The 72089-nt window shown below is 38.3% G+C and overlaps 1 protein-coding gene across 1 annotated transcript; it reads left to right on the top strand.

The window, feature by feature from the left end:
- The first annotated feature begins 43923 nt into the window (after nt 1-43923).
- Nucleotides 43924-45511, top strand: LOC120748843 (UPF0500 protein C1orf216 homolog). The gene is made up of 2 exons (XM_040055751.2): nt 43924-44017; nt 44603-45511. Exon 2 carries the CDS (start codon nt 44628-44630, stop codon nt 45399-45401), a length of 774 nt encoding a protein of 257 aa, XP_039911685.1. The 5' UTR covers nt 43924-44017; nt 44603-44627; the 3' UTR covers nt 45402-45511.
- Nucleotides 45512-72089: the final 26578 nt, after the last annotated feature.

Genomic DNA, 72089 nt, shown 5'->3' with positions numbered 1-72089 from the left:
TTATCAGCAGCATCATCCATAATGCTCACTTATAGTTGGAAAGTAATTGCCTGCCTATGCAGCGTTCCTTTGCAACAATTTTCTCCTGTGTAGCTATATATATGTAGTCATTACTGAAAAGTGTAAATAAAGAATCCTTTTAGTGGTGTAGTTTCCCTGGGTACCTACTGTGCTCTTATTATCTAAAACATACTCCCCATCTGTAGTTCTGTTCTATTAAAGGATAAAGACATAACTATGAATTAAAAATTAAAATGCTTGTTGTAGATTGGAGAGCAGGGTCTATTAGAATATATCTGGATCTAGGCTACCAGTACAGTAGATAGATTACACTGAGCACCATTTAAGCAAAGGGATGAAAAATGAGTGATTTTCATCATTCAGTTAAATATAGTGCTAAGTGGTATGTGCTAGCATTAAAAGCAAATTACTTAGCACTTCACCAATCACAGCATGAGAGCATTCCATTGGAAGCAGTATTTTCAGTGATGCTCAGTCCTGAGTTTTATTAAATAAATCCGCTGGTAGTGCTTAAGGAAGCAGTAGAAGACGTATTGCTATGATAATAAAAAGATTGTAAAAATAAAGAGAAGTACCTCATTTTAATAAATGTGCTAAGAAATCCTCCCTCTCTCTTAACAACAAAACTCCAAAGTGCTGGTAGATCTATAATTTCCTGTACTTTCTTTAGGTCTTCCTTCCTTCCTAATTAATTTGACCTTTCCTTTTTTTTTTTTTTTTTTTTTTTCCCTTCTTTATAATGACATCTTTTTTTCTCATAAATCTGCTGCCATGTCACTGAACATTTTGATGAGCTTTTCTGATTCCCTCTTATATCTCCTTGATAGGATATTATTATCCAGTAATCTAAAGATGGGGAGCCTGATCCTCAGCCAAAGTACTTTTTGGCTGCTCAGTTAAAGACAACGGAGATGTGAGAATTTACAATGCAAGAGGTTTTGACATTGAGGGCTGCTTTTATATCATGTAGCAACATTATTTCCTCCATAGCAATGGGCATTGGAAGACACTCAAATCTGTTGTTCTGAACGCATGGAAGATGTGAATAGTCATAAACCTTTCTGAGCCTCACATCATTCCTAAGCCACTTCCACGTCCCAAACAAGAGTGAGGAGCTACACAAGAAAATTCTTGGGAATGGCGGATGCAGGAGATGATTTAAAGTCTGATTCATCTTCATCATCCAGATCAAAAGTTAGAAAGAGATAAAATTGCAGTTCAGATGTATAAATTACAAGACAAATGAGCCTATGCATGAAGTTATTTTGAGTCCTTCATTTTCCCTGTAGTGTCATTCTTTGGGGAATACTGTTTTGAGTTTTCTCTTATGAGTAGGTTTGAAGGCTGCTTTCTTTGTAAAGTGTATTTTGTTTGGCTGACATGGAGTCCCTTTTCCCACGGCAGTCCGCATGGTGCTGTTCTTTGTGCTGGCAGCTGGAGAGGTGTTGCTGCCATGCTGGTGTTATGGCCATTGCTGGCGCACGCTCACACCCTTTCTCCAACATTCTCCTCCTCACCAGCAGGCTGTGAATGGGTAACGAGCTGGGCGGGGACGCAGCCAGGAGGGCTGACTCAAACAGACCACAAGGAAGTTCCATACCATATGGCACCTTCTCAGCCTTAACAGCTAAGAGAAAGGAGGACAAAAGAGCGGCATTCCTTATTTATGACATTTGTGTTATGGAGCAACCGCTGCAGGTACTGAAGCTCTGCTTCCTGAGAAGTGGCAAGACGTTGCCTGCTGATGGGAAGTAGGGAATAAAATCTCTTGTTTTCCTTTGCTTCCAATTTATCAAGCTGCCTTTATCTTGACCCATGAGGGGTTTTTTCCATCTAATCTTCTCTCCCCTACCCTGCTCTGAAGAACGATAGAGCCGCTTGGTGGGCAACTGATGTCCAATCAAGGTCAACTTGTAATAGACTATGAACACGAAGAAAAGTTCCAATAGGAATTTATTACATTACAGCAGGCAAAGCAAAGGCAAATACAGCGCTGGACGGCAGGGGAGTCTCGCTCCACCAACTGCCGTGAATTGGCAGATTTTTCAGTCTTGCTTTTATCTTGCTTCTTTCCTTCGATGATGTATGTGTGACGTGTTGCTGGGAGGGTCTCTTTCTGTCCCTCGGTGGTCGCAGAGATGAAGGCTGTAGTTGTAAGCTGGAATTCCTGAAACTTAAAGCTGATTAAGCAAGTAGAGAAGGAATGAGCAAGGGTCTGTTTGCCTATCAGCTTAGATAGTGACATAGTAACTTCTTGTTATCTTGAGTTATTTGATCTTCAGTGAACAAAAAATAGTTAATGTTTATCACAAACTCACCAATAAAGAGAAACACGTAGGGAGTGATGAAGTTCATCTGTTTTTAGTACAAATGTTGACTGGAGATGTTTTGAGTTTTCTTGTGGCCCTAAATTTCTGGGGTTCTGTGGAAATTATGTGATCTTCCCTTATTTTTGCTTAATGTGTGCTTAACAGTTTAGTGAAAGCAGTGTAGTCTTATACAGCATAAGCATTTCCATTAATAGTGTAGGATAATGATATTAGATCTGAAAGAAATGTGTTGCAAAATCTCGACCTATTTCAAAAAGTTTCCTTGTGAAAAATAAATTTTTTTTTTTAAAAAAAAAATATACTGAAAAACAAGGCATTTAAGCAATGCTTTCTTCTCTTCAGGCAGTAGTCTTTTCATTCTCATTTCCCTGTCTTTTTCTACTTAAATATACACCTCAAAATTGGCCATTTTCCCCTTGTTTTACTGGTGCTTTATTCAAAATACTTCCTTAAACCTTAACAGTTTGTTGTTGTTGTTGGGGGTTTTTTTTATTTTTTTTTTCTTTTTTTTTTTTTTTGTTTTTTTTTCACCAATAGAACCTTTCCTTCTCAAAATATTTGAGGACATGATATATAACATATTTTTCAAAACATAGAATTCCTTTTTTTCATTTTCCTGGTTGGCTCATAATGGTTCTAATGCATCTTTCCTGGGTATGCCAATCCTGTCATATACGCTAATATGAAATAATGACACAAGGTTGACTTAACTAGACATAATAGGGCATATTTCTAAAACATTCTGTATGGGAGGTACATGCACAGATCTTGCTACTTGATAATGAAATTGGAAAACTTCTTCATCTGCACTATGACATGTATTTATAATAGCCTCCTACTCCAAAGTCATGGAGTCCTTATACAATAAAATAATAAAAATGAAAAAAAAATTCTCTTCATGTTTCTGATGAATTTTAGAACTTCACTATTCACAGTAAGTTTGGAGCAGCAACAGCTATGATTGTGTCTAAAATCAGTGCAAGAATATGCATGTATATGTGTGCTTGTGTACAGAATGAGAGCAGGACAGATTTCAGTGGCAAGGCTCTGTATTTTAAACCTTTCCAATGTTTTATTCTGTTGTTGATGCTGTTTAAATCTTTATTTTTTATTTTGGCATAAAAAAATCAATGTTTGAAGGCTTTTGTATTTTTTCCACAGATGTTGTCTGTGAATATATTAGAGAGGCTCTGAATATCAGAGAACGCTTTAGAATATATTAGAGAGGCTCTGAATATCAGAGAACATGCTTTACTTTTTTCATAACATTTTTCAAATTAGAGATGAAAAAGCCTAAATTTTTTAATGGTCTCATCACATGATTTTTTTTTTCCATTAACAAGTAGTGGACAGGAATAAGTTGCAGCCCCCAACTCCTGTCTGCTCCCCTTCCTCCCCCCTGCTCGTTTTTAAGCACTGAAAAACTTACCATGTTACATTGACCTACCAACAACTCTTAAATTCTGATTTTCCTTATGAACCAATGGCCTCATGCACATTTATTTACCTTATCAGGGACACAACATTTTGCCTGAGTCTGAGGCTGAGTGTATAAGCTAAGGGCTTCTCTCTGCCCCTCTGACAGCCTGAGGGGTTTTAGAAGGACTGTCAAAAGAGCCAATACAGGCATGGCTTTGTCCAAAAAAAAAAATAGTGAGCACAGACTAAAATGTTGCATTCAGGTTTTTAATTTCTAGCTTTCCTCTTCTACCTTTGCTGTTATTGTGGACACAAGCTCTCCTTTGAGCACAGCTGTGCCACCTGAAGAGATCATCTACAGCTGCTTTTTCATGCAGGAGACGCTCCCATGGGATCTTTCTCTCACCCATTTCAGACTGAGCAGCAAATACCTTCTGCTCCAGCTGTTCAAGCCTCACAGGACCATGTTTAGCCAAAACAGGTGAGAAATCATTCACATGAGCAACTCTGATAGCTGTTCTGACTGCACTCACCTCTGAGAGAAAGGTGGTGAGGACAGGTGGGAGTGATGCTGTCATTCCCTCATCAAACACAACTGCGACTGAGGTGGATTTCTGCCCTGTGTGTGTCCGTGTCAGGTTTAAAGTTTTGTTTGGAAGTCCTGTGTTTCTTATTTGATTATGAATGTTGTGAGTGATAAGATGGACCTTGAGGTAAGAGTCCTTACAGACAGCTCACTGGCTGGGGATGAAACACGGACTTTAACACTCATTTTAGGCAGAGATGATAAAGCAAGCAGGACGTGTGTGCATACTGCATTACATAAAATGTAATTTATTATTTTTTTTTATTCTTATAATTGTCCTTTCAATTATATACTCTGCTGCTGAGAAACTCAGACTGTGCCTGATTTACCACTCATGTACCTTGGGGTAAGAGTAGCGCTAAAATGGGTGTTGCCAACCAACTTCAGACTGAACAACACTGAAGAAGGAATGGGAGCCTTTGTATGTTCCCTGAACGCAGTGGACATCAGTGTTAAGATGCAAATAGGATAATGGTTTCCTCTAGTACATGTGCCAGCTGCTCTGTGAAGCTGTGAAAAATTTCCCTGTGCTGGATAAGGAGTTGCTTTCACTCTGCAGGCTGCAGACTTCCACTCCACTGGGCGGTACACAGTCCCAGATTTTATACTCCTGGGTATGATGAAATAAAAAGACGCTGAGGTAGATACTGCTTTGAGTGAGGGACCCAGTCAGAGGATTCTCTAGGCTTCTGATCATATGGGACATGAAGAGAAGAGAAAAGGGGCTTCCTGCAAGGTCAGAGCTTTGTCAGCAATGCTACAATGTTTCTACTGGCTCTGCAAGGTTCCAGAAAGGGAAGTGATTTGTCTGGGTAATTAGGTCAGGATTGTAGTAGTTTGGCTTCCTTTTATCCTTGTTATGTGGATAACTCGGGTTTATTTCTTCTTCTCCATGGACTCAGCAGTACAATTTCAAAATTGACATGGTGCTTATCAGAAGTTAGTAATTGGATACTGCAACCCATTTGTTTGATAAAGCTGAACTGTTCATTTTTGGCTTCTAAAAGCTAATAGGCATTGTTCCTTCTTTGACATTTGATTTTAATGGCTGTAATGTTGCTCCTGTCTCAACAGCTATATGTCTGGGTGTTTTCCTTGACTCCATGCTTCCTCTGCAGGCTTCAGGAGACTGTTTTTAACACTTCAGCTTCCAGAGTAGTTTCCTCACTCCTCTGTATGCTGCTGTATCCCGTTGAGCTGGCAGACGCAAAGTGCCAGGATTCAGGGGTGGATTAAAGCTGAAGGCAGAGGTACAGATTTTCCCAGACCTGCACTGCTCTAGTTTATTTAGAAATAGCATAATCATAAAATGTCCCCAAACTCCAAATCCTCTTCATTATAGTTTTGCACCAGCATGATCCTAGGAAAGATGGTTAGGTGAGGCAAAAAAGGGACGTGTAAAACTCCTCTGACTCATTTCGCACTGAATGGACTTTTCTGAGGTATCACTTTTGTAACTATAGGACTGGGTTATTGCAGCTCCTTTTTCTTCAGCCTTCGAGCAAAATCAATTCACGAACTATGCAATACTGCTTCAAGGCTCTTTTTATGAGACTAGCCTAATCTACATATGGCATTGTCCCTACTTTACAGTCTTTTAATTGGCTACAAGCAGCTTACCATATTGATTGAAAATTTCTTCTTGTTACATTTAGAGCTATGGGTAATTATGATCTTTCTCCTCTCCTTGTCTTCTTGATTTGTAGTTCACATCTTCTCAGGAGCTCTTTCAGCCTGGAGTCTCCTCTACTGGGTCTCATTTCCTCCCTGGTTCCATAAAACCTCATGGCTAAGCTGCTGGTGTGAAAGGTAGTGAATAAGGTGAACCTGGGGCTCAATGGAAAATTCTGCTTTCCAAATAAATACTGGAAAGCTCTTGGTAGTATCATTATGTTATCTAAGATTGGTTGTCCAGAGAATATTTCAGTAGCAAAATAGAAAATATGAATTTTAGAAAAAGTAAACCCTAAATATTTTGTGTATGTTTTATGGGGGCTAAAGAGAGGTTACAGAGAAAAGGTCAGTCAGTAAATAAAATGCATATTTCCTTACAATGAAATACAGTAGAATCCTTACTCATAAGGTTGTTGAAAACAATTGTCACTCTTGATAACTGTCAGTGTGTAGCAGAGTTAATCAGTTCACTTATTGTTATGGAAGGAATACCAAAATAAAATGCTATGATGAAATATTATTTTCCAGAAATCTGACTGTAGAAATTTCCCCTAGATGATGATCCAATGATCCATGAACTTATAACTCCTGCAAAAAATAAAAAGTGTTAAATATTGCAGAATATCCATCTTATATTTGAGACTGTTGTATCAAATTTCTCTATGATCCTCACTGCTGATATAATCAATGGGAAATCCATCTAAGTAAGAAAAATGTGAAATGGCATGGCACACTGTCTGACTGAAGCTGACTGAAAAAATTCCACTTGACACCCTGTGTCACAAAATATGGGCAGAAATTTTAGCAAAATTCAGGAACTCGAAAGAACGTCATTCCAGGATCTGGAAAATGTCATCATTCTCTTTGGAGTAAAATGTGTGAATTATTTTTATTGTTGCATTTGTTAGTATCCATATTTCCTCCTTATTTTATATGTTTAATTTAAATGAGAGCAAATGTGTTCTGGCTGAATGTCATATACATGTTGTATATAACAGAACTATGATTAACTGTATGAATAGTTACCAGTTACAACTAAACAATTCAGATGGATAGTTTCATTAAGAAAACAACATGGGGTCATTATAAGGTTCTGGTCGCTGCCCCCAGTCTTAGAAAAAAATATAGTTCCCTGAACCACCAAACTGAACTGGTGATAAAATATCCCAAGTAGGCTCACATTAAGCTGGATAATATGCAGGCTGCTTGATTTGTATTGAATATGTGTCTGGTGGCTGGAACCCACTGTAATGAACTAGCCCACAAATCACAGCTTAATGGGAATCTACTTATACATATTGCTTAATTAAAAGTTGTGAGCTTATTAACATGTGTCTTTGGCACTGAGCTTTGGGGATGTAATCTCTGTGCAAATAAGACTAGGCTGTAAAAGTTTTATAGATTGACAATGATATTAAATTCCATACCTTAATAACCCATCATTTTCTCGAAGTGTAGTTCCTATTCTGTATTTATTCAAAGCTGTGGCAAATTGTTTGTAATCCTTTATTGTGCAGGGCTTTGTGTGCTTGTTTCATCTCAAAAATTGTACTGCTGATGTCTCATCTCTTCTGTCAATTTTTTTTTTTTTTTTTTTTTTTTTTTTTTTTTTTTTTTTTTTTTTTTTTTTTTTTGGTGTTGCTAGCTTTTCTGGCTGGCATACAAGCTCAGAGACTTTTTTTATTATAGAGGCACCCCATGGCACAACACTTTAGTTAGAATTGTGCCAGTGTTTCCATTATAAACCTCTGTTTTCAAGGGTTTATAACTTTACTGTAAAAATTTGCTCGAGGCTCAAACTTGGACTAGAATTTCCAAGAGTAGGAGGGAACATTTTTTAACAATTAGAACAAATATCTTCAGTGTGTTGCTTTTGGTTACATGACTTTCTTAATCTTTGTATGGCTAGTTTCAGAAACCCTTCTGTCCAACTTTTTGTTCAATTTTTTTTTTTTTTTTTTTTTTGTCTGTATCACATTTATCTCAGCTAATTCCACCTCTTGTTCATTACTGAATTGATATTCCTTAAGGAAAAAAAAAAAAAAAAATAAACCAATCTCTTGTAATGCTTTAAAAAACATGAGTTTGTTCTCTATGGAAATATTTATTTCAACCTACTTGGCACCTTCCCTTAGACACTTGGCAATCTGATGATGCTATATGGGGGAGAAGAAGGGAGAAAATTGGTAAATAGAGATAGATGAGCTTTCAGAGGCTGTTGCAAGATTCTAGTGGTTTTCATGAATATCACATATGCCATAGCTGTCCTTTCAGAAGAGAATCACACATTTTTCATGTTACACCCTCTGAATCACAGATCTGTTAAAGAGCAAACAAAATAAAGCTCTATTATCTTTAATTTCGGTGTCTTTCTCTTCAGGAACTCAGCTCGGGAAAAGCTAACTGTGGATATACGTCTTCCCCTTAATTAATGCCTTGTTCCCTGTCCTCTCGCCTCAATGTCCCACCAGAGAGCAGACAAGGTTTTCCCCAGCTGACCTCTTTGCTGAAAAAGGGTTAGGAACCATTCCAAACAGATGTGCTTCTTCATGCGAGAAAGTCGATTTTCTTGCCAGAATCAAATCACTCTAAGTGTAAATGGAACTTTCTCTCCTTAAAGGAAAGTGAAAGGTGAGAACTTGAGTCTCCATGGAGGACTTGAACATGGGAGGTGAGATCAGTCTGAGGGGAATTGCTCCAAGCCTCATGAAGTTTACCAGAGGTCTACACTGTTGTTCTACCCTTGAGGAGATAGGAAGATGTGTGGTATACCTTTGTCTCTGTGCTTTACAGAATCACAGATTCAGAGAATCATTAGGTTGGAAGAGACCTTCAAGATCATCAAGTCCAACCCAACCCTAACCTCAACTAAACCATGGCACCAAGTGCCACATCTAGTCTTTTTTTAAACACATCCAGAGATGGTGAATCCACCACCTCCCCAGGCAGAAAATTCCAGTACTTTTTTACCCTTTCTGTAAAATACTTTTTCCTACTATTTGGCCTGTATTTCCCTTGGTGCAGCTTAAGACTATGTCCTCTCATTCTGTCAGTTGCTGCTCAAAGAAAGAGACCAATCCCCAGCTGACGACGACCTCCCTTCAGGGAGTTGTAGAGAGTGATAAGGTCACCTCTGAGTCTCCTTTTCTCCAGGCTAAACAACCCCAGCTCCCTCAGTCGTTCTTCATATGGCTTGTGCTCCAAGCCCCTCACCAGCCCCGTTGCCCTCCTCTGGAAGCACTCAAGCATCTCAACGTCCTTCCCAAACTGAGGGGCCCGGAACTGGACACAGCACTCAAGATGTGGCCTCAGCAGTGCCAAGTACAGGGGGAGAATGACCTCCCTGCTCCTGCTGGCCACACCATTCCTGATCCAGGCCAGGATGCCATTGGCCCTCTTGGCCACCTGGGCACACTGCTGGCTCATGTTCAGCTGCTGTCACCAGTGCCCCCAGGTCCCTTTCCTCCTGGGCACTGTCCAGCCACACCGTCCCCAGCCTATAGCACTTCAGGGGGTTATTGTGGTCAAAGTGCAGGACTTGGCACCTGGACTTATTAAACTTCATCTTGCTAGACTCTCTTTGTTCCAGATATCTCTGCAGAGCCCTCCTACTTCCCAACAGATTAACACACACTCCCAGCTTAGTGTCGTCTGCAAATTTACTGATGAAAGACCCAATTCCCTCATCTATGTCATCAGTAAAAAATATTGAACAGAACTGGCTGCAGCACAGACCCCTGAGGGACACCACTGGTGACTGGCCGCCAGCTGGATGCAGCACTATTCACCACCACTCTCTGGGCTATCCTGCTATCCCTAAAAACATACCTTGTTGAAAAAGATGGATGGTTGTTCAAACAAGCGAGTGAATGGGCAGGATTCTGGTATGGCAGACCTGTCATATCTGACAGAGAGAGCCTGAGACATGTTCACCTGTGTCTAGCCTGAAGTTTTTCCTCAACAACATTAAAACTGAGCAGTACTGCCATATCTCTTGACAGTGTTAGATGTTAAGCATCTGGTTAACCATCTGGTTAACCATCTGGTTAACATCTAACCTTTTGTATGTTAACCATCCAAACCAGGATGGTTACCAATCCTCGGAGATTGACGCAGAGAATCTCACATTTGAGATGCCCTACAAGAAGGCATCTCCTGCACCCTGGAACTCAGCTTGTGTTCAGTTACTGTCTGCCCTGAGGCCCAAACGCTGTTGTGCCTTCTTAAGGTGTGAGCAGAAAGCTTTGGGGCAGAACATTACCAGGAACCTACTACTAAGAGAGGTGAGGAAAAGGAGGGAAAGAAGGGTCTGTCTCTGGAGAAGGTTTCTGAATGGCCTGGATCTAGTTTCTACTCCAGTCTTTCGTAACATGCTGGAAAATGCAGTGGGATCCCATCACAACAAACTGAGACCCAGCAGATCTGGACCAGGCTGTGGTATCTCACAAACTCGATTTGTACAGAGCCTGGCCCAACAGGCATTCCCTGTGGGAGATTTTACAGTGATCATTCCGCAATAACGAGGGATTAATCACAAGTGACTAACAACTAGATAGTTCTTTCTAGAACAGGATGCAGATGAAAATGTCCTAGTTGAAATATTGTTTTCAATATACATGATGAAATAAACTGTATAGTTAATCTGCATTCACAGCAGTTAACACAACTGCATATGACAACTGAATAAGCAAAATTATAATAGACTACCCATGAATAGATTTCCTATTTGTAGCTCACCAATTTTGAGTTCTGTACACAAACTTCTTTCATTTCAGTTCCTTCTTTTTTTTTTTTTTTTTCCTTCATCAGCAGTTCTGATAGCTCAAAAAATAATTATTTCAGTTTGGCACAAAACTCAGTTATTTTGAACAATTGATTAGAAAAGAATCAAGTCAGTGGTTTTGATTTCACACTTCACAACTGTATAGCAAAAAGGAATTCTCAAACAAATGATTGTTTCAGCCTGAATTGTCAAAACATTTCATTACAAAATGAATGTACTGACAGCACAGAATTTCTTGGAGGAAATTATTTTGACAAGAAGTCCAGCAACACATCCATATTTTCATAAATCCATTTGATGGCACCTTTTTGTCTAATAAAAATTTTCCCTGCTTTAATCTGAAAGCCAAATTATTAGGACCTGACCCAAGAAGACAATTAAATACCACTGAAGCCTGGAACTTGAGAAAGCATTTGAAGTGTTGAACATGCTAAGTTTCTGGCCTGCTTCCTTCTGAAACTCATTCTTTAGAAATCTACTCCTTCTTAATTAATTTGATTAAGTAGCATTTTATCAGAGATACCCTCCATTGTGAAGAAAAGGAAAGTAAGAAGAGCTAGCTGGCAGTTAAACTAATGAGAAAATGATAATTTCTCTAATACCCTGCCAGAGTCTAGTAAAATACTACTCGCATTAAAATAAAAGTTATATTTCCCTAATCTTTTAGAGATGTGTGATTCTTTCAAAATTATATTAAAATCAAAGATTTATTACTGTCCCAAGCCTCAGCCCATTTGTTCTAAGAGGTATGTTTGAATTCCAGGGAGGAAAAAGGAGAATTAATTGCAAATCTGTCTTACACACTTTCGTATGGTGTCCTTTTCACAATTTTATTTTATTTTTATAATAAAATTGAACCTATGTGTGTCTTTTGAATACCCTGATTCATTAGGCAGCCAAGGGTTGCTTTGGAAGGAATGCTTGTGTTATTTTACCTGGGTAAGAGACTCAGAGACAATAACCCTGTGAGCATCCTCATTACATTTCCCTTCTCATCCACATGTTGGTTGTGAGAAAGCCTCACAAATGCCACCCAGAGACACAGTCAAGTGGATGGATGCTGGGGTGCCAGGAGAGTAAGGGACAGCCAGTGAGGGTGATGCCATATGGGACGTGTCCAGGGATTCTGATGGTGCAGCACAGACTGCCAGGCTGCTGTAACGGGGGTGATGGCAGTGGTTGGGTATTCAGGGCAGTGGTGGAGGCTCCAGCCGCAACAACGCTGCGCAGAATAACAGGATCTCTGACATGCAGCTGGCCCTGCGCCTTCCTGCTTTTGGAGCCAGCCCATCCTCGTCCTCCCATATTGCCATGCTCACTGACTCCCTGAGGCTTGGGAGGAACGTGTGCTGGCCACACAGAGGGAGTGTACTAATTCTGCAGCAACTGACCACAAAATGGGCAAGATCTGAGAAAAATCAAGCTATCGGTGCAGCTGCTTTTGGCAGGAGATTTTCAGCCACCACTCCTTCTGTGCTCCAGCAGTCAAGCACAAAGTGACCTGACAAAACCAGGGCAAAGTCCAGAGCTAACTGAGGATTACAGACACTCCAGAGCCTTTACCTAGGTCCCACCTAAACAAAGACAACCTGAAGCCATTAACTCTACTCTTTTTGGATCCTCTGTATACGTGACTCAGACTGTCTCTAACACAGCACACGACTATACTTTCTCAAAGCTCTAATTGATATTCAGACATAACTTTCTTCATATTAATGGAATTCACAGTTAATCTTCAGGGAAAAAAATCAGCATTTTTATGTGAAATTAGGTGTATATTGCTTAATCAAGGCTTTTCTGAATTAATTCACTAACAATAAGTATTCATGCTGGTTCTCTTTCAAAAGTCTTTGTTTCAATACAGCTAATAATTTTTAAACAGTTACAGCTAATTATCAAAGAAAAACTAATGAGGCTGTTCACGACCTAGTACAAGAATAATTTCTGTTAAAATATTATATTTTTTTTAATCATTGAACTGCTCACTTTTTTTTTTAGATTCTTCCATACTGTAGATATCCCAGGAACAAATTATGTTTTATCTGCTACCCCGAAATACCATTGAACAGAATTTCATTTTCCTCCAAAAAAAGCCTCAGAATACCTCAGTGCTTTACAGAAAGAGGAGTCAAATCCTTCCTTTACCAGTACTAGATCAGCTTTCTGCCCAGACACCGGACCTGGCAGAAAAGATGCAATGCAATCCAGAGTACAAAACCAAGAACATAAATAAAAGAGGAGCAAGACCAAGAGAAGTGAGATCTAGAGAGACATGAACAAGTGGGTACAGGGCCTTAAAACCAAAGTTGCCTTTGACCAGGATGAAATTTACAGAGTGCAAAGCATAGAAAGAGTTATTTCAAACTGCAGAGAAATGAATGCCCACAGTGCCTGACATCTGGATGTGCATTTGACTGTATACCCTCGGATGAAACCCTGATCCCTCCCAAATCAGCTGGAACTTTGCCCACCTACACCAGGGAGCTGGCATGAATGCTACGCAGCAACCAAAGGAAAGGGGTATGACAACATTGTAGGATGTGATCCCCTTCATCCAGGAAAATAGTGATTACTCAAGCAACTGAGGCAGAGATAAACTTCTTAGGTGATTAAGATAAACAGGATAGGGCTGTTGGGCTGCTGGTGTCATATTCTGAGAAAAACCATTTGTTATACAATCCCTTGAGAATGAAAAAAAAAAAAAAAAAAAAAAAAAAAAAAAAAAAAAAAAAAAAAAAAAGACAGAGGCTAACCATTCTCTGGACGTGTGAGTTCCTAGATGAAAAATGGAATCCTGCTTGTGTTGTCTAAACTTCTTGAGCTTACTGAGCAGGAACTGAAGGAATAAGAGATAATTCTTTTCATTTATTCAGTTGTGGTCTGAAAGGAAGTCAGTGCAGAGAAAACATAAATGAAAATGTTCTTCAGTTGTATAAATAAATAAACAAATAAATAAATAAATGAATAAATTTATTCTGACCTTAAATAGAATCATTAAAAGATCACTATCTAGTTTTAAAATAAATTCACATACCCATCTGAGCATATGTAGAACACTTGCTGAAGGTTTTAAATTATAATGCCAAAGATTTCATTGTTTTTTTCTGCCCTCTCATGAACATATTGAAAAATAAAAGGACTCTCTTCATCCACCATGCAAGTACAGCTGAAATATTGCCAATGCAGGCTTTTCTGTCTTGTCCTACTAATCTATGCATCCCTAAAGGTAGGATGATCATTCATTCTTTTTTTCTGGACCACTCTGGACCATAACACTAAATGGGAGGAAGACTGTGTGTCCTAATTTTGAGGAATGAGACTAAAATACCAGTATTTTTGACCAGTACCATTGACCACTAGGTAATCATCAAACAGTAAAAGCACACAGAGCTAACAAAGTGACCAGAGAAGACAGAAGGAATATTTCTATTAGCGTCAGCTGGGTCCTTTTTTTGCTCTTGGGCTAGATGTTATCAACAAAACCAACAAAAGATATATCTGTGCTGCAATAGATGTATTGTATAGTTGCTTCTGAATCAACTACCTAAAACTGTTCCACAGACATTTGAATGGCAAAACTGTAACTAAGGCCCTGTGTTACAGGGATTTATTATGCTCAAAAACCTATCTAAAATGTACAATATACGGTTAGTTAGTCCATTTTTGTAAATACGGCTAGTGACTTCTGAGGCTCAGAGTCTAGGCAGAATAGTGAAAAACTTCTTGCCAACTTGTTAGGTAGGGATTGCAAGCAAAACATTAAAAACACCTACAATTAAATCCACAGAATTAACCTTTCTAAAAACTAATATAAAATCTTGGGTAATTACTTCTTCCTAACCTGGATGTGCCAAGTGATAGGGGAAGAGTTGCTTATTTTTGGTGTAGATTTTTTGTTGGGGATGCCTTTTTTTTCCCCATTTGTTTGTGGGTTGGTTTTTTTTGTTTGTTTGTTTTTTTTGTTTGTTTTTTTTTTTGTTTGGTTTGTTTTGTTTTGTTTTGTTTTGAGTTTTTGTTTTGAGTTTTTGTTCATTTTTGTTTTTTAATTTGAGCTCAGTTGAGAAACACAAATCTTGGCATTGTCACACAATATTCACTGTATTTCCTATGTAACAATGTAGTATCAGAAAGCTCAAATAAGCATCCTAACACCTGAGATTTTCTAATTGCTGGCTATAATGAGCACCTCATGCTCTATATGATTTCTTTTCACCTTTCCCTTGTGAGGATATATTGTGCTGTGTTTCTCCGTGCTAAACAGAAGAGTGACTACTGGTGCCAGATGAAATAAAATCAAGATATCTCCCAATAATTTGAGAGCCAATATATGTCACTGCTCTAGCTCCCTCTGCTCTTGACATCATTTAAGGATTTCTGTGTGAACCCACCTGGGAATGACAGAGACAGACAACAATCAAGGCAGTCCTTCTTGAAGAAACAACTGTAAATCTGACAGAGAATGAGTTTATTTACTCCTTTGCTTCTTTAGACCTTCACAAAGCCATTTGGGAATTACACTGGGATGGACATGTGAACATGGCCACTGTGAACTCAGCTTACTGAGAGAAATCTCCTACATTTGTTATTGCAGGCAATCGATACGTGAAAATTCCTTGGCAACATACACACACAATATCAGGAATTTTACTTCTAGATGTCTCAAAATGTAATGAAACCAATGCTTTTGGATAAGGAGGAACTTACAAGTAGGCAATGTGTTCTCTTGGTGTTGCTGGCTCTGCATTTCTAATTTGTGGGATCTGAAAGCAGCTGCTTTATGAGGAAGCAAAGCCTGGACTGGATAAAAATTGCATGGTCTTCCCCAGGCTGCTCCCTACCCCTTCTTAACTTGTGAGATCAGCTGTGCTTCAGAGAGAGAATCTCTTCTGCCTTCCCTTAGTCTGCACTCATATCTGCTATCAGAGGTCTTAATTTAAGAATTACCAGGACTGAAAAGGATCTCATTGCTGTTCATGAATGCTGGTAAGATTAAGTATATGACTTTCACTTGTTAATGTTTTCACGTGTGATTGCATACAGCAGTGCTGAACATCCTTGGATGTAACCCATTGAGGAAATAACTTGTATTTGGCAATGACCAGCTGCCATTCTGAGGCTTCAAGAAACAGATTTAGATTTATACAGGGGGTTGGAGGTAGGGCAATAGCTCTGCCTCCACTCTGACCTGCAGGAGCAATCCAGCTCCAGCCTGACAACACATATATAAATGGCATATATAAATATATTGTGGAATTGACTCCACCATCCTTTTCTTGTTTAGTGCAATATTGGAATGTAGACTGAGTAAGCCACTGCTCAGTCTGAGAATGGGTGGGTTCATACACTTGCATGTGTTTAACTCCTGGGGAATGGCTTATTTATGCTTTTGCCTGCAGATATTTTGTTAACTTTTTTTTTTTTTGTGCTTATGAGTGTGAATTTATTCTAGCATTTAGACCTTGTGTGGTTTAGCACACTGCTATTTACTGCCTCTTATTGAATGATGGTCGGAGAACACTTTTTCTGTTTTTAACCATTTTTTAATGATACTTTGACTTACTTTTTAGTTTACAACACTGGGATCAAAAGCAGTTACAACTGTGGCAACGAGTATCACTCTGTGGCTTTGGGTTCTACACAGTTAAGCCTTAGTTAAGACTGTACATAGAAATGCTGGGACAATTTCCAATTACTCCTTGGGGTTTGACCATTTACTTCTGTGTGTCAAGGTTTCAACTCATGTAAAAAGTAAAATTCATTATAAATTTATCTATGTTGTCACAATTTTAAAATTTAATTGGAATTGCTTTTAGCAAAAATGTGTCTTCAAGCAGCAGCAATGTTAGATTTCTGGCAGAGAAGAAAGGATAAACTCCTCTTTCAGTGCAATAGCTGCTATATATCTTAAAAACTTGGTACTGGTAAAAATCAAAATGCTTTCTAAAAAATAAAAATATCTGTTTTCTTCTGTTTCTAAAAAAGCACACAAATCCCATGTTAAATATTTTTTCTCTCAGGTCAGTGCTGCTTCCTTTCTCTGGTTCTTCTCTTAACTTTCTTTTTACTCAATGAAGCCTCTGGTTCTTCATTCTCTCTCTGTTTCTGAATGTTGTCATAATGAACATAAACTCATCTTTTGCTCTGCTACTGACTCCCATTGCTACCTCGCCTCTTTTGACCTGTTTCCTTCTACCCAAAAATACCAGATTCTCTCCATCTCTTTTGTCTCTGAAGTGTCTCAGGTCTACCCTGAAGTTCACAAGGCTCTCATTCTTTTATTTTCCATGTGCAGTGTTATTCCTGTGCTTCTCACCACTGCTGCTCACCCTCCAGGGCATTATGTCACTCCCTCCTGAGCCTTGCAGATACACAACTCTGCAGCTTGGAGAAGGTGCTGCTTTCTCAGAGCCTGTCCAAAGCAACCCAACCACCTTGGTGAACAGCTGGAAGGCCACCCCAAGGAGAAGCCTGTCTGTCAGTTGCTTTGGCTGTGTTACTACTCTCCAGTTATCTCTTCCATACTCACCTCAGTCTTCCACACCAAGTGGTTATGTTGGCTTCTGCACACCCCAATTCTTGTCCCTCTTTAAAAAAAAAAAAAAAAAAAAAAAAAATTGTTTTTTTCACAATTCCTTCACAATCCTGCCTTATGACTTTCCTTTAAGTTCCTCCTTCAAGCTCCTATTTTATTGTAAAAGCTGCAAAAACGTTACTGGGCTCTGCTAAATGCTCAAGAAGAGTCTGATAGTAATTTACCATTACTCTGAAAAAAAAAAAAATTTCATTTTCCCTCTGTGCTCCCCCATCTGTCTGACTGTCTGACTATCTCTTGTGTCTATCAGTTGCATTCAGAGCCCATATGCAAGTTTTCTCTGTCAGAGTCTGTACCATTTTTCTATGGATACATGTCCTCCAGCAGAAAAACCTGATCCTAGGAAATGCTGAACCAACAGCCGATGATGATGTTCAGCTAAAGATTTTTGCAGTTCTTTTTCCCTGTTTTTTTCCAGAGAGTCTTAGGATTTTGTTTCTTTTCTTTGTACTGTTTCCTTATCAATTTGATTTTTTTAAATAATAATCTGGCTAAGAATGGCTTTGAAACACAGTGATGGATACCAGTCTAGCTCTTGATATGTAGCTGTCTGTTGATAGGTTATTGAAACAGAGGAAAGTAAGTGTGATATGCAGAGGTAATCCTAACTTTGACATCACTGAGTGCTTCTTCATTGGTGGAATAAACCCTAACAAAGTTACCAATACTGTCATGCAATATTTACATTTAAATCTAAATCAGGACACACATGGAAAATCTATACATGATGACATTGCAGATTGCTTTTTTCAAAAAGGTCCTTCAGGGTAGCATCTGGATTGGTTTTCAGACAGGAGCTTCTTAATCCAGGCAGATGTAGCTCTCATCAGAAGTTAATTTGCAGAGATATTCACATATGCAAATCATGTCACAATGGTGAAATGCAACCACGTAATGACTGGAAAATGTTATACCCATAAATCATAGTACCACGATCATCAAAATTTCCACTCAGCCAGGACAAATTCAGCAGCATTTATGTCTTTCCAGCTTTTAGCCCATAAAAAATCTGTGTTTTTGGAGACTGTGTTACACTGGTGATCTTAAAACTCCCAAGTCTGGTATAATGAGTCCTCAAGTGCATTATAACTTACCAGTAATTACATTTCAACATTTCTGCTTTCAGCAGTTAGTGTTTTATTCATAAACATTTAAACACTGAATTAGGCATAAAATAAGAATGTTGGCAACAACCCGGCTTAATTTCATTAACTATTAGGTAAACGTAGTATTGCTTCTTCAAATAATCCTTGGTTTGAATGCTAAAGATGTAATGAACTTCATGGTTCATGGCATCTGACATTGCTTAATTAATGGGTGCATTTATAGTACATAGGCCTCGGTAATTGATTTATATGCATGATTTGCACATACAGCTGTTAGTTCCTGTAGGAAAGTCATAATTCAAATGTGTGCATATATTCAAGATAAGGCAAAAGGGGAGAAAAACCCACCTCACAAACTTGTCAAGTTCCCAATAACAAACAAATAACACAAGAAAAATAAATAGCATCAGAAAAAAACCACCAGAAGAAACGCTAATGTGATCACATTAAGTTTCCACAGCTCACACATTTCAAGTGGAAAACATGACAAAATGCTTCTCAGAATTTTTTTCCTCTTTACAGTAGATGTGGTTAAGTCTATATATGCCCACACACCTCTGTGAGTCTGTTCATATTACAGTGTATGTAGGGTGAATGGAGTCCACATTTTCCATGCCCATTTGAGTTTCTTTCCCTCACTCAAATACACATAAACTCACCCAAGGTATACATAATTTAGATTTAGGAGCAAGAACAATAAAGTTAAAAAAAGGTTACGCTTAATATTACACATGTTTAGTCTTGGGGCAAATCTTCTCCTAACTGAAACCAAACATTGGAGGCAAGGGAATTCAGCACAGGTTTTCTAGCCTGTCCAACAGATTACTTGCGAAAGCCAAAGCGGTGTGTTGAGAAGTCGATGTCGAAGAATAACTGAGCTCTGAGTGGAAAGAGGTCTCCTGTGGCAGTTTGAAAAGGTTGAGGAAGAGAAACAGCTATTTCTGGATTATCCATTACCTTGGAGCTAAGACTGCATCCTTCCAGTACTTTTCTTGCTGTTCAGTGTATCCCAAGCAGCAGTCCCACGTGCAGGAGCAAATGTCCCCATTCCAGCATGCAGAGTTCCAATTCCCCATCTTTCTCCCTTACACTGACAACTACCCCACATTAGCAGGAAACCTTATTTCAAGGGTTCTTGCAGGAAATGCTTGCCATTTTAGGGGTTTTGGTTTCAGTTATCAAAGCATTTCATTGTACATTAAGGAATGCAGAGTGCAGGCAGCCTGATGGCTTTCACAACCCTGGCTCCATTTCCTGGTGCTCTGAGGCAACACTTAGCTTTTCACTCTCCAGACCCTTATACACCCTACATCTGCTATTCTAATGCCTGCATTCATCAGTAGACTGGCAATAATAAATTTTCTTCTTTCCTTTCTCTTTTCTTTCCAATGGCTCTCGTTTGTACACACGTTAGTAATTTCTTCACTATTGACTGCTGACTGGCCAAACCTCCATGAACAATAATTCCATTATAATGCAAGCCAGGGGCATGGCTGGCTTTATGGTTTGACTGGAGGCAGGTGAAAGGGTGGAAAGAAGATTATTTTAAACTCTTAATCATCACTCATCTTTTTTCAATATTCATTGACAAGCTGTAGTGAAAACTATATTTTTTCATGTGAACCCAGGCACTCTTCCAGGCTCTTATTCCTTGGTAGTAGCCCAATGCTTTCCTTCTGAGAGTTTTACTGCAGTCCTCTGAAATCAAATCTTTCCCACTGTGTTAGTGACTGTGCTCTTAGAGTCCGAAAAGTCCTAGCACTCAAACTGGTGGGCTAAAATCATTTACCTCACCAAGACCTAAGAGGCATGAAGAACAAGAGCTGAAGGCCTGAGCACAAGCCTAGTCCCTGCACAGTGCAGATGAGTTTGTGCTGTGTGGATTGAAAGTCTCGAACACCAGCTATCACTTGGGAAATGCTGCTGAGAAATGTTGAGTTATTCCATTTGATTCAGAAGGTAGATAGTTAAAAAAAGAGATGTTGGTGTAAAGCAACATCTCCTTTTCTCCTTGTTGTAGAAGTGGAGGCAGTTCAGGAAACTGTGGAGTGCCAAGGAGCAGTTCAGCTCTTAACATCTCCAATGAAACATTGATGGGCACAGTGGAGCTGCTGCAGAAGAACTGAGTCACATAAAAATTTGGCTGCAGGGATATGGTGCACGTCACAAGTGAGCTCAGAGCCAAACTGTATGACTATATAAATATCCCAATGTTCACTGCAATGGTATGTCTGTTTTACTGTCTCTACATGAAACACACACACTGTTCCAGCTTTCCTGGAAATGGGAAATAGCCAAGATTCAGTCCATGGAGGGAACTGCTGAAGTTGCTGCTAACTGTTGTAGTGCAGGAAACTGAAAGGCAGACAATTAAGCTATGTTTAGGACAATTAAGCTATGTTTAGGAGACATTCTATTAACATTGACTGATTTATATAACATACATGAAAAAAAGAAGTAATTTGAAATCCTAAATCTAAAGAAGACTAAAAGTGGAAGAAGAAAACAGAAAAAAAAAAAAAAAAAAAAAAAAAAAAAAAAAAAAAAAAAAAAAAAGAAATAAAAAAACCAAGAAATAAAAATTTAAAAAAAAAAAAATGAATAAAAAAAAAAAAAAAACAGAAAAAAAAATTGCAGTCTTTGAGTCAGATGATTAAATTCCTTTTCCTCTTGTCCTCTTCAGTCTGATTTTACTGATCCGACACACAGGAAGTATTTCAATAATGGGTTTATATTTTCAGGGGGTTTGGCCCCTGAAATTAGCCTGAAATCATTACATATTATTCAGAGCAGTAGAATGAGTCTCTTGGAAGTTGTAGGCAGAAATGGTGATTATCTAAGATAACAAATAGTATGTAATATAAACATTTTCTGCTAATGCTTCCTCCTCTCCAACATATAATCCAGTTCTCATTGATTTCAAAAGCAGTTGGGTTTCATATGATCACTAGTTATTAAACAGCTTCTAAAGCTATAAAAAACCCTGAAGCTTTGCAAGAAATATTCTTTGTTTTCTTGCCAGACTGTAACAATAATAATAATTATATATAAACATGCATATACACACATTTCCTTTCCATTTTTATATCTTCAATCATCTGGAGTTCTTCAAGCATTTTATGCAGGTGAGTAAAAAATAATTATCTTTGTTTTGCAGGCACAAAGGGAAAGTATGGTTGAAGTTGGCAGAAAAAAGGAATAACATTGTGAGTTTTCCACCAAGATTAAAAAGGATTATGTTTATATGAAAACTGCACTGGGTTTCTTTGACCAAATAAGTTATCTTCAGCATTTTTTACCCCTTCCTTTATTTCTCACAGCCTCCCAAGTATCCTTGAGACACGGTTTTAACTCTCACAGCAATCTTGGCAACATTCATGATGTTAAATTGGACAATTGTTAGAGCATGTGTTCCTTCAGTTTCGATAGGACCCCTGTCAGGTCTGCCATTTCTAAGACTCTGTTTCTGGTCCCTAGGCTTTCATTTGGTGTGCTTTTCCATACCACAACAGGTGCCGGCTGGCACTGCCAGCAGGGGCCAGTCCCTGGCTGTCCATGCCCGTCCCTGTGACCAGGCAGCATTCCTGTGCTGGGGCAGGCAAAAGTGGAATGCTAGGGCATGCCATCCTTGGGTGGTGGGGGTTTTTTTTGTTTTGTTTGTGTTTTTTTTTTTTTGTTTGTGTGTGTGTGTGTGTGTGTGTGTGTGGTTTTTTTTAGTTTAGTTTTGTTGTTGTTGTTGTTTGTTTGTTTGTTTTAGCACCAAGCAGCTCCCTATAATTTGCCCACAGGGCACATGTCCTTCTCATCGTGTTGCTGAGCAGAGAGTGCTCATCTGCAGCAAGGTGACCACAATCCTTCCTCCATCCAAATTTGTCCTTTCCCATGCAGAATCAGCAGTATCTGCAGGGATAATGGTAGATGAAGACACAGGAAAGACTGAAGGTGTTAGCTGATTTATTAATGTGGCAGGATGCTGTTTACTATACATCAGATAGCACTGAAACAACTGATTTTTCAATCAGCATTAATGTTTCTTGCTGGAGGGGTGAATCTTGCTCTGTGTCACATCTTCCTATCTGGTTTTAGAACTTGTTCTTTCCCATGCAATGATTCCAAAGTTTGTGGGTGTTTGCACAGCAGGGAAACATACTCAAAACTGCTGTAGTTTCATCTGAACTATGTAAAAGCATATGGATGTGATCTTGTGATTAAAAATAAAGTTTCCTCTAAACAGGTTCCTGGGGAAGTATTTGTCTGTTCTGCAAAGGGATTGCAGTTAATTCTAACGAAGGAACACTTTAAAACTATTAGGAGAGAGTAATTTTAGCAGTTCTACAGATTATTAAAAAGTCATTTTCTAAGATATTCTCACTGGAGGTTTTTTTTCTTTTCTTAAAGAAAACATTTAATTGCTCCAATCAACCATAGCTACTTTCTGCTCATGATGTAATTTGTATACAAGGTATATGGTAATTTTTCATATTTGATTGGGAATGTATTCCCTATAGTTCCTATCGTTCACCTTTAATTGACAATAACACACCCCCTCATTAAAGAAAGGACTACAGTAAGATGGAGAAGGGGAACACTCTGGTTTTGCAGTAACATGACCTTGCACACTTGGTGATGTCCCTCTGCTTCTACTGTTTTTCCACTCCTGTGACACGAGGAGTGGAAATCCCACTTCACAGATAGGTGAGGCCAGTTTCGATTTTAGTTCTGGAATTTGCATTGACATTACCCCCTTGTGTACTACAAAATCAGTCTCTCTGATAAGCAGAAGAAATTCTGGCCAGCAAATGCCACCAACAGTTGACAACTCTTGAAATATTAGATAGCTTAAGTGGTCAAAGAGTGTGACTCCTCTTCCCATCATTGGTACTGAAGTTAGGCCTCTCTATCACGTAGCAAAGAGGGCTCTTTCCAATGCTCCACTCCTTGAAGACATGGCACAGTAGGTAACAATAGAGTCCATTTATTTTAATGTGTTTCTAACACCCTGTCTAAGCCCTCAGTTCTTCCTGATAACTTCTCTTCAGGTCTTGGATGAGTGGTGACACCGACAAATCAGCTGATGTGCAGCCTGCTGGCAGTCTTTCCCGTCTTTAGATTCTGCTTGTACAATGGATCCTGGAAACAATGTGATGGTAGTTAGTGCTGAGTGGTGTACATGGAAGGGCAGCTGGGCTCCCACCTCTCTGTACCTTCCTCTTGGAATAAACAGCTTCTTTTCAGTATGAAAAGCAATCCCAGCAAGCGCCACTACAAAGCTCTGAGGTTCGCTCAGTATCGAGAGTCTGTATTACCTTGTGTCCTATCCGTGGGAGACACCATTCAGTGGTGTCGTACCATCCATCGCTTTATGCTTATTTTTGTACATTTGTTCCCTCACTAGAATAGACCCAGACTTATTTTCTGTGGTATAACTCCTTTTTTTTTTTTTTCTTGAGGGAATTGTTTTGTCCTAAGGACAATGGTAGCAACTCTGAGCTGCCCATGGTGGAGCAGTTCCGTAAATGTTGTCGTACTTGGTACATCTGTTGCGATGAAGAAATACTAACCAGTGACTTAATAACTAAGACCACTCTAAAATTACTTGTTCTCAAGGACTCAAATCCCAACTTTCTCTTTTCAGCATTTTGAATTTTTAGACCTTGTACAATAGCCTACTGAAACCCAAAACTTCTGTATGTTTTCCCCAAGAGTTTTCTTGGAAGTTTTGAAAACCGAAGCATTTTTATTTTCTTTATAATAGTTCCCAGGAGCACCTGTCAAGGACTAGGTACTCTGGTGTCATAAAAACATGAAACAACAGAGTGCCTGTAAGCAAAAAACAGTCATGGTACAGAGCAGCAGAGCACTGGCAGTGACTTGTTGGGCTCTACCTGTTCACACTGGTGGTGCCCAGAATGCTTTGGTTCAGCCTTTGAACAAGGGAAAAAAGAGACCTGATGCTGCCCAGATTATTCTACAGCATGCCTGGCCTTGCCAAGCATGGACTGCATCTTCCCCTTTACTTGTAACCTTGGGCTGGAAGCAGTCACACTGTTCCTGCTGATGCCCCAAACTCCATCCACCTTCCCAGATTTCTTGAACTCTTTCCCTACGTGCAGCAACCTGTCTATTCTCCAGGTGGTTCCCTGAGAGGAGCAGTGTCTATACCTGTGTGGCTCTGACCATAGCTGAGCTTCTGCTGACACAGGCAACAGCATCTTTTGAGTCACCACAGAAAACTGACCTCACCCAGGATGACTTGTAGCTTTAGCAGCCAGAGGACTCATTGCTAATGAAAAATTTGGCCTTTTTTTCACCTTCTGGTTACCAGTCTGATGGTCAACAGGAAAGAGTGAGGGGTGGGGGGGGAGATGCACTAATCAGGACACCCTATTATTAGTCTTTTGCCCACTCTTCATATTTCTATGTCCCTGACCTACCGCCTTCCCAAGACACTGTGTCTTTCAGCATGTCAAAACAAAATACTCCATCCTGAAAAGAGATAAATACTAAGGAAATCATTATGTTGCTGTGAAGTCCTCTTTTTTTCTGTTAAAACTTGGTAATTAAAAAAAAAAAAAAAGTTCATTCATATGACTACTTATTAGCTCAATTTTTCTCTGTGAAAACCAAATACTAAATTTCATGACCCTCTAATTCCTGTGTTTGGCTTGAACTGCTGAGCCTACCCTCGGTGAAGTCATGGTCCCTTGCGATCCCGTCCATGTGATCTCATCAAACAATCATGCCTTCCCTTTGCCCCTAGACATCTATCGTTCTTCAAATCAAAGTTAATTTTGCCCTAACAAGAGTTGTGGACACATACCTGGCTACCTACACACCTATGGAAAAGAAAGACCAGAATTTACCAGGGTGATAGTTGCCTCTAACACAGGTAGCTTTATGCTATCTGTGACCAAGACAGTGTAGCTATCCAGAGATGGTAATTTTCTGCCTGTTTTCTCATCTCTGAAACCTCCTTCACAGAGAATCCTTGAGCCCTTTAGTTGAGTAAACTTTCCCAAAATCCCAGTATTACAGTAATTAAAAAATAATTTTCCTTTCAAGGAATGGAGGGCTGCCTGGCCAGTGTGAGGTGAGCCCTGAGGAAGCACTGCAGAGGGGTGAGGAGAAAGCAAGGATGCCTCAGACACCGTGTTGTGTTGGGACCCACCTGAGAGGTGGCCTTGGTTAGATATAACATAGAACCTCTGCTGACAACTGTCACCTGCTTTCTAGATGACCCTGAGAGTAATGACATAAGGACATCTAAATGGATATTGGTAACTCCTGTGTCCCCGTTTTGGTCTTTCAGAACTTTTGTTTACATTATCTGTTTTCTACACTCGTGAATCCTAGTGAGTCTTAAACTAGTCTGCTAAAACTTGTCCTGGGGAAATGTTCTAAACCAAGATTGCAGTTAAATTAAAAAAAAAAAAAGGCATTTAATCTCGAAATGTTACATGTTGTTCATGTATATTAACTCATTTCTGTCCCAGGATTGGGGATGGGGGTTGGTGTGTTCAGTTACCAAGCTTTTCATTTCTCGAATCCTAGCACTCAACATCATGTAAAAAAAAAGGCTGTGTGTAGCCAGTGACTGCTCTGACTTTGCAGGTGGTAGCTCTGGTTTTCTTTACAGTTGTTCACGGCAATACAGGCCTGGGAATAATGGCATTATGCCAGGTGGACCCTCTGCCTTTTCCAGAAAGGCTGAGGGCTGATACAGCTTCTGATATAAATCTGTCTCAAATAATGCCATCCCTAAGAAATCCCAGAAGGCGGCTGTGTCCTGACAGTGGCCCCCTTGCCGTGCTCTGAACCACTGCTGGGGTTCTATCTCAATTGAGGAAATTAATTGGAGGAGGAAGGTTTTGGCTGTCTGGGGATGCATTTTCACAGAGTCTGAGGTGTAGAGCTCTCTGTGAATTTTTATTGTATTTCACAGAAAGCATCAGGTTCAACCAAAAAGAACGCTGTGTGGTAGCAAGGCAGGGGAAAAGACAAATCAGGTAATGAAACAGAAATAAAATTGAAAACCATTTCAGTTTAAAAAGTTTAAATGCTTCCACACATCTCAGGCTCACTGTAGAAACTTGACAGTCAAATATTAAACAGTACACCATCTCACTGAATTTTATGTCATTATAGTAACAATGTTATTAAACTTGATATAGTTTTCTTTTAAATTACAATGAAACACATTTCCTGATCTTTTCATAAAAATGACCTTTGGGAACCATAGAAATCTAGACATTTCGTTATTTATGCTGCTGCATCAGCTAATACGTCCAGTCAGAAGCTGTATTGGAAAGCATATTGAAGCCCTTATATGATACACTAATATTGTGAACTAAATGTTGCATTAGAACATTTTAAACTAACAAGCAGAAAGCTTTCTTCTATTAAATTACTTGATGTGTTTCTGTCAACAAGATAGTGTCAGTGGATCTGTAATCTGCTTTTGCAAATATTTCTCTATACTCTTCATTGTATTCTGGAATTTTATACTTGGGTTTTTTCCATCTTACAAACTTCTTTCTATAATGTATCATTTGCACAAATTAAAAGTAATTCATTATTCATCTTAAAAAAAACCAAACAAAAAACAGGAAAAAAATTATGTCTTTCCATTATATATAGTAATATAAAACATTACTATAAATATTGTTATGATATATAATATTACTATATTGATTTTCAATGTTGATCAAATTTTATAGATAGCTGCATTTTCTGAGAACTGTCCAATAGACAGGAAGTTCTGAATGAATCAGGAAATCTTGAAGCCTGAGTTTAATCCGGGCTTCCCACTGACTTCCTTCAAAGGACACAGTTAAAAAAAAAAAAAAAAAAAAAAAAAGGTACATACATCAAATTCATCAGTTTGGAGTTAATGAGGAGAACTGGCCTAAAGGACACCAAAAGCCTTGTTTGTGCTTCAAAAGACTTCTTTGTGAATTATCTGAATATTTCAAAATCAAGTAGTATTTGAAAATCTAAACTAGATTCACGAACAGCCAAGTCTCTAAAAATCACGGACAACTCCTGAGAAAATGGGTTTAAAAAAGCTGGTTCTTAAATCCTTTTCAAATCACATCTTTAAAGAAGCCCAGCCCAGTATTCAGAAAGTTGGGAAAATGGAAAATTATGAGAAAAAAATTTGTCTTACTGTCAAAAAATCATCAAGTGAGGAGAAGAAAATGTGAGAAAAGAGAAATTATCATATCCAACCAGCTTTTAAAGCAGGTCAGGAGTAACAAAGGGATTGCATTCTGTACAAAGCACTGGAGCAGGGATTGGAAATAGGTATAAATAAATAACACCATAAATACATAAAAAATAAACTTTTTTCTTTTTTTAGAATTGATCTACTGATTTAGAATAAATGTGCACTGCAGAAGTTGCTCTCTGACCTTCCAAGTGGCAGAACAACTAGGAACAGTACTAACTAAAATCAATGTATGACTCCTCCATTTCTTTACTTCATTTTAGAATTTAGTGGAAATTAGTATCAAGATAAACCTAACATACATTTCTGACAGGATGAAGGAAATTGACTTGTTGCTAGAATTTTCCTTCATGATTGTTTTGACTTGTATCAGTGGCCAGAAATGGAATCTACTCTGTTGGACTTCTGACTAGAAAACTGAATTTCTTAGAAGAAGATAGAAAAGGACAATTTCTTCCTTCACTTATATTCCAGGATTTCCTAGAAAAGTGGTTCTTCTTTTTACAATCTCAGTTACATCAGTGTAACAAAAGCAAGAGTTAGATGTATAGTATTTTCCACAATATATTTTCACATCATTATGTAATTTTTGGCCTGGATCTTAGTTAGCACAAAAGAGCCAATTCATTTCATTGACAATAGCATAGTGTTTTGATTAAATCTTATTTAACAGCAGGTCATTATCTTATTGCTGACCTAAGCTCACTATGAGAGTCAGGTGAAGTGAGGATTTTGAAGATCTGAGGTATATAAACAGTTGTAAATAGCATTCTGCAGAAATATGTATGAATATGTAAACTAAACCACAAATTTCAGATAACACTAAGCACCTATCACTGTATCTCAGATCCATCCAAATTTAAGCCCTTGCATCAAAACGATCTGCATCTGCTTACCTTGGAATTAAATTTAGGGCAGGACATCAATTAGAGTAGGCAGAGCTGATGTTTATCTCTGTTAATGACAAAACAAAATGCTGAGTATTGCCCCATTTTTTAACAGAATGGGCCAAATGCTGCCCTTGGTTACATTTCCAGGCCTCAGATAACATGAGTATAATTGAAAGCAGTTTTGGTTCAATATTTCTTGTATTTTAGAAGCTATGGAGCAATCAAGCAATATGACCTTTTAGTGGTCCACCAAAGAATCAAGTTTTGTTCTGTATGGGATCCAGAGTAATCAATATCCTATTACTATCACAGCCTGTTGGTTGGTTTTTCTTTTTTTTTTTTTTTTTTTTTTTTTTTTTTTTTTTTTAACAACTGAGACACATTGGGAATAGCTTGGACAAAACAATTCTCCCTGCAACAGCTGAGACTTGGCAGATTCACAAACTATTAGAGTGATAAATCTATGCTTTTCAATAAAATGACATGAGTGTTTAATCTGTGTTGTACAATGCAGTGCAATCATACCCAGGCTTAACTCATTCAAACACTGCTCATTAAGCCAAATCTCCAAACAACATCCACAATGAGAGAGAGTTTAGGATGATACACCAATCTCTATGCATTAATAAATACACAAAAATAACAAGCTCTTACTAACTTGTCAGGTATAGTAGGGTTTTAACAATCAGAAACAGAGGATAGAGTCCTTATTGGTACAAGGTCCAGTTTTTTTCTCAGATGACAGAAGACAGATTTGACTGAAGGAAATCTGAACCACACAAGGAACAAATAACATTCCAATGAGTCAGGATATCATCCACCATTTTCAAGCACAGGAATGACTGGCAGTTTCTTCCACTTCCAGAAATATGGGGTGAGACCCTGGGATGAGATCCCACCATTGAACTCCATGTCATCTCTCCAGCTCTTCAGCATGTTCAGACTTCCACTGGTGAGATCAGTGCAAAATAAGGACGGCACTACAAGTGTGCCTGAGCACATATGTTGCATACATATTGATGAGTAGAAGAAAAAAAGCACTGGGCCTGTTCTTATTTCACAAGACTATCTTGAAGGAAGTAAAGCCAGACTGTCTCCATGTGCACTTGTCTGTATGTCAGACCAGAAATAAGGAGGAAAAAACACAAACCCTACCCAAAGTACATTCTTCCTTCAGAAAGGGTTTGTTTTCTTGAAACAAAATAGCCACAGCCCAATTAAAATTAATAATGAACTACAGTCAAGTCATAGTTCTTTGGTTTTTAGGATGAACATTTCTGAGGAATAAATTTAGTGGACTTGTAGGTCAGAACAACACAACAGTTTCACTTGTGGTCACCTCCCAGTGAGGCTTACACGTAAGCATTTTACTGCTTAAAAATATTACACTGGTCATCATGGAAACAGTGGGGTGAAGAATAAGAATGTTGTAACCTACAAGCTGTTTTGCAGTGAAGGGGTTGTGGGCAGCTGTCCTGTATTGCCACATTGCTGCAACAATGTGATGCTGCACTGGGGACACACACCAGTGTGGAGCTGGAGACTGTTGATGGACCCAGTGAGTCCATCCCTCCTGGATTTGAGTTTCTCTGCAGTGGCTACTGCAAGCCACGAAGAAAAAAATTAGGTGTAAAGAGCTTTTATTGAACCTTCGTACTGCACAATATTCAATATGCCTTTCCCTGGATACTTGTTTAGAAGAAAGAAAGCACCTTTAGAGTCCCTCTAACTCCTATTTGAACTTGGTAATGCACTAAAGTAAATGTATGGAATAATATTTTTCTTATTTATTTATTTTTACACACATATATGAGCATGCCAGAAAATCTGTAGTACATCACTCCGTATTCTGCACCTACCTGAGCACTCTTTGCTATGTTAATGAAAAACTAATGATATTTGACTTTCTTGTTTGCAGGAGAAAAGAGTACTTTATAGAAGAGTGATCAGAATTTTTCAAAAATGCTTTGACTTCTTTTGGAGTCAAAACCATGTGTCCCTGAGGCCATGGCTTGAGACCTGGTAAGGCAAGAGCTACGTATGTATCCTTAAAACAGAATTAATGGGAGGTCTATAATTGTTGTGACATGAACACATTGGCTCGAAGTATCTAAATGAAGCTGACCTTTTACATACTAATGTTCCATTGCTGCTAATAAACCCCCCACTTTTTTCAGAGGCAGGAATAGAAAGAAATATTACTAATACTTCAGTAAGATCTATGTATTCTCGCTGCAATGAATTGAGAAAGGTCAAATTTTCTCTCCAATCCCTTTTTTTTTGTATTCTCTAACTTCTCACCCATCTTTGTTGTACTAATGAAGTTAAGATACCCTTCATGATATAACTGTGAGCTAGGGGGATCTAAATTACCTTCATCTGGCATCATTCCAGTATACTATAAATGAAGTAATTGTCCTTGACTATAAAATTTGCATTTTCAAGACTTAATTGCTATCATTACATCTTTTTGTAATTCTATTAATTTAACTGAATGGAGCATTTGGTTTTATGGTAAAAAATTTGCATTAAAACATTGTACATCTAAATAGAATTTTAATATTTGTGTCAAAAGCTCAGTACAGTTGTCCCACAGGACCTAAACAATTTCACAAGAGGCGAATACGAAGCAGTCGCACTTTAGGTCAACAAACAGGTTTTCCTTTGGTGAATGTTAATAGAACTTGCTGTAACAGGCTTCATGTGCTGAAAATCACTCCTGCCCAATCTCTACAAAAGTTTTGTTAATCTTTGAATTCCATATCATAATTCTTAACAGGAAATGCATTTGCCCAGATACAGAATAGGAAAGATGTATGTTTGTTCTGTCAGGAAGCAAACTTTTTAATTTTTCTTCCTTTCTTGATTCTTTTCTGACAGAATAAGGTACTTTGGTCAAAGACCACGAAAAAAATGGTTAAAGCAGTGTAAGGATTCTGAACTGGCTGAATACACTGCAATTGCAATGATGCCCTGTGCACGTTTTTATACATGGGGCCCAGTGGTAAGCTAAGACTGTGTAACCATGTACACAAAATTTGAAACTGGGTCCATCTTCTTGCAGTGAATTTATGCAATACTTGGGGACTGTGATGTCTCATTAGGTCTTTGGAGATCTTTAGGCCACTGGAGACTTTGGGAAGTAGATACCCGGTGGATTTGGGGTCCCACTCAGGCACCACTACTGGCAGTCACTCCAGGGACTCCAGGAAACCACTGGATGAGTAAACTGGGTTTCATATTGATCAAAAAATCTATGCTATTTTCCATTTTGTGTTAACAAGCACCATCAAGTTGTGTAACATTTATGCAAGTAATCAAGACAGATTTGCTTACATTGAATATGCCTGTGTGGCTTTTTTTTTTTTTTTTTTTTTTTTTTTTTTTTTGTGGTTTTGGTTTGGGGTTGTTTTTTTTGCTTTGCTTTGTTTTGGTTTTGTGATTTTAATTTTTTCTAACATATGAGTAATATTTCACAAGAGGCAGAGTATGCTAGTGACAGAAATCTCATTAACTGCTCTTAATATATGTTGTATTTACTGGATTTCATAGTCATTGTGTAATTAAGCTTCACAACTGGCTTGTGAAGCAGAAAAGATGAAAGATGTCTCCATGAAAGAGATTTATGGGATGGTGAAATTAAAAGCAGATTTCTGAAAGTGTGTAGGTACCTCTTTTTTGTTGGTTTTGCTGTCTGAACACCTCTGAGGACCCAAAGCTCTTGCAAAGCTGTGCAGTGAGACACTAGTACCAAGCTACCAAACATGGAAATACAGGTACATCTGAGATCACAGCTTTTGAGAAGTGCCACAGTGGGTTTGCCTTCTGCCCTTGTCTCTTGAAAGGGAATCGCATTTACTCATTTTGTAGATTGTGTGATGACTCAGGGTAGACTGGAAATACAATATAAAAGTCATAAGAGCAGCTAACCTGCTTCTTCTGCAGCCATCTATATATGCATCATTTCTATGGGGGTGTTGGCCTTTATTAGAAAAACTTCAGCATCACAGATGGGGGAGAAAGGACTGACAAGAGTTTTAGTTCAGTGCTGAATCTCTCAGACCTACAAGTATCAGCTTTAGCGTGCCATTGAAGTCTGCTCTGTTGTTCTAGACATGTGCACAAGGTATAAAGGCTCGCAGAGGATCTACTGTACACAAAGACTGCATTTTTTCCACTTCAGGGGGGACCCTGTGTATGTCCTTCCTTAACGGGTGAATTTCATTTGATGTGAACATTGTGTTAAGGCTGAATTTCTAAGCAGATTATATGATAGTGCATTAGAAGAAAAGAAACAACCCATCTCACCACCAGCACCAAAAAAAAAAACAAAAAACAAACCAAACAAAAAAAACCCCACCCAAAACAAAACACATATTCTTTTGAAAAATCCAGGTCTAGCTGTTAGTGTCAATTACTTCAAACACCTACTGACTTTTCTGGCACATCTATCTCATTGAATCTTGGAAGTGATTTTATGTGCTTTAAGCATTTGATCGCATAATCAGCTTCTGCATAGCAATGCAAAGGACCCAGAGCATTGTCCTGGCAGATAGTCAAGTCAAACCTGACACAGAAACAAACATAAGGGAGCAATTGTTGTCAAACCACATTGCATCACTTTGCATGCTAAAGCATTTGCTCTGGTAATCCACCATGCTGACGTGTCCCTCTGCTGATGCCATCTGAGCAGGGACTGTATCCTTAAAGTTGACATGTGCATCACATTACAGCAGTGATTTTGTTACATATCATCGGCATAATGGATATTCCGAAGAGATTCATAATCTTGAAAGGTGGCTTTAATCCACAGATCTCATCCATGTTCTGGTGACTCAGAGCATTTTGGAAACTCATTTTATAACATCTCACGCTGGCTTGGGCAAAGTAAACAGTCGCCTAGGGCAGCAGACTTGGGAGAGAGGCAGTCCAGGTCTCCTTTCCTACTTGCTATATGCTGATAACAATAGGAATATAATCCTTTAACCTGCCTCTCCACTGTCCTTCCCACTCCCCTTTCCAGTTTAATTCTTATGGAAATCTAAAGACATCTTTTTGCCTTCTTCCTGTCTCTTTTTTGTATTCACTCTCTCTCTAAAACTCCTACTGGTTTCTCCTAAGTTTTCTCCTCCAGGGAAATTCCACTGCTTCCTATTTGGGCTATTCCAGGACTGTGAGAGGGTTCCTTGTCCCCTCCAAGCCTCACATTCCTTTCTGCAAACAGCCATTTATTACTTATTATTTGCCACCCTTGTTGAACAGCCTCAGCTGTCCTCAGGTTTATGGTAGAAGGAACTATGTGAGTAATACAATCCTGTGAAAAAGTATACCATATTATTTGCCTATTGACAGCCACTGCTTTAAAAGGGCTTTTTTGATATTGGGGAAAAATCCAGATAGCTGTAGAAAATTTTGCTGTATTGCTTATGACTCATGAGATTAAAGGAGACAAAAGTAAGATGGTGTCAGCATGCTTCTGAATCCCTGGAAAGGTGTGGCTTGCTCTGTCGGTAATGCTAATCATGTAACATAAAATTAGATTGCAGAATTCATTGCCATAGGATGTTATAGAAGCCAAAAGGAATAATTGTCTTCAAGTGGGAATTAGGAAAATTGTTCCATTAACGACTGTCAAATGCAGTTATACAGATGCAGCATCAAGTACAGGAAACCCCTAAAACACAGGTTGCTGGAAGCTATTTGATTGTAGCCGTGCAAGGATCACCCTCTCTATGAGTGAGAACAGTTCCTGTTAAAACTGCTTTGAGACTGATCTTTCAGTCTCTCTCATTAATACATACCTCATGGTTAAGGTGAACTGCTCTGGCCTTAGTAATCTGAAAGTTAATTTCATTTGAAAGTGAAGTTAGAGGAAGCCTGTTCCAGGTGGCAGCTACTCCTGTCTGTGTTGAAAACACCTTAGGTTGAGATAAATTACGTAGATTAAGTGTCCTGTACTTATGACTTGTACTTCTGTCTATTAAGCTTGATGGCTTTGTCTGTAAAAATGAACAGAGTCCAGAAAGGAGTTTGTTTTTCTAAGCAAGAAACCAAGACTTCAGATACTCTGTGTGGGAGTTGTTTATGCTTGTACTGTGTCCTTCCGCATGGATTAATTTTTCCCCTGTCTCAAAGCTTTGGATTGCCTTAACTTGCTTGACTTGGACAATTCCACCTCCTTCTGGCATACATAACATGCACTCATTCCCTCAGCCTACACTGAAAGAAGCTCAGAGGTGTGCCACCTTTCTAAAATGACAAAGCAGCAACCTTCCTTTGGCAGTAGTGCGAGTTCTGAAATCAGTAATTTGACAAGCTGCGGCAATTCAACAAGCCATGACAGAAGTCTCTGGAAGCTTCTTGCATGTTAGTGTATACACAACAACCATACATAAGAGAGCAGCAGATCCTTCACTCATTTGACTCGTTATTTTTGCCTAAGGAAGTGGAGCTCACATATGTAGGCATGTATTTGTTAGGGTTTCTTGCTGCACTCATTGCCTCAGATCCCTACTGGCAATGGCTGTTATCGAGACAATCTTGTGAAGGGAAGCAAGGAACTGTGAGTAATTTGCTAAGTGTGAGGCCAGACATGATGGTTTTTCCTTATTGCTCTCAAAGTCTTAATTAGGACAATACTTACACTAAGTGTTGGGATCTCTTCAGGAGTCAAAAAGGTGGTGCTGGTGGTGGCTTGGCAGAGGGTTTAGAAAGGATGGGGGAAAGCTTGCAAGGTGACAAATGATTCACTGACAGATGGCAATGACTACGTTCTGTGTTCTTTTAATACTCTTCAGGCAGATCTCAAGGAGGCTCAGTAAAAGTATGACTGAAAATAAAACTTTGCCCTGGTGTCACTAGAGTTAACAGAAGCTAGATAGTATCTTCCAGGCAGGAGGAGGGTTTTGAACCACACATGCCAGTGGGGTTCTAGCAGGACCTTTGCTTGGAGCTCAGGGAGGTTCAACCAGAGTTCAAGGTTCAAGCAGACAAGGCTGCAGACAACATAAGGGGTACAAGAAAGCATTGCCTCTTTTTGACATTCAGAACCTAATTGTTCTCACTGTTTCTGGGAATGATGCTTTTTTTTTTTTTTTTCCTGTTCAATCTGAGACTTCAGTGAGATTGGTACCTCGCATTCTTCTTTTTTAACCTTTTTTTCTATTCAGTTCAGTAGAAATCAACCTCCATATTTATTCTTATTTAAGAAATAAGTATCTGTGGATATACACCTCTAAAATAAACCTCAAAAAAATTGAAAGCTTATCTTTCATTAACTGTGTGCATATATATATTTTTTTTTTTTCCGTTACTTCCTAATTTCTTAAACATTTTTCTTATAGAAAAGTGATAGGGTTTTAGATGATAATTCATTAGGTAATGAATTGGATTTTGACAGAAACTCAACAAAGAGCCTCTGGATGCGAAAATGAAACCGCTAGCCTGATAATAGCATCTGTATTAACCACTGGAAACAAGCTGCAAAAATCCAAGTTGCTGAGCAATGTCTATTTTGCAAAGTAAGAACATAGTCAAGTACAACAAGCCCTGTGGTCCAAGTGCCTTCTCTCCGTGTTGGAGTCTGCTAACTGCTGTAGCTGAGACTTAGATCAATTGCACTGCATATTGCTGAGATCATGTATTTTGCTGACAGACAGGCTTGTATCTTACTCACTCTCATCCATCTCAGTCACATTAGCAGCTTCAGAGGTATTAAGGAGCGAGCAAGCCTGACATTCTCAGCCCCAAATGACCTTAGGGATTTTTTTTTTTTCTGGTTTTGTGTGTGGACAACAGACAGCAAGTGACTCTATGTAGACATTATTAGTAAAAGCTGTATTATGCTGCAACAAGGCATTTTGAATGAGAAAGTAGAATTTCTGAGATGTTTGTAGGTGCACACTTTTTGGTCCTTGATATTGACCTGCAGAGTTAAGCTTCTCATGAGTCAGTTTAGCAGTTGTTGAAATGGTTAGGCTCAAACAGAATGAATGCATCCCTTTTTAATTTTCTCTTTAGGTGTTTAATCTGAAACTGTTTTTAGCAAAACTCTTGTAGTAAATGCAATTTTCTTAATATTCTCTTCACATCCCATTTTGGTAAGACAGAAAATTGACACAGATTTAATGTTGTTACTTTAGAAAAAAAAATGTACTTGGCTTCTGGAAATGTCTGTACATTCATTTTAAGTTGTAGAAACACCAAATATTTTTTTTAAATTTATTTATTTAAATATCCATTTATGGCTTAGCCCCATTTCTTGCAGTTTTTCCTCCATGTATGCCGGAGGTTTTTTTCCATCTCTCACCATGCTCTGTTTATTATTATTACAGCTTAGAGTTTTCCTCTTCCTCAGCTGCCAGTTTGTCAGTTATGATCAAGTGTCAGAATAAAAACAAGCATAAGCATCAATTACCAAAAATTACATAGTCAGTTTACATATTCATTAGAAAAAGGGATTTTTCTCTCAATGCATATCGGATGTAAACGGTAACTAGGCATGTGAGTTGTCTACATACTCATTTTCACATCTGAAATGTAACAGCTAAGTTCGGTAATCCAGTATTCACCTGCCAGACATGGAGTTCTTGCAGCATATGAGCAATACCTTTAAATCTTTTAATACTGAAGGTTAATCAAAATATTTCAAGTACAATCTTTTCCGCAACAACAATTTTTCAGTCTCTTCTCCATAGGAAGACTGTAATCTCAGGTTACATGATCTTCTACTTTAAATTCTTCTGCATTTTCTTCTCTCCCTCTCCCTCACTTTATTTTTTTCTGACCAAAATTATGGGTATTCTACAAAATAAAAGTTAAAAAAATAGAAACAGGACCATCACACAGTAATTACTTTTAAGTTTGATACCATGAAAAAAAAATCTTTTTTTTGAATTATGGGAAAAAACAATGAAACCTTTGATACTTTAGAATTTCCTTTTCCCTTAACAGTTAGGGGAAATTATTTTTTGCAATTCATAATTGCTTTGACATTATAATCTTATTTTCCTTTTTGGTATGAAAATGAATTATAGACAAGGATATACTCTCCAGTAGAAACAGAAAATGTAACTGGGGTAAACTGGAAGTTATCAAGGTTTCTTAAGTCACTATAAAGATTTCTATTTGTCTCCCCACTAATTTGTAGGGTGTGCACTGCAAACGTCCTTGTTGCAAAGCATCCTTAACCCACTGGAAATGTGAGGTTTCCTTCATGTTGAAATGAGCTGGGATTTTTAAAAACTACAGCAAAAATGCTTCTTCTTCAGTCTGTTTGGCCTATTTGAATGCTAGTTGGGTCTGCCTAGTATTGATTGGTCTGCCAAGATGGGAGAAGAATCAAGCAGTATCTCAGATTTCTGTACCCATGGGCTGCTCATCTTGGCCTCTGTGAAAACCTTCAGCTGCTCGTTGTGCAAGCTGTAGTAGATCTCTGGGTTCATAACAAGACTTTGGAAAGTCCTCTGTGGCTGCTTCAGCATAAAAACACAACTCTGTGGATCTGATGGCAGGAATGTGGGCTTAGACTGTTTTGGGCAATGATGTTGTTATTCTTTCACTTGGCAAGCAGTGACTGAAATCATAAACTAATGCTTTCCACATAGATGATAGGGAGAACAGCTGCTGCCTTGAGGAAAAAGCAAAATATTTCACTTCTAAAATATCATCATAAAGCCCTATAAATGTACTTTTCATTTTGCGTACCTGGGAATAGCTAAGCCTAAGCATATTTAGGGGTGGACTTGCTGAAATATTGCATTGAGAATTGTAATCAAGCCCTTCCTAGTTTGGGTCACTTTGGCACCTGCAGTCTTAAGACTTCAAAGCTTGCAAACGCAACTCAAACTCGGTCTGAATGCAGTGTGAGTGTACTCTTAAGAGATATGTACCTCTGACATGCAGCTCTGCTGAGACTGTGTAATGGTTTTAGTTAAAACCAGGTAGAAACATCAATTAATGCAGTGGTTCCATGTTCGACAAATTATTTTTGCTAAATTTAGTGTAGTGGTCTTGGTGTTTACTTTCTTTATGTGGGAGAGGATCAGAAGGAGCGAAGTAGGCTCAAGCTTAAAAAATAAACAAATAGTTTTATTAACACACACCAAAAGAATGGAAAAGTTGAAAAGAACAACAACAACAAAAAAAAAACCCAAAAAAACAACTTCAAAGCACTCTTCCCTTCCATTACAAACTGTAAATTTCTTAAAAACAATATAAAGAGACACAACCTGTGATTTTCAGTCAGTTTCACCACTTAAACATAATCTTTCATCACTTCAGGAGAGGAATCTCTCTAGAGTTCTATGGGGACATTCTCCACAAGATAAAAACAGTCTTGTGGCTCCCAATGTCACAAATCTGCAGCTGCCTGGAGTTTTTGCAGATTGTGCAGTCCCACCCATTAGCAGCCCTCCCCTGGCTACTCCTGGGCCTCTCAGTGTATCTGGGTACTGTTTAAGAATGCTTCTTCTAGTACAAAACAAGGATTCTCTTCTTCTATCTCTAAAATTGTCTATATCTCAAAAGAAATCGAGACCTCCTTTTACCCCAGGAGTGAGGAGCTTTAAGATTCCCACTTAAATCTCAATCATATCAATCCTCAACTTTGACTAGAACCAGCATTCCCCCAAACATCATTAAGATGTTACAAGAAACAGTACATTTCTCCACAGTTCACCCCAGAGAAGTCCGGTTAAAAATGTCCACATCCTCGATCCCTCCTTCCAATAATCTTTATCAGTTCTTTCACTCTTGCTCCACTGACTTCATGCGATGTCTTTTCTAGGTCCACTCTGTCTCTTTCTTCTCTCTCTCAGGGAAGGGTTAGGCCTTGGAAGCTTCATGTTGCCGGGAAAGTGTTAAATCTGCCCAGGCCTGCAGTGGCCATAGCAGTCTCTCCACTGCTTCGCCTCAGATCAGCCGGGTTTCTCCCTCGATTCTTTTCCTCTCCGCCTGGAAATCACTGGAGGCAGAGGGGGGACGGGGGGAGCTCTGCCCACCCTCGGTGACGATCGGAGCGGCCTCGGCCCAGCCGGGCCCACGGCTGTTAGCAGAGATCCCTCCCTGCTCCGGGGCTCCGGGGAAGGTTTCAAAGTAGCTGATGTTAAGCTGCAGCCCCTCCATGCTCTGGGGCTCTGGGGAAGGTTTCCAAGTAGCTGATGTTAAGCTGCAGCCCCTCCATGCTCTGGGGCTCTGGGGAAGGTTTCAGAGTAGCTGATGTTAAGCTGCGGAGCTCAGCCAGGCCTCGGGGCTCCCCCACGAAGGGAGCAGTGAGGGGGAGCAGCAGGCCCCACTCGATGTTACCTGTTCAGCTGGCCAGGAGGAAAAGAGCTGACTTGAACAAAATCAGGATTTATATGGGTGCTTCCCAAACTCTCATTCGGCATTCTCAGGGTCAAAGCAGATGCCTATATCCCAGCCTAGCCTCCGATAGGTCCCTGTCCTTTCTAAAACAATTCCAAGGTCTTGACAGGGTAACCCTCTCTAACTAAAAACTAAGTTGTGACAACCTGTGACAGACTGGCAGCAAACCTGCTGATTTTTACCAGTTGTGGCAGATTGTCTCAATGTCTTTTACCCTTTATATAAAGATGGTCTGCTCAAATGCCTGTATTTTTGTTTTTAAAGCCACTGAACCTTTTCAAACTGGTAAAATCATGTATTCACTGTACTTTTCATGAATGTTTCCAGAACAAACAATCAGGCTGCAGCTCTGTACATGTTCCTAGTTTCTTTCTGTCTGAAAGCCATGGAGATGTCCTGCAATGCTTTTTCCTGCCCCTGAACTATCTAGAGCACTTCTTGATGTCATCGGTTAGCTCCATTTCCTATTTCTCTGCTTATAGAAGGAGTGGGGAAACTCCTGTCTGTGGCCAGGCCTGAGGGGAGAATGGTGGCAATCCCTGGCTGGCCCCTGGCCCCGTGGAATGCTGTTACCATCGGGTGCAATGCAGAGAAGCCTGTAATAACTCCTGTCTCTTTTGGGAGTGAAAGCAGAAGAAAGAGAACATACAACTTTCTTCCCCAACTTACTGCGCTGTAAAAGGATTTTAAAGAATCTTTGGGGAAAAAAATTTAGGCCCTATATGCATACATGTGGAACTCACTGAGTTCATAGAAGGCCATGCGAGTGTGTACATTAACAGACAAAATATGGGTTTTGATCTTTAAGAGCGATTAATATAAAATATGTAACTACACTACTGTGTAATAGGATATTTTTTAATACTTTGTTAAAAATACTCCCCAAACTGAAATACAAAGCAACATAACATCCCAGGCCTTGGTCTTTTAATGACATATCTTCACAAATGCTTATCTCACCTTTGATGCTGTTTGTAAAAGTGTTTGGCTCTTATGCTTTGAAATTCAGTAAAATATTTGTACTTGTTGCTCAAGAACCTTCCTGTCCTCATATCTGTCCATGCTTGAGAACGGCATCATATTTGAAAGAGAAGGGAGAAATACTTGTCCTGTCTATCGGCAGGGACTCCCCTGTGACAAGGCCTTTTCTGCTGCCACACAAAACCCAACTGTGATGGCTCAACACTTATTCCATAAGCCTGCAGGCACAGAGAGTTTCAGCACGTGCTTACATTTATGAGCCTGCAAGTTGCCCAGCACCTCTTGTAGCTATTACCTGAAAGAGTGTGATGGATTAAAAACCTCTGGTGGCATAGACCTCTCAGGGGCGTGCAAGACTGACAGCTTGAAGGTGTTTCCCCAGGGTCTATTGACACCTTGAAACTGCTGCAGTTGCATCAACCTGTGAGTGGGTGGTAATGAAAGGCAATGAACCTCAACCAAAGGCATCTTGGCTTTCATTTCACCTACCTGAAATTCTCAGTGTGTTGGTCTGATCCAAATGTTCACTGTGAAATATGAAGCAGCCTCTGCCTGGAAAGGTTCCCACAAACAGAAAAAGAAATCCAGGGGTGAACAAGTGGAATTGAGCAAACTCTGCCTGAGACAGGTTCTTAGGAGGAATAGCAAACTCTCCTATTTCTTCATCAGGGAAGTAGCATAATGTGATTTTTGAAGAAGAAACTAACATAAGGCCTTTCCAGGTCCCTACAGGTCTGACAAATTTCAAATAAAAGGGAGATAAACTGTAGGACACACTTCATCAAGGTAAGAGTCTTTGCTGAATAGGATTGTTGTGTCATCTCAGTGCAAGCACTTACATGTTTCCATTGAAATGAGGTGTGGTCTCATTCCATGTTCCTGTCTCTCAGTTACACAAGACACGTTTCTCCTGAAAGGTGTTTCCTTAAGTTTTCCCAGTTGTAAGACTGGATTTGTTCCCTCTTTTGTACTGGAGCATCTCTATTTTTTGGCTCCAGTTTTTAGTATTTTTTCAGCTTCAGGTTAGAAACTGAGGCTAGGACCTTTCCATCTGATCCTTTACCTGAGATTTTATGAAGTCGTGAACAATGAAGGGAAGGGTAAAAATAGAAACATACATGCAGACTTAACTGTAAAAAGAACTTCTATTTTAGCAATAACAAATATGTATTTTTTACAGGATTTCAGTTTCACTGATTCTCCAACGGGGTGAATATTTTTTTGCTGTTAAGCTTCATAGATTACAGCTGAAGTCATAACATTCTATGAAAAGCCATATGTCTCAATGAGTTCTGATTTGAGTTTTATTATTTACTTGATTGTATCAAATGCTGTTTATTCTGTTCAGATCCAGACATAAAAAAATTATATTTATTATTATTTTGATGACACTAATTTGGCATGCAAAATACTTTTTTGTACCCCTGCATGTCTCTTTAAAGAGTACTGACTTTAATTTTTTTTCTGGAAAAATTAAAGCAGCAGAGATATAACAAACGGAACTACAAAAAATTTCCGGAAAACAAAACCCTGCTTTTTCATGCCTTGTTGGGCTATTAGACAACACTTATTTGCAGCAAACTGCTATAAAAAAGTGAGGAACATAATGCTATATCTTATAGAAAAGCATTGACAATACTGGAGATCAGGTACATTACTCAGCACCCATCCGCTGTTTTCTTTGTAGTGGGAGATACGCCTGCAGTGCTTTGGAGATGAGAGAAGTTGAAACCAAAAGACTCTCTACATAATGTTGTATTACAATGAACCTTTTCAATGCTTTAATACAGTAAAATCCCCATTATCTGAATTCCATGTTCTTCAGTTACCGTAGCTTGTGATTAGGATAAATGGGAATCACCAAGATATAAAATTGCACTGTATATTAACTCACTGGATATTAATCTCTTTCTAGTATTATTTCTATAATCTGCAGCATGATTTGGAACGTAAGCACAGCAGGTTTAGTTTATTTTTCAAATTCAGTGCAAATTATCTCTTGCACCAAAAAATGAATTCAAGTTATACCTCAAGGTACAAATCTGAATTAATGTTAACCAGGCTTTGTGAGTTCAAGTTTGTAAGCTTATCCTAGCAGATTCATCAGAAAGGCTAGTCAGTGCAGATGAAAAATAAGAAATTATTATCTGTGTTGCAGCACACATAGAAGAGAAGATAGGATCTACTTTCATTCTTTTCCAGCTGCTGGAAGATTTTAGATAGTATTTTGGATTGCTTCTTTCTTCTATTTATATTAGAGAATGGAGTAGAGAAAGTCTTGGGGCAACTGAAGCCCTATGGTAAATTGATTGAAGTAGATGCAGGTAGATGACTTGTGAATTTTGTTCCTGGCACTACAGCAAGAGATGATGCTGAAGGTAGCTTTTCTGAACATCAGAAGTGCAGATAAAGTTTATTGTTTTGTGGGATGGTTTAGCTGGATGTAGTGCAGCTCTTTAAAGATTAGGCCAACCTCATTAAACATGGGTGTACATTAACCACTTTGATCTACAGCTTCTGCCTGTTTTCATGTTTAGCATGTGCTTGGTGCTGATGCTTACTTCATTTTTAAGTTTAGTATTTTCATGCAGCTGAAGTTTATCTAAGCTTGTTTTTTCTGAAGGAAAGCACACTTGGAGTCCAGAATCCCTCATCCTCTTTTGGTGCTGTGCTACCTCCTTGCTGACTGTCAGGGATGGGAAGGGCCATAGGTATTGCCCCCTGCACAATGGGTGAATCAAGTATGTTTGGTTTTGAGGTGGGAAAAAAGTGCCATCCAATCCTGGTATTCATTTTGATGCTCAAAGATGACATAAAAGCTACATGCCAGGGAGGAATGCCCACTAAGGAGGAAGAAGGCAGCCCTGCTCTCCTCTGTGATTGGGACTGACTGTGTTGTTGCTGGGTGGAACAGCGTAATGCTGTTGCTGCTCCTGCTCCAGCACTGTGATGTTTCTGTTCCAGATTGTGCTGACTCACATTCAAGAAAATATGACACACAGACACAATGCTCTGTAACTCTTTTCCTTCCCCCCAGTACCCTCGGTAAGTGTTTGGTTTCTTTTTCCTCTCTTTGGCTAGAGTGCTGCTAATATAGCTTTACTGTTAGAATTAATAGGAAGGGGAAAGGCAACCTTGTAAACAAACTGGTAGCAGACAGATTAATCTTGAAGAGGACATTTAAATGCAACCTGCTGTTTGTGGTACCTCCACCTCCCTTTAAAGCTGATCAATCCCGATAACTCACCCATCTCTACAAACTACACTTGTTAGAGCTGTGTTCTTAAATGAGAGAAGTGCTTACAATGCCCATTTACAACTGTATTGTGTTTAATTAGCCAGCACAGCCAGTGCTGCAGGGATAGATCACTTGCCTTTAAAGATTTGAGAATGTTAATAGTACAGTATATCATTTTAATTATTATTGGATTAATGTTGTGTCTCGAAGAACATCTAATGCAAATCACAAGAAATGGCCTGAAGTGACCCAAGGGTTGTGCTTTATTAGAAAAGTAATAGGTCTATTGCTTAAATATAAAAAAAGGTTCTTTCTCCAAATGTCACTCTGCACTGGGCTTCTCCATGTGTGTATGTGGAAATGAAATCCTTTTACTTTCACTTTGTCCACAGAAAGTTTCTGTAGCTCACGCATTAAATGGCTGAGACAGCAGCTGTAATATCAAGAGATGAAGAGGAGATCCAAAACAGCAGCAACGATGAAGACCGATTTCCAACTCACGATGCTGTATCAGCATATCCTGGTTGCTCTGCCAGCCCTTCACTAGACAGTGTTAATGAAGACAAGAGAAGCTCAGCAGAGCCAGAAAGACTGTCTGTCCTCTCCAGCAGGGCAGTGGCCCAGCTAGAAGCCCTGACTGGATCAGAGATGGTTAGTGGTGGCCAAGCACAGAGGACAGCCCCTGGGCTGGCTAAGCGTCCTCTGGCAGCTGTAGATGCGTTGTTAGGCGCCTCCTCATGCCCTGCAGCAGTTGATAACCTGCTGCCTCTGGATCTTGCCTCTCTGCATGCCAAAAGCTCCTGCTACCATGGCAAATTGAGTTCCAAGGTGCTGCAGGCCCCAAGGCTGCCCGCTGAGGCCAGCGTGGCTGCATGGGCTGGGACTGACGTGCAGCAGGCAGGTAGCGGCATCGAGGGCAGTATGGCCTCCTACAGTTTGGGCCGTATAGTTTGGATGAAGACCACAACAGTAATGCAGACCTTAGAAAATAAGAAAAAGGAGGAAAAGGAGAAGTACCGTCTCCAGCTAGCTATGTACCGACGGCTTCTGCTGCTGCGCTCCATCAGGAGTTTGCACAGGCAGCTGGAGCAGCAGCAGGCCAGGCTGCAGGAATGTTATGGCGTGGTGATAAATACAAAGAAAGAAGTGTTGAAACACATTGGCTCAACCTTGCCCTCACCTTCGCTGTGATCATGCCGCTGCCTGCAGAATTGAGCTTTGTCACGCCACCAGAGCCCCCAGCAAACTTGCATGCATAGGGCTGGTGTCCTCGTATGCGCCGAGTGGAGAGGAAACAGCAGCATCAGCAAGATCAAGAAGGGGTAGGAGAGGAGAGGAGAGGAAGAGGAGAGTAGAGAGTAGGGATAGGAGAAGAGAGTGAGAGATTAGATCTGGAGATTGCCATTTATCCTTCTCTTCTCTTTCGCATCTCTTCTCTTCTTCTTCTCTTCTCTTCTCTATCTTCTCTTCTCTTCTCCTTCTTCTCTTTCTTCTTCTCTCTTCTCTTCCTCTCTTCTCCTTCTCTCTCTTCCGGCTAGGAGAGTAGAGGAGAGGATGTACAGCGTTGGCCTATCTGGAGGAAAAAGAGAAAGGGTGAACTTGTGCAAGAAGCTGACTCCTGTGCCCATTCAAAGCCTCAAGTGGAAAAGGATTTTTTTGTGGCAGATAGACTTGAAAAAGAAAAAAAATTCCACAAACTGGGAACCTATGTCTGTCAACCTGATATGTAAAGGTGGCTGAATGCAAAGTTGCTGAATATGTGATAAGGCACATCTCCCTTCTACTTTCAGAGCCAACAAAATTTGAATAACATTAGGGTTTATTTGTCTGCAAAGAATACCTGAATTTAAAAAGCTAGGATATTTGAAACACTTAGGCTCAGCTTGATTATATCTACCTACCTGACTGTTTTTCACAAAACTGCTAAGGATACTCTATGTTTGCAACCCTTTACCTTCCTTTAAAATTTATTCTGATTAATCAGAAATTATTGTGGGAGGGTAAGACAGCCAAACACACAGAGGGAAAGAGTGCAAATGCCTAAGCCTGATTTCCTCAGGAAAGTAAGCTAAAAACAAAGGCCTTGTAGTCTGACATTGCACTGGAAACCCAGGCTGGCAGTGCCAGGGGAATATTCAAGGTCTGCACAATTATTAATCCACTGCTAATTCCCAGTGGCACTAGCATCTGCAAATCAAGCATATTTTGTGCCTTACTGCTGTCATTTGATTGAAGTTGGTGACAATTAGCACTTTTTATCCAGGTGTATTAGACATGTGGAAAACCCTGGAGCGCAGTTTCTCCAATTGCAAGTTTAGGATGCCTGCAGGGGTTTTGATGTCAGTACGCAACAAATATGCAGGGAAAATGAAAACAAAAAGATGCAACTTTTTTGTATGCATTTAAAAGGCAATGGGAGTCACTATTTTTGAACAGCAAATGGAATAGTTGAGTATCCTGTTTTAGGATTGGAAGCAAAATATGATTCAAGAAGAAAAGATACAGAAAAGTTTCCTATTCTAAGATTTCAAGGGATATGGAAAAATCACATTTTTTTCAGGTTTTTTTTTGATCATGCCAGCTTTCCTTTCCCCCTGTTTTTGTTGTTGTTGTTGTTTTGCTTTGTTTTGTTGTTATTTTTGTTGTTTGTTTGGGTTTTTTAATATATAATTTATTAACTAGATGAACAGTCAAACAGGTATTGGCGGGGGATTTTTTTTGCATAAAAAGGCAGGTCTGTTTTTAAACTTCCTATCTTTATGAGAATAATGTGCTATATATAGGAAATTTTTTATTCTCAACTTTTTTTTTGGTACATATACAGAGAGAGGTACATGTGTGTTGGTGTATGCATACACACATCCCCCTGTATTCAAGAGTTTATGAAAGGCTGGTGCTTTTTTTTCTGTAGCAGAAGTGGGAATAATCTCTCAACATAATCTTTGCTGTCTACGAGGAGTTTGGTTGATTAGATTCACATGCACACGTCTGTGAGCAAGGTATTGAAGTAATTCAACAAATGAAGTGCAGCACAACATTGTCATTATTCCATCTTTGTATTTCTGTGCACCCAAAATTATGGAAGCCCCCTGGGTATGCACAACCTTAGATAGGTTCATTCATTTCCTTGGGCCTTTGTGTAGCCTCTCATGCAGCACGAATCAGTAACTCTGAATGCAGAATTACCATAGAAACATCCTTGGCATCAAGGAGATATTTGAAGGAGTATCCTCTACTGCTTCATTTGGGGAATTCAGGTTGCCAGAGGCCTTTAGTGGGCTACAGAAGAGAGCTGGTGGTCGCATGTGACTGGGAAACATTACTCCAGAGCTCTGATCCCGTCTAGCTCTGTTCAGCCTTGGGAAAGCTGCTCTCTCTCAGCAATGCCAGTTTCTTAAAGAATGCTTAAATACTAAACTTGCCTCAAAGGTAACCTGTATTTCTTCACGTGCCTCTCAAGAAGGATTCAAGGACTTGATCATGGCCAATAGGGCCATATAAAGATTTTTAAATATCCCCCCTGCCCCCACTGTACTTCTTGAACTAGAAAAGCTTTTTTGTCACTGGGTAAGAGTAAGTGTTGTGTGAACCAAGCACAAGAAAACCACTACGGTATCACCTCCTTTGGGGAAAGATGTATTAGAGAGGGGTCACATCTCAAAAATATGGCTGCATTTTGAAACCAAATGTCAAATTGTTTCCATTAGAAAGATAGTCAAAATGAGTATTGCTGTTAATATAGCCAACTTTTCTTTTGAATTGAAAAGGAATTATCTTTTAAAGTGTATACAAGTTGACTAATACTATTATGTTACTTTCCACTGAAATAAAATAGATCAATGAAAATATAACATCTCCCCCTGCCCAGCTACTAAAAACCCTTGTTAAAAAAAAGGAACTCTTTTGCCTCTGTGGCTGCTGAAGTACGTCATTGTCCTGCATTTGCTGCAAGAGTGCCCTGCATTACTGCATAGAGCTACCTGTAGCATTATATTTGCATGTAGGAGTTACTAGAATAAGATTAAGAAATAATTTTCACATAACAAACAGTGCTGAAATAGTCTGTCAATCTGTCCAACTGTAAATTCTTTGTGGCAGAATGATGATATTCGTTTCGTACAACATCCCGTAAAATTTCTTGATCCTAACTGGGCTCAGTAGATGCTTCTGCATTATGAATATTAAATACCAAAAGATTTGTTCATGAGCAATGCTGTCTGATAGCTGGCAGGAAAATGAAGCCAAGAGTTATTCTGTGTGTGCACAATTTTTCCTTGTAGTACTTCTATGGATACACGCAAAATAAATATTTACTGAGGAAATAACATCAGTCTTTGCAAGAATTTGCTTTTCAGGTGGTGTTTTTGATGTGGTTACTAATAAGTGGAGTTGGACAAACCAGTTAAAAGCAATACAAATTTTTAAATTAATTTACTTTAGAAGCTTGGAAAATGTGGCTTAGCAGCTATGTTTTGTTTTTTTTTTTCCCTTGTATATTTATATGTTTTCTGTGTATCATGGGACTTGAAGGTCAGTGAGAAAGTCCCAGAATGCCATGGGTAACTCATGGATGTGTTTTCAGGTGTATCAGACCAAGCAACAGTCTAAGGTTGAATAAAAGTGTTTCCTCTCATATTGTTTGATCGTGTCTTAAAAGGTTTGGTAATTTGGATGAGGGTCAAAGAAATTTCTTAACATTTGTATTTTTACCTGAACTCAACTCATGGCCCTCACATGAACTGGGACAATGATGACAAAATGAGCAGTTTCAGTAGGGCCTTTCTCTTCATTATCTTTACTGACTTCTAGAGCCTGTCAAACTAATGATTTCTGTGATAAATCTTCCCTGCAACCCAACAGCTTGTGTACTTTTACAGCAAAGGTTGAAGGTAAATTATACTGCCTGAGCTGCAGGGTCCTGCTGCTCATCCATTTCTGAAACGGCAGAAAATAATCATGGGTTTACCACGAAAGAGCGGAATATTTAGCAGGTGTTAACCCTCCTGGAATGGATGCTAACACTAAAAAAGCTGTAGCTTGTGCCAACCTAAACCCAGAAACATTACAGGACAGTATGGAGCTATATACACTTGAGTGACAAAATGCATTACTGAGATGTTCTTTAACACAAGTGCTTTTCTTCTGCATCTCCAGCATTTCAGTTAGCTAAACTGCTGACCTGGAAACTGGTCAGAACTGTGGTTTTGTTGCTTCTATTGTTGATTGCCATGAGTCAGCCAAGACAAACAGCCCACCTTAACACGTTCACTTATTACCTTTTGTGATGTAACTAAGCAAGGGATTTGTTAAATTCCTCCTTCCGGAGATTTTCTTATGTGTCTATCACACTTTTTTAACTAGGACAGTAACAATTTTATGGATTTATAGTAAATTAGTGATGTGGTAAACTTATGAGCCATGTACTACTAAATGGAGATCACCCTGCCTTGTTCTTGGAACTGTGAAAAATATGGACTCTGGTCATGACATAAGCATACAAAACATAGATTTGAAAATGAGTTTGTTTAAATCTTTCCTGCATGATGAGTAGATTAGAAGAAACCCTTCAGAATCCTTGTTACAGGTAATTTCTATAAATGTTATGAATCCAGAATATAAATACATTAGAGAGGCCCTTTAACTTGTGACTTGAAAGCAGTGCAGTAATGCAAAGACAGTTTTGGGATATGCTTGAGTGGGACTGTACACCAAATGCACTCAGCAAGGAGTAAGTGTTCTTCATTTTTAAAACTCAGAGATTCAGAGCATGATACCCAAAACCCTGGGTGGTGGATGGAAGAGTGGAACTAAAAGGATGAGATGTTTCAGGGTTTAATTTTGATGCAGAATGCAGAATGTCACACTGGACACTTTCTTTTCTCAGTTATCTCAGTTGAAGATAACCTTTTACTTCTTCTCACTCCTGAAAAAACTCTTTTGGCTTATTAGGCTAGATGCATGGTAACAGTTGTGCAGTGTGTGAGCTGATACCCGCCTCTGAATCTGAGTGGCAATAGTTATTGCCAAAATATATATACATACAATTTACTCCTCTAAACCAGGCTGCCACTTTAATTGTAATATATTGACATTGAGCTGATTTTCAGTGTCGTTTGAATCCTTGCCAGGACTTTGAGGTGTGCCTTGTTCATGTTCCTTCTTAATTTTGATGCATTTCTATCTCCTGTTGTCTTCAAACAACTAGCGATATCTTGTATGGCACTAATCTTTGTCTTTCTGGCTTTTCTACATTTAGAGAAGGCCGTCCCATAGATTCCTTGTGCTATTAAAGAAAGGGGAGTTAGGTGGTTGTGGGTTGTGGTTTTTTTGTTTTTTTGTTTTTTTTATTTTTTTTTTTTTTTTTTTTTTTTTGTTGGTTTTTTTTTTTGTTTTATTTTTTTTTTTTTTTTTTTTCTTTTTTTTTTTTAATTTACTGAAAACTTAATTTACCCAGGGGAGAGGGTTTTGTGAAAATATTTTTAGATATTTTACTTAAATGCCTTGAAAATAACAGAGGTTCTTACAGCTGCAAATAAGTTTCCCTAATTGTATTGATCATCTTCTCACCCGTTTTTAGCCAAGCCCACAAAAGAAATGAAAAAGTTGCCTCCATCTCTGACAAATGGAGTCTCTAAGTCCACAACCGAAAGTGATTTCTGTGTGCAAGAGAAGCAAGAAATTCTTGAGAATCTCAATAAAAGTTACATTTTCCCTTTGATGAGTGGGGGTTGGAAAGGGAAGGGAATGTGTGACCATTCATCACAGTACCAGGCTCGTTAGTACCCAGGAACTTTCTACTCTAAATGACAAAGAGTTTCACTGTCACCAAAGAGAAATTGCTGCTGACCTTAGACCTCTTTTTGGAAAGTAAAATAATGGAGCACAGGAGCAGAGTTTGATATTTGACCGAATTCTACACAATTATCATGCATGTGTATATAATAAAATTAATTCTGTGTCTCTGCATTGTAGCCTCAGGCAAGCAGCGTACAATCAGTTTTGTATGTATAATAGATCACAGAGTTGTTCATGAATAATACAAATGCATTGAGCAGATACTAGTGAGTGAGGATGTTTGTCTTTGCATGGAATCGAAGTGAACATGTAATATTGTGATAATATATATTTGATGAATTCAGGTCTGACTTGCCTTTGCCATAGCCTGCTAATTCCCAGACAAGGGTTGCCACAATAATTGAGTTTCCAATAACATTATGATTATTTCCACATGATAATTTAATTGTAGGTATTTTTTAATATTGTAATAATGTAGATTTGTGATTATTATGCATTTGCATGCAGATTTTCATGGTGTCTTGGAGCACATCCCTACATTTATAACTTAATTTCCTCTATTATTGCATATATATTTTGGGATGAACTCATTAAGGCAAACTAAAAAAAAAAAAAAAAATAGGTATTTTTGGTCATTTTGCCTTTATTATAAATGGTTGAAAGCTTTGCTCATTTTTTTTTAACCAGCCTAAACAAGTGAATAAGCAAAAGACAACTGTAATTCATGGATGGATTAATTTAAAATAATAATGTAATTACAAATCATGGCAGATTTGTCTGGGGTAATTGGGATGTAGACTGGTACAAATTTTGCTGTACTGAAACAAAGCTTGCTTAAATGAATCACCAAGTTTAGTAGAGGCTGATTTCCATTCTTTCAATTCCCCGATGTAACATGATGGCAAAGTAATGCTCGCTCAAAATTTGTGGGTGCCTATGTAAATGAGTATATCAACATAGAACTGGAACTTTTGTATCTACCTAGATATTATTTTGACAAGTGACATGTCCAGTAAGAACAGAATTGTATCTAAAGAGCCATGACACCAGCAGGGATTTCAATCAGTTAATTTGTCCGCTTTGGAAAGAGGCTGGTTGCTTACCTTATAACAACCTTCAAACTGTGTCAGAAAACCTGGCCTGAAACTTAATGGGACAAGGGGAGGCAGAAATAAACTGTTTTCCCACTATTGCAACAGATATTTGTGGGATCCTGTGAACATTCTTCTTCAAACAGGAGAGCTCACTTCCAGGCCCATCAGATAATCAAAGAGGAAGAAATGTCTTTAGCTAAATACACCTATTTTGAAAAGAAACTTCCCAGGGAAAATGACATGGGCTCTGGGTGTTATTATTTTTCCTGGCACATGTAGTTGGAGGACTGTCCTTTTTTTATCAGTAAAATCTCAGCTCTGCAAATTGAACTGAGGTCACAACAGGGTTCTTGGTTTCTTTCAGGTTATGCATAGCTGACATATTCATTTTCCATTGCTTGCATGGCAGGAACATGCAACAGGAAGCTGGAGAACAGGCCTCGTCCAAATCTTCAGAAATTAAAGTTTAAAACTAGGTGCAGGAATATCTAACTTACTGCTCTCCCTTCACATTGCTCTTTAGCACACATCAGTGCTTCTGTTTCCAGTGTGGTTTGGTGCCAGCTGTCTCCTTTCAAAGATATTCCTCTAAATTAGCCATAGACAAGACACAATGAGATTAAGTCCCTCTCTTTCATCTTTCCTTGCTTTGTGGATCTAAGAGTTGAACAGAAAAGCTAAAGCCTGATTTAGGCAATGAAGAGAACAGTCACGATTCTGCAGTACAAGATGGTCTCTAGGTTTTGCAGCAGAACAACTACCTGTATAGGTAAATCAGATTCTGTCCTGAAACCCATGAAGCCTTTTGTAAACTTCATATCTCACTAAGAAGTACCATGGTAACTGACTTCTCTTGAAGATGTAAAAGTATCAAAACAATAAGGTAGTCCCATTGACAGTTTATAAATCTGTACCCATGCTTTGTTGAGATCAAGAGATTCTTCAAAAAGGGATCTGGAAGGTCAGACTAGCTGTTATTTTGTTTTATAATGGTCCACCAGCATAAAATTTAAGATGTCTTTTAGCCTGTGGCATTAGATCTAAAAATTATCTCAGGTGTTATTTATCATACATGAAGTACCACAAAAAATGAACATATTATTCTCTCCATAAGTCTTGGATGTGTTTTATAATTCTTGCTTGTTGGGAAGAAACTCAACATTGTGTCAGATAACAAATTTATAATTGGATGATTGCCTTCATTACTATATGTTTCTGCTGTTACTTATACAGTTATGATAGGTGGATGTACAAAAAAATTAGAAGAAAGCCTTTTGAAAAGTGCTGATTTCTGTCATATTCATAGGTAATTTTCTCTGATGAAAGAAACTGAGAAAAATTTACAATGCAGAATATATAGCTGCCCTGGCCTCTCAACCCTTTCAGCAATACAGAGGTAAAGACCTGGAAGAGCTGAGTTCCTTTTCTACCTTTACCTGGTGGGTTTTGTTCTTAAGCCTCCCATTTGCCCAACGATGTTAGAATTGCTCTAATATTTTAAATTGGGGGAAGTGAAGTGGACTTTTCAGTCTTTCCTATTTGTGCTGCTTCTCACTATGTAAAAAAAGTTGAATGATCTTTAAGGTCCCTTCCCATGAAACCATTCTATGATTCTGTGTCCCTTACTTTGCTTGCAATGTGTGACAAGGAAATATTTAAGTTCAGGTCACTTGTAAGAAAGGCTTCTTTTGACAGAAAATTATTTCTTGTTGCTCCTTTGTTTCTTCAGCTGAACGGGAAAAAAACCCCAACAAAACACCTTCAGTTTTCTTGCAATAATTTTTTTTCTATTTGTAGCTGTCTCTGAAGCAGTGAGATTATACTATTTCCACGTGAGGCAGGGATATTTTTTCTTGCGCACAAACCAACACTTCCCAGTTTATTCTTAAGGAAAGCATTCCTCAGAAATAAAGAGGTATTTATGTATTGCCCATCTTCTCTATTTTTTGAAAAATGCATGATTCATGGCCACTGGTTGTTCTCCTCATAGTGGGGAAGGTTTATTAGCCATAATCCTGGAAGTCTGGAAGTGTCAAATGATCACTGATTGTATTGGAAAAGGATGGTTCAGTGACAGCAGGCAGCCCCTGGGCAGAAAGAGGTGTCCCTTGTCCCTGAGCAATAACCTGTATGGATGATTGAGACTTGTTGATAGACCTCCATGGAAGTCTTACCTAGTAGTCAGGGCTTAGCAGCGTCTGGCTAGTGAAGGATTCCTCTGTACAGGATGCTTGAACTTGATTTGTTGCTCTCATCAAGGAGGGTATAAAGGTAGGCAAGAACTGAACATGCCTTGAGGCCCAGGCAGATGCCATTTTACCACAGCCTCTGTCTTACAGGAGAGAGAGAAAGAAAGAAAAGGCTGCTAGAATTTACTAAATGTAGCTATTGACTAATTTCTTCATCAGCAAGAGCAGCAAGAAATCAGTGAGGTCTCTCCTGAGAGATCAGTGGTGTCACCTCCCATTTCCTCAGGGTGCCAAATGGTATAAAATACTCACTTTGAAAGTACGGCACCGTGATAAGCCCCAGCTCCCAAGGGATGCATTGTGTGTACATTTTGTTATATGTAATGACACACTGAAAGGGCAGTGAAGCTGTAAAGGGAACGCTGCATGTCTAAAAGGAACTTATTTTTCTTTCAACCAATAAAAGAAAGAAAGAATATTTCAAAAAAGCAGTTTAAATAATATCATTTAAATGCAAGAAGTGATAAAATACTAGAGAGAATTCACCTGTCAGATGAAGAAATTTAAACGTGAGGTCTTCTGTGTAACACACACGTTTCAAATTGGACCATTTTCCTAGTAAAGCAAGAGACCTGTGCAAAAACTTTTTAAAATAGTTGATATATATAAAAAATTTTAAGGCTGACACAACCAGCGTGACGGTGACAATTATTTAAAACCGTAGATTTGAAGTACAAAGAACAAATTGCAGTAATTTCATGTAGTCATTCTAGACAATGTATGAGAGGTTGTGAGTTTCAACTAGACCAGAGTTGGATGTGAGACTCTGAGAGTTTCTCAGCAAACGTGATTTTGTAGAAAAAATGTTCAGTGCATATAAAAAATACCCCTAGAGGTGACTACTATGCTAAAAAACAATATTTTGAAATGAAGCTACAAAAGACTCATGTTCCTTTCAACTTAATTCCACATGGACACATTCAAAAATTCTGTATGGCCTCCGTGTGCCAGGCCCAGTTTCCAGCAGAAATATTTTTGCCTACAAAATACATGGAAATATATGTGGATGTTTTCATGTATTTCCAAGGCAAAAGTAGTTGCCCTCCTTAAATCTGACACAGAATGAAATCTGACTATATGAAATCTCAGTCAGGAAAATGACAGAACAATTGGGCAAATGCATTTCTGATGAACTTTAAATGTGAAATTATAATTGGACAAATAATTCATTTTATATTATTCAGAAATAAACAAGGACTTGTAAAAAATAGAAAAGCAAATTGGATGGAATTGGGCAGTTGTATCTACTATTACTTCAGTACTAGCCATCAATCACTGTCAGTTAATTATCATTAAGATTGCATAAGAAAAGGCCCCTGTGGGAGCTGGATAGGCTTTGAGTTTCATACTTTTATTAAAAACAAGATAAACAATATAAGCCTTGTTTTGGTTTGGTTTTATTTGTTTTGTTTTGTTTTGTTTTTATTCATTTGATCTTTTTGTATTCAAAGAAAGTATGTGAAAACGTGGATCTTGAATAATTGTTCTAAGAGTTACCATATAGATTGCAGAGGCGAGGAAATAGAACAAGGGATTCAAAAAATAAAGATGTTATTCGTCAGGCAAAGTTTAAAGATTTTTAATTTTTATTTTTTCTTTCCTTCCAAAATCCAATTAAATTGTCTTTCTAAGTAGAAAAACTTGCTGTGTTTTTTTTTTGTTTTGTTTTTCTTTTTTTTTTTTTTTTTAAATATATGCTTGCTTTTTAATTAACTGTATAGTTTTTAAGTCTCCAGGTTTATACACCCAGTTTGTAAACTTTCTTTTTAAAAAAAGTCTAAAAACTAAAGTTATGTGACTCCAAAAATTGATTCTTTAGCAGAACACAAACCAGCATAAAACCCCTTAAAGATATAACCCACAGAAATTTTTGGAGTTTATGAGCTGATCTGTGGGGCTCATGAGCACTTAGCTAAGGACAGAAACAGGAATGCAGCTGTGGGCTGGAGCTGTGACTGTTCTTTCCAGGGTGCATCCCTGCACTGCTGGGGAGCTGTTCACACTCTTAAAAGTGTCAAGGTTTATCAGCAGTGCTCACGAGCATCACAAACAGTGGCTCGTACCTGAGCTCTGCGCAATTCCTCCCTGGGATATAAATTGAGTTCTGACAGCTGGTGCTTGCTCAGCCTGAGGTTCACAAGGCTCTCCTACACAAGCAATGCCTCTGCAGAAGGAGGCTATAGAGATGAAACTAAGCTAAAATATGGTTTTATTTATTTATATCAATTTATATAACTATAATCTTCAGATAATATAAGTATACATTACCATATAACCTATTAAAATGCTAAATTATGTGTTTGTTAATAAAGCTCTTGTAAATTTCTATACCTGTATAAATCTACACAATATCAATTTATATAACTAAACTATTTATATAACTAAACTGAACTATGCAATTTTCACATCTTTGAGTAATTGTTTATCATGGTAAAATAATTATGTTTTAGGAAGAATCTTTTGCTTGTTTGTTGGGATTTCAGTTTGGTTTCTTTAGTGAGGCTTCCTTGTTAACTCTTATCCCTCTCAAATGACAGAAGGACCTTATGAATGGGAAGAATTTAAAGTCTGAAGCCTTCAGGGCCAAAGGCCTCTCTGTTCAGCAAAATAATTAAAAAACCTGAACCCTTGCGCTTGGAATTAGCCAGGTTTTGGTAAATTGCTCAAACAAACTTCAGAGCTCAAGATGTAAATGCAAGTGTTCCCACACAGATGTCAAACAGGAAAAAGGCCTGTAAATGACAAAACTTGGAACCAAAATAAAGCCTTTAACACTGCTGAGCAATGGCTTCCAAAGAGGACAAATGACTGACTTTAACTAGAGCAGAGCTGTCCCATTTAGGTGTCTTCAGGCTGGGTGCAGCCCATGAGGACAATTCATCTGCTCCTTGCCGAACTCCTCCTTTCCCATAGCCAAACTGCAGGCAGCACGCAGGGAGCGATGGTCAGCCGGAAGGACACAAGATAGAGACCTGTGTTTGGATCAGGGCAGGAAACTGTCCTTGCACCTCACTTGTCCATGCATCCCACTTTATTTTATTTGGTATATTGTGATGTGTCAGGGAAGGTTATACTTTGGATAAAAGCTCATCACATAAGTTCGTTTCTATTCTCATATCTTTGCTCCGTCAGGAGTGGAGTTTCATGCTTCTTTAGCTGTTGGAGAAGGACTCCAGTGCCAATTTTATTTTGCAAGGTTGGGTCAATGTTAGTATGTCTGTAAACTAGTAGAAGGGGGAATTAGGCCATAGCAGAAAGGGACAGTGCATCTTGAAAGAAAACTAAGATGGAAACCCTAACCTCTTCTAATTTACATATGGTGACATTTTACAGAAATATTGTAACATTAGCAGTGGCATAATGAAATTCTGCCTATCAGCCGTGGAAGGAATAATGTTACTGTAAAGGTAACCTGTCCACAGTTTGTTATCAAGAAAATATTCATGGCAAGAAACATACATTTACCAAGGAGTGTTAAGAATAGTAGTTTTCCCTTATAGTTTTTCCTCATGGACTATCCATCTTCCCCTCCAGATTTACTGCATGATCACTCCCTTTACATGCTAATTATGTGCTGCTCTGGTGAATTTGTTAGTAGTGACACTTTGGGCACCCAGTGGGACTGCAACTCATTATGTGGCAATGTCCAGATATATCAGATATTATTAGCTGTCATTAATCTGCTGTGGAGGCATTGAGTGCGCAGGCAGGAGAGAGACCAGGAAATAGAGTAAAAATGAAGTCTGCAGCCACCCTGGCCCCCAGAAGGTCAGAGGGCAAATCAGCAGGGGAGAAGAATACACCTTAAAATGGCCAGTGCTTAGCAGCAGATTTTTAACCCATTATAAACCAGCATTCCTTAGAAGAGGAAAGGCAAAAAGAAGCTCTGCTGTTTATATTATCTGTCTGACTATGCTTTACAGGAGGAAACAGGAATACCACACCTCAAACTTTTTTATAATGTTTTGTAAACTGAATCAAAGCAATAAAAGTGCGTGAATATGAAGAGAGAGGAACGTGCAGTGTCCATGTGAATGTGGATAGCACTCGGGCATAAAGCTTTGAAATTAGGCATATGTAACCTGGAATAGGATTAGTCCTGCCCCTCCATTTGAAGGTCCTATTTTATAGAACTGGACCAGGCAGTACAGAAAATCCTGCAGAAAGGAGACGGTGCTTTTGCTTGTCCATCCAGCCCTGTAATTTGCCTGTGTAAGGCGTTTGCCTCTAGCCTGTGAATTCAGGGCTGATCAACCCCTGCTATGCAGTTTAAAAACAAATCACAATAGGTTACATTTTTGCTATGGATTCTGAAAACTAGTCACTTGTAAGAGTCACACATATCTGTGTTTGTGCAGAATTTATTACGTCTGTTTTGAGTGCAGAAATAAAATATAAAGAAACATTTCCCCTAGAAAAATCCACAGTCTTGCCAATCTCCAAGATGACTTGCAGAGAGTATTGTCCAGGGTTGTAAGAAGAAGCATTTTCTTTCTTTACATCAGCTACTAAGGCTGGAAGAAACCAGTCAGACTTTAAGTCAAGAAGAGTCTTCTCTTGTCTGAAATAAAACAAAAAACAACAAAGTAGATGTAAGAAATCTTTGAGTTTAGTGATGATGTATTATTTTCAGAGCAAGGGAAAGGTAATAGGTTAGTTAGGCTGTGTGCATTGGTAACTTACAGGTGCCTTTTGCTACTGTCAAAAGGCAACCTGAGAACACAGGGACATTGGAAGGATGAGTTAGGGAGATTTAAGATAGGAAAAACCTCATGGTATCAAGGAAAATGAAAATAAACTTTTATTTCCAAGGTTGCACGGATCTCTTCTCCCTTATTTAGAAGTTGCACTGCTGTAGTTAGAAGGTTTATACAAAGACTAGAGGAAAGGAATTACCCTAAGATTCTTCAATAAATGACAAATATTTGTTTGGGAAGCTGGAATGAAGTTCTTCATCCAATTGCTTGGATATTTCCCAGTGAGCCACCCATCTGAAGGAATTTGGGAAGTACTGTTTTTATTCCGATGCAAGGGGTCTAATCTAGTGCTTCACAATTTTTCACATACTGTGACCTTTCTGTGCTCTTATCCTGTCTTAATGAGGGTAATAACAGGAAGAATAAAAAAAGGCCTGATGTTTTATTTATAGAACTGTCTTCAGTTAGACAGACTCTGATAAACCCATGCAAAAACAACCACCATGGGCTAAGTTTAAGGCTGTCTTAGATTCTGCACGATCCCATGAAATAAAATGCAATGTTAGTATTTGGTGAAATGGCTCCCATTAAGACTTCCTAAATGAACAGCCATTAATGAACTCAGGTTCTAGGAAAGATTTAAAAGTGATTTTGGTATAATTGTGGGGTTTGCAGAAATACTTTGAAATGTTAGTGTAAGCAAAGGGACAGGTGGTGAGTACCCAGGAAATAATGAAGAAGTTCTGTCATTGGTCTTGAATATTTGCAATCTTGGTTTTCAGGAGGATTGGTTTACATTAATGTGAGAACAATGAAATATATAAGTAGCATTACTGTCCAATGATGCTATATGGACAAAAAAAAAGTATTTAAACTGAGGGCTTTGTGGACACAGTCAATAAATCATTAATAGGGTTTTTTTTTAGTCTTTTTTTAGTCTTTACAAATTTTTACACATATGGTATGGCTTGCCCTTTTTCCAGAGGAGTGGAATAAAAATTCATTCTAGTTTTCTGTTCCTTTGAGTTCTTCGAAAAACTGAATATGAGGTGAATACTGTTTTAGTGGTAGGTTAATGTGTTACAGGTCAGGCTTACAGTGGAAAAACTGCAGTCAGCCTCCACAGGTCTGTTTGCCAAATTTGCACTGATGAAGATATTACGCCAGACTCACTTTTTAATTTTTTTTATTTTCGCGGAGGAACATTTCTGTGATTTTCCCATCAAGATTATTCTGTCTTTTCAGTGCCTGTGTTGCTCCTTAAGATCCTGCAGGCACTTATTTTCACATTTAACATGATACGCGTGAGTAACCCTCTCTCAACTGGTGAAATGATTCAGGTGTTAAACTCTGATGAATGCACTCTTTAGGGCTGGGGCCCGAGCAGATTCCACAGAACACAAAAGTGTGCTACATTTTACAGCTCTCTGCATTGTTTTATATTCCATTGTTTGTAATAAGGTGAATAGTAAGGTCTTATCTAGAGAAACCTGTGCCAGCAATGCTAACAGATATCTGCACAGCTGTCTTTGATATTCACTGAAAATGATGTGTTAGTTATTAAGTTCAGTCGTTAAATAGATGATCAATATTTGTACTCTTTCAGATACATGCGCAGAATTGTTTTCAAAGTAAAATCCTAGGGATAGGTTTAAAATTATTGTAAGTTGTTATGTAATGACAGAAGGCCATCATCTTTAATTTGAATTGTAGAGAGTGCTGGAATGCTCTTTTCCTTGTGTCTCAGACCCCTAGCAGCAGTTTTACCTTCCTGGACAAGCATGAACACTTTCAAGAATATCCCACTGCACATGATTTTTTTCATTATCTGCTTTGTAAAAGCTAATAATAGAGATTTATAGTGTTTAAAGTGTGCACAGTTAGTTGAAATTAAGACTATATTCATCTTCCTGAAAGTTAAAATCAGTATAATCTCTGAATTAATATATTTTATTTGCCCAGGAATTGTTTCTGCCTGTGAGCCATTAGATCAGTGGCAAATACTCTCAGAGGCTGTGGGAGGGCCTTTCCTCCTGAATTTTAGGATCATAACATGAACATCAGATTCTGCAACTCCTTTGCAAATGCCTGCAAGTGGCAGGGTACTGTCACATTTCTGCTCTCCTTACCTCATGCAGCACTTTACAGCATGCACCATTGCCTGCATAGTAAGTGTGTGTCATAAATTACACCACCTCAGGTAAAGGACAATCAATACTTGGGGTGATTCACTGTTTTTTGTAATGTTTGCTAGGAAAAAATGTAAGGAGAAATTAGTTAAAGTTTAGAGTCACTTCAGTTTTCTGATATACCTGGTCATTTACCCATTATCATGATAATCACTCATTTAGGCGACTTAGGCTCTTGTACGATGAGGTATTGGTTAGCATGAGTGAAGAGAGGGGTGGATCTGACCTGAAAGTAGGGCTGTGAATTGTCTTTAACATTTTATTTCAAAGGATTTTGGTGCAGCTGAGACAAGAAACAGAAAATGCAACCAGAGCAGTAATGCAACCACCAAAGCTCAGAACAATGTTTCAAGACTATTTCCTGAACAATCTGAAGACTTTCACTATGTTTTCCGAAGTTACAGGGTTGGAGGTTTGGTTGGTTGGTTGGTTGGTTGGTTGGTTTATTGTGTTTGTTTTTTTGTGTTTGTGTATTGTGTTTTTTTTAATAATTGCCAATGCTTTCATTTTGTCAGCACTAAAAGAATGGAAATCAGAGCCCTCTTGCTCTTCTTCTATCTAGAAAAAAAGGTAAAGAGTGTTTTGAAGCACAGAAAAATAAAAATTAAATGGATAAAACAGATTAAAGAGAGACTGTTTAAAGTGTGTGGGACTATGAACATTTGAGAATTCATGTTTTGCTGCCACAAATCATTGCAGAAATTGTGTTCCACGTGTCTGTGCGTGTGTCTGTGTGTTTATATGTGCTGAAAATCATATCACTGGATCAAGAGTGAATAACAATTTCATAAGTCTTCACCAGACCACTATAGCTGCTCCTTTCAGATAAAAACAAATTATTTCACAACTAAATACAGAACAAAACATAACTTAAATTCTCTTGATTTTCTTTCAGTGAGAAGCTACATTATGCAGTACCAAAACATAATTTTCTAGATTTATTGTAGTATGTTTTAAACACATCAGGTGTTTACTAAAGTTTTGTTTCCTTAGAAGCATTGTGGCTATGCATTCAACTTTTGAACCTTGTTCTGCAACGTTGTAGAATCAACTGCCTCTGGGAAGAAAAAAACAAAAAAAGAAAAGAAAGAAAATCCCCCAAAGCAACAACAGACAAACAAACACAGACTCCAAAACAAACAAACAAAAAACACTGCTGAAATTTTGTCAAGAGAAAAAGATTTAGAGGTTTGCGGGAATTTTTCTATTCCTCTTAACAAAGCCAAGGTTCTCCCTGGTGGTCTGGACTGGATCTAGCATAACGCTGCATTAAGTGGGTGCCTCCTCTGGATGTGTTAAAGATCCCGGTGAGCTCTCTTCCTTTCTTCCTCCTCTGTGCACCCAAACCTACCCTTGTTTTGACGGCATTCCCTTTTGTACGGCTTTATATGATTGCTTCCATCCACATGTTACTTTATTCAACTCGATTTGCCACAGAACACTTTTTGCCCATTAGCAAACTCGTCTGTAGCCTGCTTTAAAATCTGCTTATGGTTATGTCCAGATAAAAGCATGTGGGGTCAGTTTGGTAGAGCAGAGACAAAATGTTTTAACATAAGGTTTTCTATTCTGTGCAGGCAGCTAATAAAAGTGCCTGCAGGTGTTGAGAATTATCCTTCTCTAGGAGATTTCTTTACAATCTGAACCTAATCTTGGCGAAAGCTTTGGCAAGGGTATCTGGCACATTAATTAAACGACTTTCCCTCCCCCGCAGGTCTTATGCTGTAACTTTGATTAACCACCTCTGTGCCCAGGAAACAAACCGCTGGGTAGGCATTATCAGTTTTACAGGTGTATGGATAACTTGGGATTCCTCCTTTATCTGGATAGATGCTCCTTACTCTTTCAACACTGCGCAGCTTTTCCATCAGCTACTGCTACAGGGATCCTGCAGGCATATTATGAGATTTTAGTATGAACACCTTTTTATTCGGTGTGTATCTCTGGATGGCCTCTGCTGAGAAATTTCAGATCCTTTAGGGGAAAGTGCCTAACTCCTCCAAAGCTCCCCCTCTATTTAAATGGCTTTTCCTTGCTGCAGTATCACAGCTGTGACACATCAAAGCTAGTAGCTGGTGTGGCAGGACATGCATTCCCCAAACAGCCTCAGTGACGAAAGGTGATTTGCAGTGACAGGTTTCATGTCTTACGGTGTCATTTTCATGAATGGCTTGGTTAATTAAATTTAATGTAGAACAAGAGCTTGCTTACATTCTGCCAGACTTAAGATGTTCTTACTCACACCTTACTTAAAGAACAATTTCTACTGTTGAATAAGGTCTCCAGGATTTAGCCCTCTGTTAGCAGTCTTCCATAAACCCTTTGTTTTCCTAACATGTTAAAAACCAAGGCTTAATGGGTTCATGATGACATCGGTTATCAAGATTTGTGTGGTGTTGGCAGATGTTGAATTTTCAGTGGAAAACCATTAAACAGATTTGAGTCAGGGCAAGTTTCACAACATGCACGTATTATACCGGTGGTTACATGTGTTGACTTCAGCTTTATTTATTACAAAGGAAAACAGGCCTGTACTTATACAACAACAGCAACGAGAAATTAATCTTCCCAATAGGAAAATCAGTCTTGTCTTGTTAAAGGTACTCAAAGTTACTTGTTGAGCATGCTGAGCTTGCAAAAATTATGTCTGCAACTTTCAGATTTAATAAATCTAAAATTATATATTAAAATAAATATAAGAAAAAAACCCTTTTTGGTTACCTGGGCCTTTTTTTGGTATCAAGTGTAAAGAAGGCAGTATTTTGGAAAGTCTGAATGTCTGTTTTTGACAAACTTCTTTTCTAAAATTTCTCTGGTTTATTTTCCGCTCAGCTTAGATTAGTTACTTTTGAATACTCATTACCTGTCAGCTCAGAACACACCAATTCTGTACTAGTTGTAATATTTTTCAACATTAAAAAGTTGCTTTTTGTCATGTGAGTACAAAGTTTGCCCAGTGTTATTGCCTAGACCAAGGGTGGTGTCCAGGCCCACATGTGGTGCATTATGTGCTCAAGAAACAAATGCCAAACACTGAAACATAATACGTGAGCAGAAATGATTCTTCAAATAAAAGCAAGGTCCAATGTAGAAAAGAAAAATGTGAAATCCCACAGCAAACCAAGGTGATAACAGCAACAAAAATCCAAGGAGGGCACTTTCAATTTTTTGTATGTGGTAATTTGAAAGGAGATGGGTTAGCTGCTGCAGTGTTTAGTTCATACATTACTTAAGACTTCAGTTTGTAGATTTACTGGTGCGGTGTACTGAAACGAAAATCTATTATGTCTCCTTTTCTATTCAACTGTAATCGTGTTGGAGACTATACTTCCTTGGAAACTAAAGTTCACACAGTTGTTATGAATTACTTAAAACTTTGCTTATGCATCAGGAGGCATCTAATCTTAGTCCTTTTGTTTTACCAGTAAAGTTGTCTTATAATGCACATTTTTCACACCTGAAATTTTCCTTGAGTGTCTGACTGTTGATACTGCTAAGGAATGAAGTTTTCTGAATGCCAGAGTTCATACTGATGGTAACTAGGTTTCAAGGGATCCATCAACTTTTTTTTCAGTCTTATGGCACACTGCATAGAGAATAATTAGAAGATATAAGGGGATATATTTCACTTCTGTATGTTTAAAAGTAAGTAATTGGAAAAGGAAAACCTAACATTCTCTCTTATGAAAAAAGACTTAATTTTCTATTTTTTTTACACACTTTGAGGAAACTTTACTTTTCAATATGCTGATTTATAAAAATTAAAACTCTTTCCAATATGGATTTTATTCTCAAAATCTTAAAAATAATTTTCTATCAAAATATTGCTTTGATATTGCGGGATTCAAAAAAGATTTCTAATTTTTGTTGGCTTTTTAATTTATTTTATTTCCATTTGTCTTATTTAACATTATAGCTACACAAAATAAGATCAATGTGTTTTGAACAAGTAATGGAATTTTCCTTTGCTATTCTTTCCACTATTTAAGTTTAGCTCCAGGTTGGAAACGAGTAAATTTTTTCTGTCTTGCAGTCCTGTATAAAATGAAACTTTAACTTCAATGGAGGGCTATTTTTCATCAGGCAAACAAACAACAAAAGTCTTTTACTGGGTCCACGTAAAACCATAGTTTCTTCATCAGCACAACATTTCCAGTATGTGAAACCCGTCACCTGATAAAAAGGTTATGGTTGATGATAAGCTTTGAATTAGGACCTCAGTTTTCACTAGCTAAAGAACAAACGATCATCCACAGATGCAAGCACGCAAAAGAAAAACATTCTATCCCAAACTTTTCAAGTAAAATAAAAAGGATGAAATGTTGGATAATTATAATTTCATGAGTTATGTGATCTCCTATTTATTACAAATGGGTAAATAGAAAGACTCTGATTGTTTACACTGCTGACCTGCCCCAGGTTTATGGCATTTATTATAGTCAGTAATGTTTATAGCAAAATTTTTCTTAACAATAATATTTATAATATTTTAATGTGTGTGTGTATGGAGGGAAATAGTACATGAAAGAATTTCAGTGCAAATAAACCTAAGCAGTTTTGCATTTGGAACTCCTCTGTATTATTTTAGGACCCCATTTCTCAAAACAGTTATGGTTAACTTTATTCACACAATTCCAATGGGACAACTCATATGTAGAAAGCTAAATCTTCTCCTAAGTGTTTTCTTGTACCCTTTCCCATCCCACCCTTCACATCCTGTTGTGCATGGATTGGGGTAGGTACGTCTAAACATATTCCTGAACACACTGAACTGTCTCTTCTTTCTCTGGAGCACATAATTTAAATTAAATAAGTATATAGGGGTTTGTGTGTCAATGAATGTACAGATATTTGCACAAGTATTAATTAATTTATTCTGTGGGTGTCAAGTAATTATCTCTTTTTCTGCAAGGGCGATTTGCTGCCATACTAAGCAGAAGGCATTCTTTCCCTAAACGAAACAAGCATAACACCACTTTCAGCTACGTGCTGAAATGCGTGATCAGTATTATAATGTGCGAAGCATGGCATCATTATTCTAAAACCAGCCACAGAGATATAAAATGCATCGTGAGACTGCAAACTGAGTGCAGTTTGATTGTAGGACACCCGGGTAGAAGGGTTTTGTATTAGAATATACATCGCATTTATAATGCCTTCTTCTCTAAAATGTAATTAGTTTTTTTATGAACTGGTAAAATACAGTAAATAAAGGACTCAGGGGATTTCCATATAGCCACATTTATTCCCACATGTCTTTCCAAATCATAAATGGTTGTCTCCCTTAGAAATGGATTAGGACAAATTGCATTAGGACACGATCATGAATCTGATTAAGGTGGAACCATGATCAGGTTTTTTCTTTTGGGCAACCATGTTTTCTTATAACAACAAGAAGACAAAAAAGCCTTTGGCAAGATGTTTCAAAAGGCCTTTCTCATATGCACATAAAAGCAGTTTTCATGCTAATTCAAAAATTGGTCCACACCTATAATTTCTTTATATAGCCAAGACAAAGCTTTGGGCAAAATTTTTCAGTAGTATATATTTCAGATACAGACTTGCGGTTTCAGTGAAAGCTCCTGAAAAAGGAATTTCCATGCATAATTTCCTTAAGGAGAACATTCTGAAGGCAAGCTACAAGAGAGGCAGAAGATCAGGCATTGATTCCAAATTAGTTCAGGGAGAGGAATGCTGAGAACAAAAATATCCCCAGTGGAAAACTGATGTAATATACAGAATAAACACCTTCTATGAACACACTCTCAGAAAGGCCTCAGCTCTTTCCCTTCCTGTGTTAGCAAGCAACCCAAACTGAGCACATTCTGTGACATTATTTGACAAAGGAAATGAGCACAGATGTGTCTGCTGATGTACAGAAATGCAAATGTGTTGAAAAATCCTATTTCAGCAGGAAAAAAAGCTGCTACTTTCTTCTCCATTCCTCCCTATTTATCTTTTTTTTTTTTTAAACAGTAGTTTCAACTCCATATAGCTAAAGGGAACTTAATTGCAGTGTTGTTATCTCTGTGTCATAGTCAAATCTGTGGTGAATTGTATGGTCTGGGAAGGACATCTTTGTCCACCCCCTTAGGGCTCCATGACATATAAGCATTTTGGTCTCTCACATTAACATGTAGGATTCAGCTGGGGAGAACTCCTCTTTAGGTCTACAGAACTTTATACAAAAAAAAAGAAGTTCCCTGTCTCCAAGAACTAGTGTTTGGCATATGAAAATAAAGAGAATCCATGGATCTAATGAATAAATTCTGGAAGCTAAAGGAGCTCTGTAATCTTTGTGCTTAGCATTGGTAATGTTACACCGCTCAAGTAACTCTATCCTTCTGCTTCATGGTTAGTCTTACTGGTTTTTACTTGTTTGGGTTTTTTTTCCAGTTTAGACCAAGATTCAGAGATGTTTATTTTCAATTGTTCGTCTTTGACTCGTTATAAACATTGTTTTGGCAAATGTAAGTAAGAATCTGAATTCTTCATGTGTTTCATGCAGGCAGAGACCAGACAACAAAAACTGAGATCTGCACTGTGGTCCAAATTCCAGAGTGTACCCATCTGAACTAGATTTTTCCTCAGGCTAGAAAACATCTAGCTATCCCTTGTATGTTGTTCTTGGCAGCTTGCTCTGGTTTCATTCAGGAGCTGATGGCCTGATGTGAATGTGGGTGGAAGCTGGAACTAGTGATCCAGCACGTGAATCCTCACTATTTTTTCAGGCTGGCAATCCTTAGGTACTCCAGCAAACTTTTCATGTTTATGTAAACTGTGTGTCTGAAAGCATTTTGAATCAGTAACATTAGTTCATAGTCTGGTGTAATAATGACCAGACAAATGCAAAACCCCTTTTTTGTCTCTTACTTCCCCTGGTACTTCCAAATGGATCTGCTAACAGCTGGGACTTTCAACATAGCTAGGGGAAGATCCTGTTCAGGGAGACCGAAACCAGCAGCGATGGGGCACACTTCTGGATTTCTTGGCCAAGCTGAGACTGAGCTCTGAAACAAAAATATGCATGTTCTCCCTTGGGTTCTTCAAAGCGGAGGTTCAGCTATGTTTCACAACAGTAATTTTCAGCTGAAACAGGAAAGGTGCAAAAGTCCTACCCTGATGTTCCCTAAACCTTATGTTTGACAAGAACCTGTACAAGAGAACGTGCTGGCTCATGTTGATAAAGTCATGACTCGTACAGCTCAGGCCTTACCAAAATTGTTAGAAAACTCAAGGTCAAAATTAATTATGGTGAATTGGGAAATAGTTGTGCTAATTGGAAATAAAACAAGCTAAAATGCGAGAAAGAAAAGGTCAGTCAGAATAGTAATACCAAATTTTCCTATCTATTGGAGTTTGTCTCAGGTTTGTTCCTCTAATATATATAAATATATGAACAGAGAGTGAACAAGACACAGAAACACACACACTTGTATGTATATAAGGAAGAAAATTTGAGGCCAAAAATCAAAAATTAAATTATTACAGGATGTAAGAGGACCCCTTTGGTAAATTCTTTAGATGGGTAATGTGTCTATAATAACAGGTTATTGTTTTTCAGAAAACGTAGTCCTCTTTTGCTCAGTAACAATTAGCCTCCTCAGTGCAAATTTTACTTGGTAGAATTTCTACCTTGTAGAAACTTAAACATTTCTGTGAAATGTAGAGCTGGTTGGGAAGTCAGATAAATTTCCATGAAAATAATTTATTTACATGTATTTAAAAGTATATCCAGACATTTTCAGCTCTAAAGCTGAAATTTTCATTCCCAGTTCTAAAGCTGACTGAGCTATGTATTTAAAAGGGTAAAAATTTCACATTGTCTTTGTTCCATTTATTTTTCTTGACCATTTTTAGCTTTTGTTTTAAATTGACAATGGACTGTTCCAATAGAATTGAGCTTTTTTTTCCCCCTAAAATGGAATTTTATGTCTAAAATGTTAACTGAAAATATTTCAATTACATGTCATGTAAATAGTGTTCATATTTGATTTTCCCACAGATCCTCTGCTTGGAAAGTTCCTTTGAAAGTTAAATAGTTCATCCAATCTATCAGAACAGTCATCTCAGTCATGCAGTTTTCTTATTTTCTCTCACTGGATAAGGTTTTATAAACTACTTTCACTTCTGCCTGAAGAGAGGTTTATTTGTTTCACAAAAGTGTTTTCATTTCATGAATGAATTAATCTCAGCTGCAGACATAAAAATTCATTCTCTTGACACTGTGTTCACATTAATACTTGTGAGACATAGCAAAGATGAAGCAAAATTCAATGTTTCTTAAAAGTGTCATGTTTATTTTTGTTGTTACCTTGCAGCTTGACCATCACTGCAAATATTTTCTTTAATTTCTCTACAAAAATATGTATGTAGATTAGTCACCAGAAGGCCCTGCAATTCAAAGTATGTATGGAAAGTGATTGGAAAACCTGGGCTCCTGGTTGTAATTATTAATATGATTTACCTGCAGTCATGTCATTTTTATGGCACTAAAAGATATGTTATATCTGTTTATTCAGCTAATTGTTCCAATCAGTTTCTGTGACAAATGTACTTAAATCCAATAGGGTTGGGTGCTACATTCTCAGCTAGCTTAAAGCTTTATGCAGTTATGTCAGATGGAAAATCTGGCCAAGGAAAAGGTGGAAATGGAACAGAGCAGAAAAATTCCCTGAGACCTTTTTTTTTCTTTATCATTATTCCAATTATATTTCAAATAATGTCTAATGACAAAAGGTACTGGAAAGACTATCAAAGTAATAGAATAATGATGTCTGGAAGGGATTTAGGAGGTCATCCCATCCAAGTCTTCTGTAGAGCTCCAATCTTTGGACCATCCAAGTGGGAGGATCTCTTCAGCAAGACTTTCTCCAGTTTGTCCCTGTCTTTCTTGTACTAAAGGGCCAGAAAGTACAGACAATAAGATGTATCCTTTTTAAAGTTCCTTATTTCATAAAGTTCTTCATAATTTGCCATGTCTGATAGCTACTGTAACATCAAGTTATTTTGGTTAGGTTTGTTCCACACTACTGAATTTAGACCACGTGAACCTTTTGCAACTGGAAAACTTTCCACAGCATTCTCCGATTTCCAGCTAAACGTCAATTATCTGTAATATTGGAGAGCCCTTTCTCTGTAGATAAGTATTTATATAAACAAATATAGTTGCCATATGCCCTCTAGATATGTCATACATGCACAATCTTGCCTCTTTGACTCAAAGAGATCACAGGTGTCACAGAGGAAAATAAAACTCTGTTAAAGGAGGCTGTGAAAAAAAATCTTGGAGCAAGGCAATTAGGGTAGCAGTATCTCTTCTGCTTAGAATGAGTGATGGGTATGGCCTGTCTGACCTGATACAAAGGCCAAGCCAATGCATAAGTTCATGAATGCATCACCCACCATTCCCATCTGCCACCACATCAGCCTCAATGCTAAGGAATTCTTACACCTTCAGCATCTAAATCTCTCAATGAGCTCGGTGGCAACATTTAGTATGTGTGTCTGCACAACAGTGAATCTGGTACATCCACTGAAATTAGGAGTAGACCAAGAGAAAAATCTTGGAAAGAAAACCAAGGTCATGACAGAAGAGCCTCAGACAGTTGATCTGCAGACTTTGAAAGTGACCATGGAAGAAGCCATTCTGCTAAATGAGTGAGTGAAGGCACACATAAGTATGTACTAACGTGTGTGTATTCATGTGGATGCATATATGTGCACACAAGAATAAAAGTTGATTTTTGTTCTTCCCTATTTCAGCAGTTTGTTTCAAAACCACATAAATTTAGATTACGAAGTACATTTTATTTAATCATCTTCCAATTACAAAGTCATATATAAATATATATATTAAAATCTAAAAGTCATTGATGTGGGTCAGACTGATAATAAGAATAAGAATGAAACTGAAGGAGTTCACATGATGTCTTACATCTACATATGGCTAGAAACTGGAGTTTTCTGACAAAACTGTTACGGAATAATTATGGGATTAGAGAGCTGGAATAAGGTTATTTAAAAAAAAAAAAATGGTGTAAGGTAATGTGAGCCAGAACTCTCAAAGTCCCTTAATAGGTGTTCTTAACTCAGTGTTAATACTTTATTTAACATAATGCGCTCTGCACTCTTTAAATTGTTAGCCTGGAACAGATGATTTATGTTGCTCTTGCATCCAAACAAGAATTAATGCCCTGATCTTATTTGACTGGAATTGTTAAGCACTTTTGTTCTCAGGCTTGTATCAGAATGATAACAAAAACATAAAATCAGCAAGTTTTTAATGAATGTGGGGTTAACTTGAAGTGCCCTGATTTACAGACACTCGAGTAATGCTCTGTTTCAAGTATTTACTGAGGTGTTGCAAAGTTTGTGTTCACATTCATCTCAAACATTTAGCGTGCTGCAGTTTCTTTTTTTCCAAAATATTAGATGGTTGCAGCAAAGAAAGCTATTGGAGCCAAGAATCTTTTTAAAATATTTTTTCACAAAGAGTGATATCTTTCATCATATTTTGAGGTAATCTCGTGTGAATGCCACAGGTAGTTCTTTTGACCCTGTTCAGATATTGGTTTTGTAGGTTTCTGCTCTTTTCCAGGTGTTGTTTTCCCCCCTCCTCCAATATTTTAATTTTATGTGTTTCATACCTGCATAATGATTTATTCATCTGCTTTAATTACATTTATTGGTTAATCTTGGTACAACTGGATTTTTCTGGTGTAAAAGGCAATCAGTGCAAGCACAGCGACTGATGCAGTTACTTGCCAGTATTTCACTACAAGTGTGCAGTATTATAGTCAACTGTATGGACAACTTTCACTCCAGTCCTTTTTGGTTTAAATACTGAAATAAA

This window comes from Hirundo rustica, chromosome 1 (genome assembly GCF_015227805.2).
Source record: "Hirundo rustica isolate bHirRus1 chromosome 1, bHirRus1.pri.v3, whole genome shotgun sequence".
Classification (NCBI taxonomy): Eukaryota; Metazoa; Chordata; class Aves; order Passeriformes; family Hirundinidae; genus Hirundo; species Hirundo rustica.
This window is presented reverse-complemented; position numbering and strand designations above follow the sequence as displayed.

What these genes read in the sequence shown, in the direction of transcription:
- LOC120748843 (XM_040055751.2), top strand. Translation starts at nt 44,628, where the DNA reads ATGGCTGAGACAGCAGCTGTAATATCAAGAGATGAAGAGGAGATCCAA.